Source organism: Spermophilus citellus (assembly GCF_964194105.1).
Source record: "Spermophilus citellus genome assembly, chromosome: 10".
Lineage (NCBI taxonomy): Eukaryota > Metazoa > Chordata > Mammalia > Rodentia > Sciuridae > Spermophilus > Spermophilus citellus.
In genome coordinates this window covers 95,663,203-95,735,291 of record NC_138197.1, presented here as the reverse complement: position 1 = coordinate 95,735,291, position 72,089 = coordinate 95,663,203, and the positions used below count along the sequence as shown (strand labels likewise).

The 72,089-nt window shown below is 38.3% G+C and overlaps 1 protein-coding gene across 1 annotated transcript; it reads left to right on the top strand.

Moving 5' to 3' along the window:
* Positions 1 to 14,008: 14,008 nt before the first annotated feature.
* E2F7 (E2F transcription factor 7) lies at positions 14,009 to 52,989 on the top strand (the record flags this gene model as incomplete). The annotated part of the gene is made up of 12 exons (XM_081310643.1): positions 14,009 to 14,101; positions 21,130 to 21,405; positions 26,100 to 26,265; positions 30,616 to 30,906; positions 32,090 to 32,248; positions 33,566 to 33,700; positions 44,750 to 44,932; positions 45,409 to 45,481; positions 47,431 to 47,914; positions 48,982 to 49,237; positions 50,739 to 51,154; positions 52,819 to 52,989. The coding sequence occupies 12 exons, from the start codon at positions 14,009 to 14,011 to the stop codon at positions 52,987 to 52,989; spliced, it is 2,703 nt and encodes a 900-aa protein (XP_081166769.1).
* Between the last annotated feature and the right edge of the window lie 19,100 nt (positions 52,990 to 72,089).

Below are 72,089 nucleotides of genomic sequence, written 5' to 3'. Positions count from 1 at the left end.
TTGGAATGGAACCACCATTTGACCTAGTCATCCCACTCCTTGGCATATACCCAAAGGACTTAAAATCAGTATACTATAGTAACAAGTCCACATCAATATTCATAGCAGCTCAATTCACAGTAGCTAAACTATAGAACCAAACTAGATGCCCTTCAACAGATGAATGGATAAAGAAAATGTAATACATATATACACAATGGAATATTACTCATCCGTAAAGAAGAATGAAATTATGGCATTTGCCAGTAAATGAATAGAACTGGAAACTGTCATGCTAAGTGAAAAATGCCAGTCCCAAAAAACCAAAAACAAATTTTCTCTCTGATATGGGATGCTGACTCACAATAGGTAGAGGGCTGGGAGGAATGGGAATGGGAAAGATAGTAGAATGAATCAGATATAACTTTCCTAGTTCATATATGAATACAAGACCAGTATAACTCCACATTATATACAACCACAAGAATGGAAAGTTTTACTCCATGTATGTATGATGTCAAATTACATTCTACTGCAATGTATAACTAAAAAGAACAAGTAATTTGAAAAAAAAAAATCTGTGCTTCTGAATGCAGCTGTTGGTACTTTTCAGGAAGCAAGTGAAATCTATCTGGTTGGTTATTTTTTTGAAGATACCAACCTGTGTGCTATCCATGCCAAATACCTAACAATTATGCCAAAAGACATCCAGCTAGCATACCACATATGTGACAACTCAAGATCTGCCATGATGGGAAACATTTCATTAAAAAAAAAAATCTTCTTCTTGTTAACAGCAGTTCTGAACATTTTAATATGTACAGTAGATTCTTTTCCCCCATGGGGTCAAAAGATACCACAGTGTATGATTAAAAATGAAAAAACAGAGGACAGAAATCAGGTATTGACACTTTTTCCATTTTCACTTGTATGTGAATTTGTAATTTAAATGCAGACATTTAAAAACACTAATGCAAGTCAAAACATTTCAGGGAACAAGTTTCAGCAGTTTGACTTTACAACATTTATAAATACACCTGTTAAAATTCTTTGTAAAACACCAGCATTGGGATGGTTTTAAAACACTCCATTTAAAACATTTCCATTTCCTGTTTGATGAAAACTAAATGATGCTTATGGATTTTTATTCTACACTAGATTCCCTCCATTCACTATAGTTTTCTGAGTTGTCCTACATGCAAGTACCTGTTTTTAAAGTTGTCTGTCTTCTGTGTTGTTCCTGTAGGTTTGTTATTAAAATTATTAAAGTATAAAATTAAAATATCTATTAATTTTTAAATTAAATTTAAAATTTTTAATTAATTTTAAACTACAAAAATTAAAGCAGAGACTCACATTAAGAAATAGGAAACTATACCTGTGAACACTTGCAAGACTGAACAAGGGAGCCTTGTAACATTAGAGCAAGTGACATGAAAGATTCAAAACACCAGGGATGTTACAGTGGTCCACAAGGGCGATCATAACAAAATGCCACAGTCTGGGTGGTGGTTTAAACAACAGAAATGTGGTGTCTTCTCACAGTTGTATATGCTGAAAGTCCAAGATCAAGGTGTCAGCATGATAGGTTCCAATAAGAGATCTCTGTCCTTGGTTTTGCAAATGGTCACCTTCTGTGTCTTCACATGGCGTTCTCTCTGTGCAATTGCACTACTGGTAACTCTTTCTTTCTCTGAAGGTCACCAGTCTTATTGGATAAAAGCCTCACCCTTGTGACCTCACTTATTTTGAGACAGGTCTCACTAAGTTGCCTAGGCTGGCCTTGAATTTATGATCCTCCTGCCTCAGCCTCCTGAGTCGCTGGAATTAACAGGTGTGCATCACTGTGCCTGGTTGGGATCTCATTTAATCTTTACTATTTCCGTAAGGTCCTGTCTCCAAACACAATTTCATTAGGGGTTAGGACTTCAGCATAAGAATATGGGGGAATATAATTTAGGTCATAAGAGATATTAAATGAATGATCCTCTAAATTGAACAAGGATTACAAGAAAGGCATGTGTTCAGGAAAATAATTGGCTGGCTTATGAGCAGAAATGAAAGATAAAATGAATCTAAAAATCAAGGGGAATTTTCAAGATTGGAAAGCTGACTGATTGTAGACACAGAAATAGGAGATAAAACTATCTAAAATGTTTTGGGGGGTTGGGGTTAGGTTCAGTGGTTAACATGATTGAGGCACTGAGTTCTACCCTCATCATCACATATATGTAAAATAAAGATATTGTGTCCATTTAAAACTAAAAAGTAAATATTAAAAAAAGATGTAAAATTAGGACCGGTTTGTGTCTCAGCAGTAGAGCTCTTGCCCTAGCACGTGCGAGGCCCTGGGTTCGATCCTCAGCACAATATAAAAAATAAATAAACAAAATAAAGGTATCGTGTACAACTAAAAAATAAATATTTTTTAAAAGATGTTAAATTTAAAAAATAAAAATAAATAAAATGTTTTGAGCAAAAACACACATGAGGTTGTTTTCATTAAACAGAGGTTCAATCCTATTGTCTCAAGGGGCTCCAAGTTGGCCATATTAAATTAAGAAAGAAACACAGGGGTAAGAAAGTATAAGAAAGAAATAGAGCAGACTTAAGAATTATTTCTAGAAAGAACTTTGTATATGGTTGCCAGCATATAGGACTGACTAGGAATTAATGAAATAATGTTTCCAAAGAAATCATAAAAGGAGTGAGCTGGGCCTTAAAAATCCTATAACTGTAAAACATGCTCCCAGGACTGCAAATATGCAGCAGCAGGAAGCAGGCTGTGAAAACTACACAGTACTGAGGTCATATTCCTGGATGCCAATCTCAGATATTGCCTGGGAAGGATAATGGACAAGAAAGAAAATCTCAGAAAAGAGAATCCAGGACCTGGGAGGACAAGGAACAAGGAACTTCCTCCCCTAAAGTCTAATGAGGAATCGCCTCCACCTGGAGAGCCCGCCCCGTTGGATTTTCTCAGTTAGTGCTATAGATCTCCCAACCCTCCCCTTTCCAAATGAGAGTTTTTATTATAGTTATGTTCTTGGTCCATATTTCTTATATGAGGTGTAGAGGGGTAAAGAGGTAAGCAGACTTGTCTTTTAATTCAGAAATCTGTGGACCATTAGCCAGAGTTCCCAGACTTTGTCATAAGTGGGGCACCTGGGTTGAACTTTGGGTTGTCTTTTTTAGGCAAGATACCACAGAGGTGTTCAATGGACAGAGGGCAGTCTGTGGCAGAAATGGCTAGCTGCGCCGAGTCTTTGCCCTCCATCCATAGTGTTAGTTTCTTGCTGCAGAGCAGAGCCAGTAACCATAATCACCATTCCCCTTGAATCCAGTGTGGCTGTGAGACTGGTTGTTCTCTCAAGAGTGTGAGGAAAGTGATACTTGCTTTATTCACTGTCTTTTTCCCCTGCCAGGAGTTGGAAACAGAGGACTTGAAGATCTGCCTGAGGACATGCAGAAGAGCATCAAGACAAAGGAGCCTGGGTCCTAGTCACCACATACAGGAAAGCCACCCAGAGTTACCACATACAAGAAAGCCACCTACCATCCAAGAAAACTGTTATCAGAGTACGACGTGAGTGAGAGATGAACTTCTGCTTTGTTAAGTCACTTAGTTTTCAAAGTTTCCTTGGTATAGAAATTCATATGCTCCTGAAAGAAGTGAAGCAGAGAGCTACGAGGTTCTGAGGAAGACAAGAGTTCACAGAAGACTAGCAGGGTGACCAAGGATTAGCAAGGAGCCAAGTGAAGCTAAAGTGAACCAAACAAGGAGAATGGTCGAAGGTGATAAGATTAGAGTAGCAGAGGGAAGCCAGGGCTGGGGATATAGCTGAGTTGGTAGACAGCTTGCCTCGAAAGCAAAAGGCCCTGGGTTCAATCCCCAGCACCAAAAAAAAAAAAAAAAAAAAAAAAAAAAAAGACCTTGTAGGCCATTACATTAGCTTTTACCTTGAATGAGCTGGAGTGTCAGTGGAGTATTACACGAGCTGACATTTTAATTGGATGCCTACAGCTGTTGTTTAGGAGGAAGTCACAGAGGGACAACAAGAAGGAAGATCAGTTTTGAGACTATTAAAACAATCCAGGGAGAGATATGAAGCTGGCTTGGAATCAGATGGTTGCGGTGAAGGTGGTAAATAGGACTTGGATCCTGGACATACCTTTACGGTAGTGCCAAAGGCTTCTTGTCTAAAATCCAAGCATGAATGATATTTATGCTTCTGGCTGACTCAAGTCTGAGAGCTATACATGCACTGTGAGCAGAAACTGGCTCCCAGTAGCTCATAAAGTACTTGATATTCTCTATAGTAAGAAGGACTGCCGATACATAATAGTATTATTGTTTCAGTGCAAGTATTAATAACTAATGTCTAAAAAGAACTAGCCAAAGGTTTTATGAATGCTTTCTGAGTGGCCCAGCTCATAAATAATTTTCATTGAGATTTAATGCTATTAATATGGATTCCTCTTCAGTGGCAATGAGATTGCCTTTGATCCAATAGACAAGATTGTTTTGAGGTCTTTCAAACAGCCAACTCTGATGATTTCCAAACAAACAAATAAAAAATTAGGCTACTTGTATTAGTCAGGAGTCTAACCCACCAGATGTGTATATAGAAAGACACTGATTTCAACTAATTGCCTCCTGTGATTGTAGAGGCTTGGCAAGTCCAAAATCTGCTGGGGGCATTTGGCAAACTGAAAACTTAGGAAACAGTTGCAGTTGGAGTCCAAAGGTAGTCTGCTATAGAACCAGAGAGAAGTAGTATTGAAGATGAAATTTGAAGGCTGTCTGATGGCAGAATTCCCTCTTTCTTGGGGGAGGTCATCAATTGTTCTATTCTGCCTTCAACTGATTGTATGAGACCCACCCATATTATGAAAGGCATTCTGCTTTACTCAAATCCAATTTAAACAGAAATCTCATCCAAAGCAACTTCACAGAAACATTCTAAATAATGTTTGCTTAAATATCTTGGCACTTTGTCATAGAGAAGTTGATACATAAAATTAACCGTCAGACACACCACAATTAGGAAAACTTCAAGATGCTTCTTTTATTGCCTTGTAATTCAGTAACACTTGCCTCTCTTCAGCCTCACAGATTGTACATGGGTTTCCTTCTTTTACTGTCTAATTACATATTTAACTAAAGAATCATTATACAATGACGAGAGTCCAGTTATTTTCTGACTCTGCAAATTTTGTCTCTTCCTTCTATTTGTTTAATTTAAGCCTTATGGTTATAACATACATTATCCTATTCTGGTGAAAGTATCTGCTTTCTTGTCTGCATAATGTGTTCTCAGTTACACCTCAGCTCAGTTTATAATATTTTACTCCTTTTAAAGTGCCACTAGAAATTGTTAATATAACCATATTATTTTTCAGCTAACAATTTTACTTGATTTATATTGACAATTCCTAAGGTGGACTCTTTTTGGAATTTTTAATTATTTTTTAAAAACCCCAAATTACAGAAAGTTTGGGGAAATGAGAAAAAACCAAACTACCCAAAAGGGTATTTTAGCATTATGTCATTGCAATTGCAAACACCAATAAAATATTTAATAACAACCAGAAAAGTAAAGAGAATAGTAAAATGGGATAACAGATTTCTAGAGCAAATTTCAGTAAGCTTAAGAAAATAGTAGAAGTGATCACATGGGAACACTATCAAACAATAAGAAATCCAGTCAAAATAGATATTGAAAATAAAAAGAAATCCTCCTTACATCAAAAGGATAGGCAGAATTTAACTTCATCCACTAAAAAGTGGTTGAATAATTGAAATTAAGAGGAATTAGTCAGCCACCTGAAGGATGTTAGACAAGTTTACTAAACAGATGTAGGCCTAAAGGGGAAGAATAACTCCCACAAAATATTAGATACTAGAAAGGCTCTGGCCTGATATGATTTTGCTGGGGGTAGAAGAGAGGGGGCTGGTGCTACCACCATACTCTGTGGCAGCAGGGCCTTACAGGACCACCAGTAGCAGCCACACCTGTCCGGGAAGCACAGTGATCTAGATCTGGTTTCACTCAATGGCAGCAGCAACTGGCACCCTTGGTGAAGGCAGGGTGACATCACAGAGCATCCCTGACCTTCTGAGTGGTGACAGCTTGGTGGCAGAAGGAAACCACACTGCATGGACACATCTGATATCTCACATCACCATGGGGGCAAAAAAAAAAAAAAAAACCCACAGTGACAGTGGGGGGCCATAGGTGTCAGGGAAGGTTGCAAAGACTTGTTAGGAGTATGTGTGACTGGAGACTAAGAGAATTCACTCAGAAGGAAAGGTGAGTCTTTGAATAAGCCTAGACAATTCCAACATGGGTAGTTCCTAACTTATAATAGTGCGACTTACATTTTAAGACTTTACAATGGTGCCAGAGCAATATGCATTCAGTAGGACCTGTGAGTTGAATTTTGAGTTTTGATCTTTTCCTGGGCTAGTGATACGCAGTCCAGTCCTGCCTTGCCAAGTTGGGCCACAGCAGGAAGCAGCAGCTCCCACTCAGCCATGTGATCAGGAGGCTAAACTACTGTTACTCTATGGTACACTATGTTGCCAGCATTTTCTGGACATAGTTATTCGATAAATTATATGAGTCAACACTTTATTATAAAATAGGCCTTGTGTTAGATGATTTTGCCCAGCGATAGGCCAGTGTACAATTTCTAAGCATGTTTAAAGTAACTTAGACTTAAGCTATGAAACTTGACAGGTTAGGTGTATTAAGTGCATTTTTGACATGATATTTTCAACTTAGGAGGCGTTTATCAGGATGTAACCCCATTGTAAATCAAGGAGCATCTTTAGTCTATATAATGTTTTCCAGAGAAAACAACTGTTTTATAATTCAATGCTATGATAACCCCCAAGTGTGGTCCAAGGAAAGACACATTAATATAGTACATGGATGATGTTGGTTAAATGGTTACTCCTTCCAGGAATAGCTGGCTTCAGAGATTTCATGTAGACAATGCTTTTCATCTTTGTACATTACATTCCCACCTGACTGGTGAAGACCTGGACTAATGTATGTACATGTTATGGTTTAGATATAAGGTGCCCCGTAAAAGTTCATGTTGAGACAATACTAGAACATTCAGAGGTGAAAAGACTGAGTTATGACAGCCTTAATCTAATTGATTCATTAATCTGCTGATAAGGATTAACTGAGTGGTAACTAAGCAGGTAGGGTGTGGCTGGAGGAGGTGGGTCACTGGGAGCATGACTTTGAGATATATATTTTGTTCCTGGTGAAAAACTAGCTCCGTTCTCTAATTGTTATGTCTTGAGCTACTTTCCTCTGCCATACTCTTCCACCATGACGTTCCTCCTCACCCTGGGCTCAGAACAATGGAGCCAGCTGTTTGTGGACTGAGACCTCTGAAACCGTGAGCACCAAGTAAACTTTTCTTCCTCTAAAATTGTTCTTGTTAGGTCTTTTGATCACAGCAGCAAGAGTTGACTAAAACACTCCATTTGGGCTCAATATCCCATTTCTCTGGGTTTTTTTTCCAAGGTAGAAAATGTTAAAGTGGGCCTGGGTTAAAAAAACAACAACAATGCTTATAATATTTGAACTTAAGTTCTGAATCTGTAAGCCACTAACCCCAAACTCCTTCCTCCACTATACAATGAAAATATTTTCATTTGGTCTTACAAAGTATTATAATAAATAAATGCTATTAAAATAGTGCTATTTGGTAGGTACAAAAAGTTACATTCAGAGCCATTTAATTCTAAGGTGAGAACAATGAAAGTCACAAAGGTTAGTCTTTGGCCTGATTTTTTTTTTTACATTCTCATTATTAAAATATATGTATACATCTAGGGATGTATATACTGTGATTTATTGAGTAGGGAATTATTTAGTTTCACCAAATATAGAAGTTAAAATGTGGTTTCAAATATTCTTTCACATTCACACTAATTAGAAGTCAGTCACAAAGAGTTAAGAAGATACTAAGCATTCAATAAGTATTTAAAATAACAAAATAAGCAGGTTTTTCAGAGGTCCACCAGATTAGGCCCATCATCACAGAAAACTGAGGCCTAGGTAGGCAATATCTTTAGTTCCAGATCCCCCCAAAAATTCCTGACCAACCTTGGTCTAGAATTTATTCACTCTTCAAAGTGAATTCCTTTCCTTCTGGATAAGACTAGAGATTCAGGGGAAGCTTATCGTGCCCATTTTCTACAGAATGTCAGTTCCAGTGTCATAGATCAGTCTCATTTTTATTGTCCCATGCATTGTAGTACCTCCAAATGGCCATGTTAAAGCCTGCAGCAGAAGTGCTACTTTATGTACTCTCCGTTCCCAAAACACTCAACTCAAAATTCTCCTGACTTGTTGTTGTCCATGTTTATTTTGGCACAGTTCCCTCCCCCATCCCTGCCTTCAGCATGAACACACAAACACATACACACATACTACACTAAATGCTCTACCTTCTCATTTGATGAGAATGAAAATCACATAACTATTAAGAAAACTAGCCTTGTTCCTTAGTGCTAAGGATTACCAGGGATCTGCAGAAGATAAAGAATGAATTCCCTCTGACACCTATGGATCATATAATCACAACTGAGGGCCCTCTCTTTGAATAGCTGGACATCTGGATATCATTTAAGAATGGGAGTTATAACTATAGTATTATCTTCCTTTTATTGTTGCTAAGGCCATGAGCAGGAGCCAACTGGACTTGTTCTCTTCACATTGCTTGTGGTCAGACAAAATTAAATGTTCTACCTTCTCTAACTTTCTAGCAGTTAGAGAAGCAAATTCATCACATTCTCAAATCCAGGAAGGGCTGAAGACAAAGCCCATTTTAAACAGTGACCCTCAATTTAAGAAGATATGCTAAGGCTGGGGGTGTTGCTCAGAGCGGTAGAGCGCTTGCCTAGCACATGGGAGGCCCTGGGTTCCATCCTTAGCACAACATAAAAATAAATAAATAAAATAAAGGTATTGTGTCCAACTACAACTAAAAAATAAATATTAAAAGAAGAAGAAGATATGTTACACAGATCCATTCAGCAAGGCTTGAGAATTGTCAGGATATGAAGCCAAGATCCTCCATTATCTATGTAGTGAAAAAAAAAGCTTCTAATTATCTTCTGTGACTACACTTTTGAATAAAGATGCCACAACAAGATCACTTCATTTCTATTGCTTGCAGTAATAAAAGAAAAGCAAAATATTTGAGGAAGCTATACACTAACTAGACAATCCAGATTGTCTAGCTCTAGAGCTGTCAAGAATTCTACTTCATGATAGTGTCTTCTTTCTGTAAATTGTGCAAAATCTCGTTTCTATAAATCTTGGAAGCTGGAACTCCCAAAGGGTAAAAGACTATTTTAGGTTTGAGAAGTAGTGTTGAGAAGGAGTATGTTGCTTGCCCAGAGGAATGTCAGACACCATCATATTCTCCTGGTCACATCCCTTATTACTTAGTCTTCAGTTATATGTCCACTTCACCCATCAAAATTCTCATTTACAACCCTGACTCCTTCCAAAAACTAGTGACACAGCTATGAACTAGCAAGACCCATCCCCTGGAAACCTCTGCACCTATTCCAGAGTATAGCACATCTGTACAACACTTCCTGTCCTCATTGCTGGGACATGAAGATCCATTTCCAAAACCACTGGATCAGAAAGATTCAAGGAATCAATGAAGAAGCATACAACTAGCTTAATGCTGAGGAACTGGACATTAAAAATTCAAAGAATTACTGAAGTTCAATTCTAGATCAAGTAAATTAAGAATGTCTGGGTGTGAAACTCAAAATATTAGAATCTTTAAAAAATCTTCCCAGGTGAATCTAAAGAATAGATAGTTGAGAACCACAAGCTTTGCACAATACACAATGCTTTATTGTGCTGGATTGCTGCCACACAGGTAATACTCTGCTATTCCAAAGTCAATGACTTTGGAAGTAGACATTAATAAGATAGAACTGGAAAATACTTTCATTGGCATGTAACTTGGTATGGCAGTTTTTCAATACGGCCCCAAATTCTTTGACACTTCTCCCATTGAGAGGTGGAGTATGTGTTTTCTTCCCTTGAATATGGTGGCCTTCTGATGACTTCATCCAAAAAAATATTATAGGTTGATTCTATCTCAGGTTTTAGGCTATGTCACAAAAGGCTATCCACTTTTCCAGGAAGGGACACTTGTTTTGAATCCTTGAAGCCACCATGTAAGAAATACAGCTACCCTGAACTACCATGATATTGGAAAAATTGGGCTAGGTGGAGAAGCCACATGTAGGGGCAATCTTAGCCTAATTTTTAATCAACATAGCCATTAGCTGAATAATTGAGAGATTGACAGATTACCTATGAAATCTAAGACTCAAAATCATCAATTTAATAAATGTATTGAAATAATGTCTCTGAATTTGTCCATCAACCATATATTTTCCAGTTTTCCTCCAAATCAGTGAAACTTCAGGTGCCTGAAGATACATACTAACTCCGTTCTTGATTTGATTAGATGTTTGAATTGAAATAGAAAAGGTACTTTTATTCTGAAAATGCCAGGAAAAGGTAACATAAAACTGCCTAACTTCAAAGAAACAAACACAGTAATTTGAAATATCTGAGAAATGAATGGACTTTAATAATGTGAAGGGATGAATGGTGGCCCACCAAAAAGCATTTCCACATCATGAACTCTAGAACCCATGATCATTTTCCTTATTTTACAAAAGGATTTTTGCAGTTATAATTAAATTAATGTGTTAGCTTTTCATCACTGTGACCAAAATACCTGACACAAACAACAGAGGAATAAAGATTTAGTTTGGCTCATGGTTTCAGAGATTTAAATTTATGGTCAACAAATTCCTTTGCTCTGGCCTAAGGTAAGGTAGAATATCATGGCACACAGCATGGTGGAGAAAAGTTACTTAGTTCATGGCAGCCAGAAAGCAGAGAAAAAGTGTGAGGAAAGAGCCAGGGACAAGATATAGACTCCAAGGTTATACCCCCCATTTACTGCCTCCTACCATGCCCCACCTGCTTATAGTTTCCACCAGTTCCCAGTAGTCCATTCAGCTTTTAACGGAGTAATCTGCTGATGAGGTCAGAGTCCTCATGACCCAAATACTTCCCAAAACCTCTACCTCTGAATATTCCTAAATTGAGGACCAGCCTTCAGCACATGAGAGATTGGGGGACACTTCGTATCCAAACTATAACACTTAGGAATTGTGAGATGAGAACATCCTGGAATACCCAATGACAAGTGTCTTTATGTGAGACCAAGGGTAGATTTAATGAACAAAAGAGGAGGCAATATAACTACGGAGGCAGATTGGAGCCGGCAGCTACAAGTCAATGACTGGTAACAGACACCAGAAAGTGGAAGAGAATCTAGATTTTCCTCTGGATCCAGAGGAAGTGACGCCCTGACAACACCTTGTTTTCTTTCAGACCTCTGGCCTCCAAAAATGAAAGAATAAATTTCTATTCTTTTTAGCCAACCAGTTTGTGGTCATTTATTAGAATATCATGGCACACAACAGGAAATAGTTAGGAAGGAAAGGTTTCTTCATCTAAATTCTCTACTTCATAAGGATGTAACTGAATAAATTGCAATTTACTTTTTACTTCTCTATGCTTCCTATAAGAAAGATTTCAGTTCAAAATGTTATTTCTATTATAAAAAGTATCTTTATGTTTCATGTTTTGCATGCCTTTATGTTTTTTTTTTAACATATGGCCTGGTGGTGATTTTTACTAGTCATCTAAATAGCATAAAAAGTAAAGGACTTGACTGGTGTTGTGAATTCTGCTGTCGGTCCCTCACATACATTTGAGGACAGAGGGATGAAGAGTGAAGCCCTGAAGGAATAATGAAAATGCTGGCCTTGCAATGAAGTATATAGTTTGTAGGGGAATGTCCATAGGCAGGCTTTAAAAAAAAAAAAAAAAAAAAAAAAGACCACTTCAAAATCTAGCTGAAGAATTCCCTACAGAATATCTAACCAGTACTCTTGGAAACTGTGGAAGTCATCAAAAATGAAGAAACTGACAGCCAAGAAACCTAAGAAGACATGAAAACTAAAAGTAATGTTGTATCCAGGAACAGGAAATTAAAAAAAAAAAAGCCATTAGGTAAAAATTAAGGAAATATGACTAAAATAGTGACTTTTAAGAATAATATACCAATTGGTATATTATTGGTTCATTAATTTTAACAAATGTCTTATACTATTATGTTAACAGTGTTTGAAACTGGGCGCTGGATCTGTGGGAACTCTATGAAATAACTTTTTTCCATTTTTCTGTAAAACTGTTCTGAACAAAGAGATCTCTAGGGGTAGGGGGAGACTGTTGCTACTAACATTCTTATTTTAGTATTGAATCTTAACATTCAAAGGAGGAAGTGAAACATTTAATACAACTTAGCAATGTTGAGGAAATTTCCTGCACTCTTCAGAAAAGGCGACACCAAGAAACATCACTAGACTTGGGGCGGGGTGGCGGGAGGAGGGGGGTGTTAAGAAACATTTGGTTGGGCTTCCAGTCCAGTTTCCAGGGCTAACCGGCGTGCCATCTGCTCGAACCGAAAAGTGGTAACCATGGTTCACGTGTCACTCCAGCCTTTGGGTGTCAGCAAGTTTGCCCCAGCAAGTCTGGACAACTTCGCGACCTCGCAGGTTGCTGGGGGAAGGGGCGGCGGCGGTAGCATCCAGGGTGTGTGTGTATCGTTTTTCCAAACTCCATCTGCTTTCCCCACCCCTGGTGCCGGGCGCCGCCAGCCGCGGGGACGTGAGCGGGTCTTTTATGCATAACAAAAGCGCCCTCCTCCTCCTCCTCCCGCCGCCCCGCGCCACCGCCCCCGCTGCTTCCCGCGGCCCCGCGTCCACCGCCCGCATTGGCTCCCGGGACGAGGTTTCCAGGTACCCGGAAGGGGGAGGGGGCCGAAGCGGACACAATTGGGCGGGTGAGGGCGAAACGCGCGGCTTGGAGCGCCAAGACTGAGAGGGGCGGCCAGCCCGGGCCCTGCCGCCGCGCGATTGGCCGAGGTCGCCCCGCCAGCCGCCTCTGATTGGCGGATGCTCAAATTCAGTCTCAAGGCGCCAGTGGAGGTGTTTTAGCGGGGACCGCCGTACAGACTAGAGTCGCGCTCGCCGCGTAGGAACGCTGGCGCTTCCCGGACGCCGCGGGGTCCCCGCCAGCACGGGGCACTCGGAGCGGGGCTCTGCCTGCCTCGCCTTGCCCTGCCGATGTCGCCGCCCGGCTGCTGATGTCTGCACCCTCTTCCCGCACTGTGGGGCCACGCAGGTCCCTGTAGAGGCAGAAAGCCTCCTTCGCAAAGCGGGAGTAAGTACGCGTGCGGCCTCAGAGCTGGTGGGGAGGCGGGAATTGGGGAAAAGCGGACCCTCCCGCCTGGCTGCCAGACTGCCACCCGTCACCTTCCCAGGCTGTCGGAGGATTGAGGTGCTCTACCGCGGGACCCGGCGCGTGGGGCTCTGTCGCCTCCAGCTCTCTCAGTGAAATGGACTGGCCCTTCCCCATGATTTGGGGTGTATCTTTGGGGTCCGCCTGGAGGCCTGGGAAAGAGCTGCGGAGGTAGCTGAGGGGGTTTGTTCTAGCGATCAGGTTTCCTTCACCCTGATTCAAACCCCCTCAAAGCCTAATTCCTCCCAGTTCTTTGCGCCAAAATTAACTGACCTACAGAGACCCTATACTTTCTGACAGATTTACCCAACACCCTTCAGACTTGGGAACTTTATTTTGCCCTCTTGCTTTTCATAAAGAATTCATATTAATTGTTTTTCTTCCCAGAATGTCGTAATTACTAATCATTTTAAGTGTCCATGTGAGTTTTAGACAGGCTGGTTGGAGGGTGGCTGCATTCCTGGAAATACCCAGGAGTTGTTTAGGGAAGGGGAAGTTCATGTTCACGAATGAGTAATAAATATTTTTTGGAGGGGAAAATATCTAATGATAAAATGGTTTTCTAAAGTAATTGTGCATTTCAGATGGAGGTGAATTGTTTAACACTAAAAGACCTGATCAATCCCAGGCAGGCCAGATTAGATTTTACAGTTGAAGATGGGGAAAATGCACAAAAGGTAAGTACACTTAAATACCTTAATGTCTAACATATTAAGAAAAGTGATGTCTAATCCAATTTAGTGTTCCAGAGTACAACTTTTATTTGTATGTATAAGTATTTTAATAATTCTTGATGAACCTAATAGAAATATACTTTTTTAAAAAAATGGAGCCACCTAAAGCACTATTTTTTCAAATCTACTCCCACTCATTGTGCAATGGAAAGAGAGGTCAGGTTAGATGTAGTATTGGAGCCAACTTATATAAATCAAAGATATGTAGACATAGCAATCAGAAATTTGTAATACTTGCAGTTGTTAAGGGTGGTTTAGCTAATCTTTATAGAAATGTTCGCCTCACTTCCCAAGAAAATAGGCTGTTGTACTTATATAAATGCTGGATTATTAAAATCCTGACAAATATCTTCATACCAACAAACCAGTTGTAGAGACTGTCCCATTTGCCCTCTGAGAGCATGATCTGTGCCTATCATATGGGGAAACAAAGTGACCAACGTACTCTTTGAATATTTTACAACACTATTGCTAGTTTTGTGCTGAGCCATTCATTTCCCCCCACCCTTTTTTTTTGCATCCCTTGGAATTTGTGATACTGTATCATCAAGAAACATTACCAAGTAAATTGGTCATAGCAGTATCTAAAATATCACCTTACCCACATCAGCACAGTTGCACAAAGCAGCAAATGATCTTACCAAAAAGATGTAATAGCTTGGTAACAATGAACGTCTGAGCACTTTTAGGCAGAGGCAAATACATATAACAAACCTAGTTTTAGAAACTTTGAACATAAAGCTGTGAGTAGCAATTTCCTTAGGCATTGAACTTCTCTGGGATCCTGGTATTATTTTAGGCTTAAAAATCAACAATGAATCTGGTTGCAAAATACCTCTGGTTATATGGATCTTTAAAGAATATTTAACAGCTATTAGCTTTGGATAGGTATAAAATTATATGTTTTTCCAGCATTTGATTTTTATTGGGAAAAGAAGAATACCAAAAATTTTAAAGAGGGCTTTTTAAAAAAAAATTACCTAAGGCATATGAGGGTAGAAATGTCCAGACTTTAAGATATGGTCAGAATTTGGGCTTTAGGAGTTTCAGAGCAAAAGTTTTTTTGTTTTTTTTTTTTTGTAATTAGGATTGTTCCACCTTGAAAGACTATATGTTTATATATAGTCTAAGTCAGTGTGCTCCACGTCTTTCCTTCTGGGTCCTTCTACTTATCAAGTACCTTCAACAAGGGCCCTTCTACTATAGTTACCCTCAGTAAGTACTATGTCCAGTTGCACTTTGATATTTTAATGGTGTGCAGAAAAGTTCAAATGACTCAGAAGAGGTTGGGAAAGTGATTAAAATGTTTGGAATAGAATACATAATCAAGGATAATTTCATCTCAGAGAGAATGTAAGAGATGGGAACAGAGTGCTTCCTCAGACCACAAGGCGTTTTTTTGCTATAGAAGGAAGAAGGCTTTCTAGGGATGGTGGGGATTGGAGTCACAGAGACCCAAGTTTGATTTTCTGTTTTGTTTATTAGCTACGTAACCTCTAATTAAAGCCTGTTTTATTTGTTAGTGATTCAGTAGTTTAATGAGTCTCCTAATTTTTCTTAGTCCATTTTTTTTCCTTTAAAAAATTGGACCTAATAATAATAATACTGCTCCCACTGGGTTTTTGTAAAGCACCAGTAGCACATACTCTTCACACTGTACTGAACTAAACTGATAGCACAAGGTGAATATGATGCAGGTCTGGCCCCTTGGTCATCAGAGACTTTCAGGGACCCAGATACAAAACTAGCAAACTGTACTATGATTTAATACAGTCCTGAAATAGGAGAGGGAACAAAGTGCCTTGGCAGACTAGAGGAGAAAAAAATAAATTCCTAAGAGTTAGAAAGTTTCACAGAGAAGGTTACATTTGGGTTAAGCCCTACTGAATGAGGAAGTTCAACCTATAAGAAAAAAAGAGCAAGTGAGATGGACGTTTCAGATAGAGGAAACAACATGAGGTTGGGCATTCAAGAAACGTTCAAGAAATCAGTGACTAGAAGCCAGTGATGCTCTGTTCTCTCTGGAAATCCCTCTGAGGGATGGATACCTGGAATGATGTCCTGCTAGATCACTTGTCATTTAGAGGATCTTCTTCCTTGATGTCTATACATGGGTCAAGATCTATAAGTACTGTTTAATACATGCATCTTCTGACTACTCATGGAGAAACTTCTTTAAAACATAAATTCATTTTAACTTATTACCAAACTTACTACTTCCAGTTGTAGGATTTTAAATAAGACTCCCCTGTACCTTGGGGATGTAAGATCCTGTAATGTATCTGGTGATGGCAAAAGTAAAAAGTGGACATTTGGGGATGGAGAAGTGAATGATAAAGATTGAGCTGTTGGGAGGACTTGTGAAGTTACTAACACTTGAGTTAGAGGCATAGGCAGATAGATAGGAAGGGAGCTAGTAAATGAGCAGAAATGAGCAAGGCATATTTGGGAACAATGCCCCGACTTAGCAGGCATGGCTGTTCTTTAAATGTTATTCACATCTTTGGGGAGTGGTGGAGAAAAAAGGTGACGTTAACTTGGAATATGTTTGTACATGTGTGATTTACAGGTAGAAAAATATGTGCAGGAGGCAGCTGGTTTTCTGATACTGGAATTCATTAAAGGTCTAGCCTTGGAACCCAACTTGGGAATTGTTAGCATATAGGTTGACTTTCTAGTCAAACACATGAGATTGGGTGAAGCATCCCAGAGAGAGTAAATGTAAGGGAGGGCTAAGTGTGACTCCTGTAGTTTGTAAGAGCGAAAGAAGAAACCAGTGAAGTAGACTGAGACAGCATAGTCAGAGGTCTGAAGAAATCCAGGAGAAAAAGTATGGTATTTCAGAAGCTAAGGGGTGGGAGTTTTATAAAGAGCCATCAACACTCATAACTGTTGAGGTCAAATAAGATATTTTACCATTGATGTGATTTGGCAGTAGAGAGGTGACTTAAGGGAGAGGCATGGATTGGAACTTACTATGGTGGTTTGAAAATGCCTAGGAGGAAGGTGGTAGAAAGCCCTCAGTGTGGATAACTCCTTGAAAGTGTGCTCTGGCTGGAAGTAGAGTTGTTGATCAATAGCCAGAAGGAGATATTTCCTGACAATAGTAGGATTCCCATAGGCAAAACTTGTCTAATGGCATTAAAGAGAACAAAATGTGTGAGAAACAGCTTAATGAGATAAAGTTCAGGGCAGATTTAAAGTAAAGCAAGTGGACTGTTGGGGGAAACTGTGGGCTGTGCATGAGAGGGAACAGGAAAAGAGGCTGGTCACATATAGTCAAGGGTCTTGACAATGCTTACGACTAAATATATTATTTGAGGTTGTGGTATGAAAGCTGTATTGTGACAAAACCAAAACTAGAACCAAGATCTTTCAACTACTGAGCCCTTTCTGTAGCAGCATACTGCCATTCAACCTGTCATCATAGCACAGGTACTGTTATTGATGATAATAATAAACATTCATATAGCACTTCATGGATGACAGTGCTTTTGTCTGCATTATCTGAACTGATCCTCATGGCACCTCTGGCAAGTAAGCCAAGATACCTTACTTCTTTTTTGTCAGAAAACTGAAGGTCTATTTCATAGGTAACATTTCTAGGCTTACAGTTGAGAAAGTGATTTCTAAGATTTTGCAGGTTCAAGGCCTGAGGAAGGGAAAGAAAGGGTAAGTTACCAGGCCAGGTACTTTTGTCAGTGCTACTTCTACCAGCCATTGAATTCAGTCCTGGCCTCCCAGGAAGTGGTGTGTCAGCCCTCTCTCTCCAGCCAAGGTGATCCAGTTAGGGACTTACTGTTGGCATTGCTACCAGCAGCTGGAGGAATGAATCACTGCTTCCTGCATAGATCTGGGCGCACCCCAAGGTCCTCTGCATAGCTAGGCAACCTTGCTAGAAAGCTCTTTAGATTAGTTTGAACCTCTTACATAATGCATAAGGAAACTTGGGGCCAGTCAGTAAACAATACAGAGCTGAGACGAACCAGATTGCTAAATTGCCATTCTAGACTCCTTTTCTCTGCCCTGTGCACTGTCAATATGACAAGATAAACAGGTGGAACAGGGTGTGACTAGATTGCAGTTGATGTCCCCTTGAGACTTCAGAACACAATATGCGTGGCATTTTATAATTTTGATGTGGAAATGTAAGACAGTCCTACCCGACCATGTGGACTAACTCTTCTACTTTAAGTATTAAACTGTAGTAAAAATATATCAAAGGATATGAAAAATAATCCATTCTGAATTTATCTCTTACTAGGGAGATAGTAGTAACTTACCGTCTCTGTGAGGACAGGTACTGTAGAGAAACAGTAGATCTCTGTCCACTCAGCAAGCCTGGGCAACACTCTACCATGACCATAACCTCTTGGAATAACTAGGTAATCAAAGCGTAGTGTTCTTCGAGCACCTTGTTTCAGTCAGGTTTTTCGTTTCTGTGACCAAAAGACCAGTAAAGAAAAACTAGAGGAGGAAAGTTTACTTAGGGCTCATGGTTTTAGAGGTCTTGGTACTTAGATGGCAGACTCCATTGCTATGGACCTCAGGTGAAGTAGAACATCATGTCAGAAGGGTATGGTGGAGGAAAACAGCTCAAGACATGGTAATCAAGAAGCATAGAGAACTCTACTCACCAGGGACAAAATAAAAACCCCAAAGGTATGCCACCAGTGACCCGTTTCCTCCAGCCACTCCCCACCTGCCTGTAGTTATTGCCCAGTTAATCCATACCAGTGAATTATGCACTGATTAGGTTTAGGCTCTCATAACCTAATCTTTTCACCTCTAACCTTTCTTGTATTATCTTACATGTGAGTTTTGGGGAGACACCTCATGTCTAAACCTTAACACATTTGTAATAGGCAGGTCATTGTGCCACAAATTGTAAGGACCAAGCCATCTGGAACTGAGTCCCACAGGTGCACAGTCTCATTCCTGAGGCAAGATTACACCTAGGAAGTTAAATAATAATGGGATTTGCTACATTATATTAACTCTAAGTGCCAGAATGAATGGTAATCAGGAATGAAAAAGGGGGAAAGGTAATAGCTAAGCTTCTTGAGTGTTATAAACTACCTCATAACACTTGAGGTTAGTATTTTTATGAAATTCATTTTCACTTGATGGAATGGAAGAATAGTGGGGTAAGGGAACGTGCCGCTTTCACACTGCTGACAGGCTGGTTCTGGATCCTGTCAGCATTAACCTTTGCCATACTGCCTTTCCTGAGATGCTAGTGAGGATCAGTAGGCTTCTGAGTACCTTTTGTTTGAACTCTGAAAAAGATATCTTCCTTCCAATTTACACCCAGGACAAACTTAATTCTAGATGCAGAATTTCAGAAATTTCTGCTTTCAGCTATTTCTTACATACCACAGAATAGGATTGTATGTGACCTCAGGCAAGTTATTTAACCTCTCTGCTTTAGTTTCTTCATCTGTAAACTAGAAAAAATAATATACCTATGCCTCAGGATCAGTTGAGGAGTTGATACATGTATAGTACATAAAATAGGATATGAGATATAGTAAATATTCAGTAATCTCCTTCAAGAGTTCACTTTTAGAATTCTCTATCAGAATGGCTAACTATCAGGGACTAGTTAAAAGATAGATGGATAGATGCAGCCTTCTGGGGTTGGGGTGCTTACTGCTCTTATGCATGAGAAATCAGCCCCATCCACTCCCTTCCTGCAACCGTATATACGAGGACAGAACATCACCATGGCTAGCTGGCAGCTTCTACTGATCCAAGAAACAAGAGTTGCTTACAAACATAAACTCCAGTTTTTTCCAAGCAACGTTGCCTCTTCACAATGTTGTTCATGTCTAGGAAAATACTTTTTAAACCACCAACCAGCCAAGATCCAAGCATGCAGTAGCTATAGAGTGATACCTGTACAAGAAAAGGAGTGACAGGTATGTAATTAACCTTCATAATCATGTGAGTCACTATTGACAGGAAATGAATTCTACTATAGAAAGAACAGACTATCTCTGGCACTGAATGGCAAGAACATTTTAGGAGAAAGTTTGCTTTAATTACTTGGTAGTTCCAAATGTAGTTTCTGTGTGCTTAGTCCTTTTTCATAATGGACCCAAATTTAATATTTTTTTAGGATTACTTAAGTCTACTCAAAGTGTGATCTGGAGGCAGGTGGTAGTACATGAACTGCAAAAAAATAAAAATGAAATTTGTGAGTTGAGCATTTAGAAACCTTGATAGCAATTTGATACCATCTGTGGGACATCTGAACTATAGTCAGTGATCTCTTGTTGATTAGGCTGTTGGTTGTTTTGAGTGACAAACTTAAGTAACAAATCACTTATGGTGAGAACTGCATATTAGTCCTATAAAGTAAGATCATGTATCAGCATGTGGGAGTTTGGAAATTAAAAAAAACAAAAACAAAAAAAACTGGTCCTTTACCATGGATGGGGTGAGAAACACTGCTCTAGGAGAAGAACTTTAAATAGCTCTCTAGGTTGGCTTAAAATGTATTTTGTTGGATGCATTTTCTGTAACTGTTCCAGCTACTAATTGCTATATTACAAAATTTAACTACAAAAGCATAATTGCTTTTAACTAGTTAATGCAAACTTCTAAGTAGAGTTTCCAAAAAGTCTGGTGCTTAGAAGCAAAGTGGACTTAACCCATATTGGCCTTCATCATCCTCAACTATTACAAGCATCTACAGGTTACAAATACATTCATGACTTCTCTTACAGAGAGGTCATGAAAAATATATTTAAAAGAAGTAGATGATTATAATCCATTTCTCACTAGAGCCACAGTTCAATGCCCATAAAACCTCTAATTTTCATTAATCCAATCCTGAATACCTTTCACTCCTAAACATATGGTACTGTTTGTCTTCCCAGGTCTGAGTAAATGGTGGGAATAAACTTCACTCTTGACTGTCACCTGTCCTTTCTCATACTTGCTAAAAGGTCTCTTTTTTTAAATAGGAGAATATATTTGTTGATCGATCAAGGATGGCCCCAAAGACTCCAATAAAAAATGAACCAATTGATTTATCAAAGCAAAAAATCTTCACTCCAGAAAGAAATCCCATTACTCCAGTTAAGCTTGTCGACAAACAACAGGTAGAGCCATGGACACCCACAGCTAACCTGAAGATGCTCATTAGTGCTGCCAGTCCAGACATAAGGGATCGGGAGAAGAAAAAGGGACTATTCAGACCCATTGAAAACAAGGATGATGCATTTTCAGACTCTTTACAGGTAAAAAGACTGTGCTCCGCTGGGCGTTGTTAGAACTCAAAAAATTTTACTTGTTTAATTAAAAAGTCAGAATACTTAGTTTTTCAGTTTCTAAAAAATGTCTTTATTTTTTAATGTCTTTATTTCTACTTATATTTAAGTATATTTTTTATGCTGTAAATATCTTTATGTTTATTTAAACTTAAATCTTTTATTAATAGCTGTATTCTCAACCTATATCTTTTTTTGGTAATGAATGCTTTTTCTCCTTTGTATCATACTCCCTTGATCAGAACAGATTTTAAAATGATGTTTTTATTTAGTTGTAATGATTTTGATTTAATGAAGGAATTTAGTTTAAAAAAAACTTTAAATTTTAATTTTGCTCGGATCTTAAGTTTAATAGTGTTGACTTGGGAAATCCCATTATGCTCATATATGATCAGTTCATTTGTTTTGTGCTTTATTAATGTTAAACCATCTTTAAAGTGCCTGTTCTATGAAGAACCAGAATTGTAAAAGCAGCATGTCTATACTTTAAAAAAAAAAAACCTCTGGTTATTCATTTTTACTCTCACATCAAAACTTATCTTTAGATTTGTTAAGGAAAGTTACTTACAGATATTAGTGTTCTTAGTTATTTTTTCTCCTTGTGGTATATATTTTAAGCTATAAAATTTGCCAAAATTAAGAAAAAGATGTCCTGAATTTCAATTTGAAATTAATAGAACAAAATTAATTTGGTCTACTATGCATATCATTGCTTTAGTAGAACAGATTCTCTCATATAACTAGATGCACGTCATACAGTTTTGAGAGTAATTCCTACATGCTTGAAGCTAGAAAATTTTCATAATTCCTCTTTAAGTCTAAGCTATTTTTTGGCTTCCTTTCTATGTTATATTTGATGTAGAAAGCACAAGGAGCTTGTTTTCAAATCACCAGCTTCATGAGTGGGGGAAATGGCATAGTCTCTGTACTATAGTCTACTCATCTGCAATATAGGAGTTGTGGGCCTGCCCTGGTTTAATTGGGATCATAAAAATTAAATAAAATTGTGTGCTTTTTGCTGTCAAAGGAATATAAATATTAGTTTGTTTTTTTTAATTTTATTGACAAACGATAGAAAAGTAAAAATCATCCAATGGGAATTGTTATAACCTCTTTGAGAAGGTAACATAATTAATATCTACTTGCTATAACTAATTTTTAATGTGCCCCCTAAAACAATCGAATTTTTGGCTTTCAACCCAAACTTTATAAGGAGATTTTAACTGATCAGTCACTTGATGTGCTCACTACTATTAGGAAGTAAGTGCCTAAAATTTGAGTGGCCTTAAAAGTATTTTAATATCTTTTAAAAACTGGTTCTTTATTGCCTTTTATAGACTGTTTGATCACTGAAGTACACTTATATTTGCAATATCTTTAGTACCCAGGAACCTACATCCCAGCCCCAAACCAGAACAGAATAACTTACATCTGAATAACCATTTTCCTTAATTTGTATTTATCATTTCTTTGCCATTTTAAAAATCACCCTATTACATGTGTGTGTTCCTATATAGTGTTTGGGTTTTAGGCTTTGTAAAATTGAAACTATACATAGTATACAGTCTTCTTTTTTCAATCAACATATCTCTTTAAGACTCATTCATATGTTTGCACACAGCTATAATTCTGTCATTTTCATTGCTGTGTAACTTTCCATTGCATGGATACACCATGATTTATTTCTCCTGTTGGAAGCCATTTGGGTTGTTTGAAGTTTGGGACTAATATGAATTATGAAGCTATGATATGCTTGTTAATGTCTCTTAGAATATATATACAAGCATTCCCTAGACCAGTGGTTCTCAAAGTTGTCACTTCAATGTCCCCAAAGATTTTTTCAGAGGGTCAAAGGAGGTCAAAACTATTTTCAAAATACTACCAAGATATTTGCCATTTGAAGTCTCATTGCCTCCTGAGTGTCTACTGAAACCTTCTAGTAACTACAAAATGTGGTTATTGTGACAGATTGCATACAAAGCAAGCCTGAGAATCTCATTCTTTTCTATGAAATCAGATACTAAAGGGATTTGAAAATATATATTATAAAACACTGATCTTTTCTCACTAAACACCTTAACTATCTCAGTTTTAATTTCTGATATGGTAAACATCAATAGAAAAACCCACATAAAAAGCTCTGTAGTATCTTCAGTAATTTTTTGGGAATATAAAGGAATCCTGTGAACAAACTATTTGAGAACCACTATTCTAGGGTATGTATTGGGGAATTGCTAGGTCAGTGGATATGAAAATGTTTATAATATAATGCCAGATTATTTTCTAAAGTACTGTTAGCTTTCACCAATAATATATAAGCATTTATTGATCCATATCCTCTGTGACACTTGAAATTATCAAACTTACTAATTTCTGCCAATATTTTTGTACAGTTTATATGTTACTGGGCAATTCATTTGTTTTTCCTTGATTATCCAGGAAGTTAAGCTTCTTTCCACATGATTGCTGGCCATGTTTTACCTTCAGTGCAGTGCCTATTTGTGTTCTTTGCCAATTTTTATTGTGTTTTTTTTTTTATTGATTTGTAGGAGGTGATTATTGACACTAAACCATTATCAACTGTATGTGTTACACATATATTCTTTCAGTTTGGTAACTGTCTATTCCTTTTCTGTTGTTTCTTTTTTTTTTATTGGTTGTTCAAAACATTACATAGCTCTTGACATATCTATCATATTTCATACTTTAGATTCAAGTGGGTTCTGTTGTTTCTTAATGGACAAAAGGTCTTAAGTTTAACATAGTCCTTGTATGTAAATCCTTTCTTTTAAGGCTGATGTTTTTATGTCTATTTAAAGAAATCCTTTCTATTCCAAGATTAGAAAAATATTCTCCTTTGTCTATATGTGTAGTGAGTCGAGAATACAACTTCATGTTTCTGTGTGTATAATCACTTGTCTCTGCACCATTTATTTGCGAGTTCTTCCTTCCCTCAGTTAGCAGTGCAACCTCAGCCATATGTCAGATCTCCATTTATGTTTGTTGTGTTTCTGGACTCCTTTCTGTTCCACTGGACAGTTGGTCCATTTTTATACCAATACCATTTTGTAAAGCAGGACCTTCAACTTATTTTTCTTCAAATGTATTAATTATATGGCTATTCTTGGCCCTTTCGTCTTTCATATATACATTAAATTAGGTTTTAATTGGAATTGCATCAAATCTGTATATTAGCTTGAGATGAGTTAATCTACTTGTGGTACTAAATCCTCCTACCCATGAAGATAGTGTATTTCTCTTAAGTTTTAAGTATTCTCTCACATCTAAGTTATTTTTAGTATTTTATGCAAATAAACCTTATCAGTCTTGCTGGGCATGGTGATGCATACTTGTAATCCCAGGTGCTTGGGAATCTGAGGCAAAAGAATTGGAAGTTCGAGGCTAGCCTAGATAACTTAATGAGACTGTCTCAAAACAAAATTTTAAAAAGGACTAGGGGTAGCTCACTGGTATAGCACTTGGTTAGCATGTGTAAGGCCCTGTGTTCAATCCCTCATACTGCCAATAGCAACAATAACCACAAAAATATTATCAGTCTTATTGCTATTGAAAATGATATCTTTTCAAATTCATTTTCTGATGCTGTTATATAGGAATGCAGCTGATTTCTAAAATACATTGTCTTTGCTAAATCTTTATTTTTAGTAATTTGGGATTTTTTTTTAGCAGGCTGTCATAGCCATTCATATATTCTACAAAATGGAAATGAGGCTTATTCCTTTCTAATCCCTGTGCCTCTGTTTCTTTTTCTTGTTCTCATGTGCTAACTAGGATCTCCAATATGGTTTGGAAGAGGAGCAATGAAAATGGGCATTCTTATCATTTTCCTGATTTTAAGGGAATGCTTCCAAGGTTTTCCTATTAATACAGATGCTTGCTTTGGGGTTTTTGTAAATAGTCTTTATTGAAGTTCTCTCCTATTCCAAGTTTATAAGAACTTTTCTTAAAATCATGAATGAAATTTATCAAATGCTTTTTCTGAATCTGTTGAAATAATCAAATCACTTTTCTTCCTATATCCATTCATTGAAAACCCTTTTATTTTCTTGGACTTTTTCAAATGTGGGTTGATGAGACAATGCTATTGTATACTTGCAATTTAAAAAAAAGAATAAGAACAAAGATTATTATTTAATGACCCTTGTGCAGTTTCATCAATCTTTAGTTGATTGTAAAATGTACAAGTTAGGAAATTTAGTGCAGGTCAGTGCATCTCAAACTTACATGTCAATATGAATCACCCAATATCTTATGAAAAGACAGATTCTGGTGCAGCAGGTCTGGGATGAGGCCTGAGATTCTACAACTCCAACAAGCTCCTGGTGATGCTCATTCGGTTTTTTTCAAGGAGCATGCTAGTAGCAATGGTATACCAAATAACCTATATATGATTACATTGTTTATTTAAAAATTTTTAAATAATAGACTCATCCTTGTGTTGCAAAGGTGAACAGCTTCAGTCCAGAGAAAGCAATAGGGAAAATATTAAGAAAATTATATTTTAAAATGTATTTTAACTAGAATCTCAGGTGGTGTGGATTGGGATGACCTCCCCACCCCTATTTGCCAGTACCAACCATAGTGATTTCTCCATTAGGATGTTAACCATGACCTTTCCCTCCTCCCTTCTATGCCTTTTGTAGCTTGATGTTGGGGACAGTGCTGTGGACGAATTTGAAAAGCAGAGGCCAAGCAGAAAACAGAAAAGTTTAGGACTGCTGTGCCAGAAGTTTCTAGCTCGCTATCCAAGTTATCCCTTGTCAACTGAGAAAACTACCATCTCTCTAGATGAAGTTGCTGTCAGTCTTGGTATGTATCAACAGATTACCTAGAGGCCTGTCTCCAGTTACAGTGGGAAACTGGTTTCCTTGGGCAGGCAAAAGGTTTCAGGTGGCCTCTTTTATTAACTAAAGAATGCTCTTTCCAAAGGATGGGACAGAGGAGCAGGAAGAGCTTAGTTTATCACCATCAAATTTCTCTTCATTCTAGGAAGCGTCCTAGTCCAAATAAAAATGCAGGTTTTTTTTTTTTTTTTGGGGGGGGGTAGGGGGCAGTGTTTTAACCTTAAAAAATATTTTTGTAAGAGGCAACATTTTTTGAGACTTAGATTATAAATTAACATCTCATTTTATTCATTTATTTAATGTGATGCTGAGGATCAAACCCAGTGCCTCACACATGCTAGGCAAGTTTTCTGCCACTGAGCTACATCCCCAGCCCCTAATATCTCATTTTAAATTCATCTTCAGACAGACTCAGAAAATATTTAGAATTATCCTGTTTTGTATTTTTAATAATGTTTCTAAGAAATCCTACAGAAGTGGTTTTATTTCCTTTATATTTGAGAGCAAGAGCATTGTGTTTGAAACTGTATACCATGATATTCACAGCAAGCATGTCAAACAATAAAAAGCACCTCTGGACATAACTCAAACAGTTAAACCTCATAACAAAGAAGAATACCCGTGTTCACGTGGCATGAGCATGTATAATGTGTGATGGGTATACAGGCTGTGATATATGTACAGCTGCTTCAGAATAGAGACCCCTAGTGGATATGGATTGTAGTTGGATTCAGGATGATCATGTTGGTAATCTTTAAAAATACAGCAATCACAATGATCTGAAGGTATAAATGTCCCCTTAAAAAATAAGATTTTACATACCAGGGAAAAAATATTTTGAAGAAATCAGCTAAGTAGATAAATGACCAATATTTTGTTTGTTTCTTAATCCTATTCCTTTCATAGCCCAGAAAAAATGTGCCCCAATAGATCAGTGTCAATCTGAATTATTCAAACTGATAGCTAAGAAGATGATTTTGGTTGCTGGAAACTGAGATAATGAGTAGGCAGTGAGTTGTGGGAAAACTGTGAGCTGAGCTTTAAGTTAGATGGAATAGATTTGAAGCCCAGCTCTTGAGGCTGTAAGAGCTTTAAAAAAGTTAATTAATCTTTTCTTGTCTATACCATAGGGACCACAGCAACAGAGACATTGCAAAGATGGGAATAATGGAATAACCTGCCTAACTTAGTCCTTGGCATGGTAGTTCTTGCTATTATATGGAACATTTCTACTCAGTTCTTACTGGATTGTTCCCTTCTCCCCGAGACCTGTCAGTCTCTATAACTAGGAAGAAGTAGAGTTCTGGGGTTAGGGATCTGTTTTGAAACCTAGAAGTATAATGCAATTTTCTCAGATTTCTGATAATCAAACAAGAAAATGAGCCAGGTGGACAGAGGCCCAGTGAAGAGCCCATTGAGGCACAGGGTTCTGGAAACTAGTCTTACAGAAAATAAGGGTAAAATAATAGCTTATTCAGTGTCCTCACTGGAAAGGAAGTATCCAACTTCCATTCAGGGGTCTTAACTGATGTCACTGTAGAAAAAAGATGTTGGAGAAATTTGTTCCAGTTTCCAGAGAGGATGGAAGAGTGGACTTCTCTCATCTGGACTGCAGATCATTCTGGAACAGAACTCTAGAGGTTTTTTAACAGCTTTCTAATGCCTGTAATTACTGATCTGCCAAGTAAGCATGCCATCTCTCTTCACATGAGTTTGGGAATGGGATCCCTTCCTAGAAGCTATTTCATTGGTGACCATCCTCTGGGGGTGAATCTAAACTCCCTGCTATACCTGGGTTACAAGCTGCAAAACCATAGTTTATTCAAGGATAAGCAGAACATTCAAATATTATTTCCCAGATTCTGGTGTCATGTAGATCTGACACTGATATTATGGGTAAGAATTTAAAGAAGTGGGAATGACTTTTAGTAGAAAACAGCAGAGCCTCTGAAACTATTTTACTAGATTGAGAGTTATTCTCAATAAGCTCCATGGGGAAATAAACCAAGGGAAAGGTGGCAACAGTTGGTAATTCCTTAAGTGTACAATTAATGTCATGACTAGAATTAATAAGACTAGCTCAATACAAATGAACAGGGGCTGTGGTTGTAGCTCAGTGGTAGAGCACTTACCTAGTATGTGTGAGGCACTAGGTTATCCTCAGCACCACATTAAGAAATAAATAAAATAAAGGTATTGTGTCCATCTACAACTTTAAAAAAAATAAAAATACAAATGAAAAAGAAGGCTGAATGCTAGGGGGAACCTTTCTGAGAGAGCAAGCCCCCAGAGTAATCTATAGGTCTAAAGACCTGTGAAGTGGAACTTTTTAGTGCATCAACCCCCAGTTAAAGATTGAAATTGTGAATGGTTAAGCAGACAAGTAACTGCTAGGTTGGTTTTTACCAATACTACCCGCTAAGCACCCTTTGTGCATAGATAAACATCTTATTCTCCAAGTGGTCAGGATCTTCTTTTATTTTGCCTGGGATGTCTAGCCACTAGATGGAGACTTAACAGCTTGTTATCAAATATGAAATAATAAAATAGCTGGGCATATGGCTGGCCCTGGGGTGTCTCACTTGCATTCACATGACATTTCTAATGGGAAGGTTTATAGATTGTCACACTCTAAACAAGATCTGTTAATATGTGAAAACAAACTGGAATCAAGAACCAGGCACTTGTGGTCAAGGGGCTGCTGGCTGCTCCTGCCAGCACCTTCTTGCAGGCACCTGGTACCAAAGCCTAAGCTTCCGAGTAGGGCAGATTTTTCAGGGTCATGAGCTGAAATGTTCTGATGTGACTGTGAAGTGCCCCTTTGTACGTGTGATAGAACTTCCCCTCAGCTCCAGAATTTCCTTTTAATTTGGTAGCTTTCTCACATTAAATCTTTGAAGGTCCTAAAGCTATATTCACTGAATCTGATCTGATTATATAACAGCTTCTGGCATGTGCAATGAAAGAGGGAATCTTTGTAGCTGGTCTGGTTTTTTGTAAGGTTTTTGTTATGGATACTTAGATGAGAGCAAAAAAGAACAGTAGGCCTGGGGGCCTGTTGCACAACAGAATGAGTCCTAGACATGAGACTTTTTAAAAAATCTGTTTCTACTGTGACCTCTTATGTTAGCAGGGATTTTAGGTTATCTCTAATGCTATGTAAAATATTTAGAGAAAATTAACACCAACTGGTGACCCTTTACATTTATGGTCACATTTAATCCTCATCATTTTATGAGATAAATTCCAAGGCACAGAAAGGTTAAATAACTTCCAGGATCACCCAACTAGTAAGGGATAGATCAAGGATTCAAATCCAGGCAGTCTGACCCAGAGCCCTCCACAGTGATTATTTTTGGTAATTCAGTGGATAGCTCATAATCTTAGCTACTTCAGTAGTATAGGGAAAGTGGGAGGAAACTGATGAATTGCAGAATTGCAGTGGTCACCTGTCTGTGCTTCATTGTTGGACTGCTTGGCAGAATATGGTAAAAGAGAACACAGGGAGAGTTGTCAGTAGCCATGATGAGAAAAAGGAGACTCATGTTCTTCCAGCCCTGGATATAGCTTCCTCTAGCCATTTGAAAAGGGTACCCAAAGCCCTTTTAACATTCACTTGCTTCACTGGGCCATTAAGAGTTTTCAAAGTTAGCCAGGCATGGTGTCGCACATCTGTAATTTCAGCGACTTAGGAGGCCAAGACAGTAAGATTGCAAGTTCAAGGCTAGCCTCAGCAACTTAGCAAGGCCCTAAGCAACTCAGTGAGACCCTGTCTCAAAATAAAAAGGGCTGGGGATGTGGCTCAGTAGTAAAGTCCCCTGGGTTCCATCCCGAGTACCCTTCCTCACAGAAAAGAAAGTTTTCAAGGTTATATTTTCACATCATTCAAACCCTAAGAAAGGATTGGCCAATAATAATGTGGCAGTTGTTAGTTTATTTTATAGTCTGTATAATTGGGAATACAAGCCACAATCATTCATCCAGTAGACATACTGTTATGCATATTATTCAATACTACCAGTTCAATATGTATAAATATTCGTGTGGTTATCCTGATGGGTCTAAAGAGTAGGTGCTATACCATTATGCCACGCAGATGGAACTATTCACCATCTTGAGGAGGGTGTTCTAGATTAGATCTGTTTGAGGACTGCATCAAAAGAAGAAAAAAAATTCTGTTGCTTCCATCCTTACAGGTTGAATTTATTGATCATTCACATCTGATGGGCATTTCATTGGGCACCATACAAAGTAGTTCCCAGACTTGGTCCATGTTCATCTGCATCATGTCTGTTTGCTTCTGTTTTTCAAACAGGTGTGGAAAGGAGACGCATCTATGACATTGTAAATGTGCTAGAGTCATTGCATCTGGTCAGCAGGGTGGCCAAGAATCAGTATGGCTGGCATGGACGGCATAGCCTGCCAAAAACCCTTAGGACCCTCCAGAGACTTGGAGAGGAGCAGAAATATGAGGAGCAGATGGCCTACCTCCAACAGAAGGAACTGGACCTGATGGATTATAAATTTGGAGAACGCAGAAAAGATGGTTGTCCAGATTCCCAAGATCAACAGTTACTGGATTTCTCTGAACCTGACTATCCCTCTTGTGAGTCCATTGTAACCTCATGAATAATGGCAGAAAGAGCGATGATCTTTTCTGAAGAGACTCACTAGTAGAATGAGAAGTGCCAGATTGATAACCCAGAGGAAAATGTCCTTTTATTTTTTACTGAAGAAAGGGAGACAGATGGCTTCCCAGCTGGGCCATCAGTACCGCACCTGACTTAAAATCAGTCTGGTGGAGTTCACCTGGTATTTGGCATGTCTGGACCATGGATCATGTAGTGCTCCCCGTTATAGATTGATGGGCCCATTCTGTTTTCTTTTTATGATAATTTATTTTGAAGTTATCTTCTTAATTTTTTAATTATATGTTGGAGTAGATTACATAGAAAAGAGCCTCATTAACAAAGAATTGATAAAAAGACAGACAACCCTCTCCTTCATTTTGTACAGAATTTAAAAAATTTGTGTCTGCATTGTTCTTGCCTTTCCGCAGCTAGTATTTTTCTTCCCATATTTGCCATTGATCTTCATCATTCTCACCCTCCTCCTCGTTGGCAAGATGACAAAGCATGAAAAAAGGGTGGGCTTGGTTTTTATTAGATTCACTAAAAGTCAGGCCTTTTAGTTGCACCCCACGAGGCAGCACTTATCCTTCCGCAGCTACCTGCCCGGGGTGGTTTACCTGCCGTCCACAAGGCACACATCTAATGAGTCTGTTTATGTAGATCTTATCTGTTCCCCTGTTTCTGAAAACTCTTGAATAGGGCACCTAACTATGTTTTTTGGGTATATTTTTTATATTGTGAGTACAAAGAAAGAAAAATGGAGTTCTTGCCTTTGAGAGGAGAGTTGACGTTCTGTAAACAGTTCCTGATCCCTACCCTCTCTTTTTATCTGTCTACAAATCTTTTCAAAATGTTCCTTCAGGAAAATTACCACATAGATTCTGTTTTATAATATAAGTATAAAGTGTTAAGAGCAGTTTTAAATACACGTAAGAGGTTATGCATATGACAGAGTGATTTTATAGGCCATAAGAGAATCCTTCTTATTTCTTTATGAGCTGATATTTGTAATGTGTGTCCAGTAGGCTTCTGCCTGTGACGGGGATGATCCTTCCATATGCTGGTGGCATTGGATAGTTATGGCAAACAACTATCCAATGATAGTCTTTCATGTGGTAAATTCCATGTTTTGATGTTCTTGTTTCCTCCCCTGTGTAGCATCTGCAAACAGTAGAAAAGATAAGTCTCTGAGAATTATGAGTCAGAAGTTTGTCATGCTGTTCCTTGTCTCCAAAACCAAGATTGTTACTTTGGATGTGGCTGCCAAGATACTGATAGAAGAAAGCCAGGATACCCCAGATCATAGTAAATTTAAAAGTAAGAATTTTCACCTCAATCCATTTAAGCACAGAAGGGTGGTATTTCATATGTTGGTATCTTCTACCTCTGAGATTAAAAAATATACATACTATTTTTGAGGAATGTGCTCATAAAAGTACTTTTGCTGTGAGGATAAGCTAGTCACATAATTGAATTTCCATTAAATTCCTGTCAGAAGCCTTTTCCTCAACTGTTACAGGGTATAGTAGAAGCAGAATGCCATCCCAAGAACAACGGTCAGGGAGGGTATGGATTACTTTGCATTTCTCTTTAGAGACAGAATATCTGAGTTTTCTTTCCCCTTTTTTCCCCACCCCCTGCCTACTCTTCTGAAGGGTGGAGATGAAAGTTGTCTACAGGTAAGAAACAGAGGAACGGTCAGGGCCCAGGGTGGTGGGTCGTGGCTGCTGGACAGGTAGAGATTTTCCAGATGACACACTTAATGCCATCCTCCTTATCCATTGAGCCAGTGCCCTGGGCTCCTGGCAGTCCTTTCAAGCTGGGAAATCATGAGCTTATCATTTGCTAGCTTCTACCTGTTTCCCCCCACCAAACTAGGATGATGGCTACCTTGTGGGTGAAATGCCTGGATAAAATCCAAATCTGTTAGGATGATGGTGAAAACTTGATATTTTTAGACAATAATCCAATGCCTTTGCTTGATCTGAGTCCTGAAGTCAGGTGGATTTCATACCTGTTAAGTTTCTTGAATAGAAATACTTTATGGTTTTCCCCCTAATATCTGCATTTTTCAAAGGTCTCTCCCCAAACCCTAAGATTCAGAGAACACACTGCAGAATGCCAGATGAGGAGCTGCTATCTTTAGCACAGTTGTACCTCATGACATTGAATTCCTGTGTTCCCAGGAGTGCAGCCTTGTAGGAAGCCCTGGGGAATCCCTGTCATTTTTACAGGCCAGCTCCCTATGAAGCAGGTGCCACAACCTCTTGCTGGGAGAAAACTCAGGACAAGCTCTTGATGGGCCACATATCAGAATTACATTTATTAAGCCTTTAATCGTGTCCTCCCATGGTGTTTTTGCAATCACAGTGCTCCCTGCCTTTCACCAGATGCTCTCTTCTAAGAGGTGTGAAGTTGTGGAAATGGAAGGACATAGTGACCTTCCTTTAATATTTGTCTTCATACACATCCAATGCATAAATCTTGGGTACTTTCATGATAGAGCCATTAGTCTCATCCCACCCCACTCCTTTTGAGGTTTATATGATATCTGAAAAACATTACCTGTCACATAAACTGAAATTTAATGGTGTCACAGAAGGGATGACCATAATTGTGTTTTATATCTTCAAGCAAAGGTACGACGCCTCTATGATATAGCCAATGTTCTGACCAGCTTGGCTCTGATAAAGAAAGTGCATGTAACAGAAGAGCGAGGCCGTAAACCAGCCTTCAAATGGATCGGGCCTGTGGACTTCAGCTCCAGTGGTAAGGAGGCATGGTTTTGCTAGGGATCTATTTTTATTATAATCCCTAATTCCTTTTCCAAGTTGTCATCTACCACACAGTGAAGTTGATCTTCTTTTCTCAATAATCCATGTGACATTCAAAATTAGGGTAGTGATTTCACTCATTTTATTAGCCTAAAAATGGTATGTACTGGTTGGCTCACAGTAGTAAGGGAACTAGAAGCTTATCATCATGGGCATGTCTACAACTATTAAATTACAGCTTTTGCTGGGCGTAGTGTTGCACGCCTGTAATCCCAACAACTGAGAAGGCTGAGACAGGAGGACTGTCCACTTAGCAACTTAGTGAGACCCTGTCTCAACATAAAAAATAAAAACCGCTACTAGGGATTATCTTGATGGTAAGTGTCCCTGGGTTTAGTCCCTCCAGAAATTTAAAAAATAAAAATTTTTAAAAATTACAGCTCTTCATAATTTTTTATTTTGTTCTGGAGCTTTTACCTGGAAGTTTGGGAGTAAGAATTTAAAGTGATGCTTCTTTTGAACCCTGATTGTTTCTATATTAGTAGAATAAAACATTATTTTTCAGTGAAATCCCAAATAATGTAAAAACTATGTCAGTTACTATTGTAAATCTAATATATGGTAAGATTGCTTCTAAATGTAATATAGATATAATGAGCCCTTTTGTAATTGATCTGTAAAGTTAAAAATGTCATAATTTTAACTAAACTGATGTGAAAGGTGGTATTATCTTCTGCTTATTGCACAGGTAATATCTAAGCAATCAGGGACTAGATCCTACTGCAACAGATATGCCTGGGAAAAAGCCATTAAAGTTATTTTTAAATTATCCTTTCAATTTCGGCTTTAGTGGTGTAAATTCATGCCACTTAACTCAGGCTTATAAAAGATATCATTCTCTATCTCACTTGTTAAATATACATTATTCACTTAGGAGCTAGATGAAACCTTAAAATCAAGTATAATTCAACACACCAAGTACTTAGTAAGTACGGATTGTGCTGATTACTGTCCTACTTGCTATGAGAAATTTAAGATGTTTGTGATGCAGTCCCCGCCTTCATGATATATACACCTTTGCCATTTTCTGCTTCTCTGCCTTTGGCTTCTGTTCTCTTCACCTGTGAAATCGTCTGCTTTTCAACATTAATAGGGCACACATCACTTAACAGGCACATGTTCAGAAAAATGAGTTGTTAGGAGATTTCATCATGGTACACAAACTAAGACTACTATAAAGTCACTAGGCAATACGATCTCATGAGACCACGGCTGTATAATATGGTCTGTCCTTGATCCAAGCATCTTCAAATGGCATGTGACTATATTCTACTCAGCCTTCAAGATGTGGCTCAGTTATCAACTCTTACCTGATGTTTTCTCTAATCACCCAGAGAAGACTATCTCATTTTAGCAACTACAATTTAGTATTGTGTTGTTTTACTTGATAAAGTTGATACTGTGGGTTTTCCCTTGCCCTGCACATTTGGGGCCAGACATCATTATTCATCTTTCATCACCTCATAGTACTAAGAACAGTGCCTTGATTATGTTAGTTGACTAATAAGCTTCTACAGAAGGTGCATAATTAGCATATGTAAGAGGATACAGGTTCAGTTCTGATAGACTCTTAGGTTTTAGAGGGGTGAAAAAATAGCATATGTGAGAATAAATCTGGGATGTGCTGGAGAGATGAGCCACTCTGATTTAAATGCAGAGAGTAGGATTAAGAGTACATGAGATAAAGGCTGGGGCTGGGGCTCAGTGGTAGAGTGGTCGCCTAGCACATGCAAGGCACTGGATCTGATCCTCAACACCACATAAAAATAAGTAAATAAAATAAAGGTTAAAAAAAAAAAAGAGTACATGAGATACAATATAATCAGATGGGACCACACTTTTGGAAGGCCTTAAAAGTTAGGCCAAGAAATTTGTACTAAATATAATGAGCAGAAGTGACCAGGAGTCCTTGAATATAGAGATTAACAGAAAGGGCTAAAAGTACTGATGCCTTGAACAAAATTATCACTGGGGAGATGAGCTGGTGTAAAGAAATCAAGTTCATGTTCACAACCAGTGGGACAGCAGCTGAGAGAACTCTGTGATCTGATGTGGGGAAAACAGTTTGGCATCAGGTTGGGAACCTCAAAGTGAACCAGTATTCTCTGACCTTCAGAAACCTGGTTCTCTTTCTGTATTCCCTGGTTCCATTACTGATAACATCATCAAACCAGCAATCGAGTCTGGATCATCAAGTCACTTTTGATTCCTTGACTCACTTTCCTTCACCCCTAGAGTAGCAGTTCATCAGGGTTAAATTTCATAAATATGTCTTCTTGTCTTTCCCCCCAGTATGGCACATTTGATATAGGTGTTTTAGTTTTAACTGCTTTATTGAGGAGTCATTGGCATATAATAAATAGCATGGAGTTAGTTACAATTTGATATGTTTTTGAAAATGTAAAACTTATAAAGCCCCTGTGAAGTAATCACAAAACTGAGTATATTCATCACCTATTACCCTCAAAAGTCTTTTCTGCTCCTTTGTATTTCCTCCCTCCTGGGCTTCATTTCCATCCCTAGGCAACCACTAATCTTCTTTTTGCCTCTTTAGGTAGGTTTGTTAGTGTTTCTAGATTTTTTTTTTTTAACAAATGAATTATGTATAGTTGTTGCCCATTATTCACAGATACCATAGTTGTGAATTTATCTGCCCAGTAAAATGTATTTGTAACTCCAAAGACAACACTCATTGGCATTGTCACAGTCATTTGTGGACATGCAGAAAATTTGAGTTTCCCAGTACACACCTTGGTTGAACAAGATTCCTTTTTTCAGTTTCAGTCTTTGTAGTGTCACGTTTTTATATTTTTGTGCTTTGTGTTAATGGTTTTGTTACTTAAAATGGCTCCCAAGGGTGATGTAAGCAAGATGGCTAACTAGAGGTGACTACTGCACTTTTCTTTTTCACACAAGAATCAAAACAAAGAAAAACAGCTATTTTACTGGAGTGCTGCGTGGACAGAAACATGGAGCACAGAGATGCATACCCATCTAAAGAAGGGAACTAAGCACACTGCATTTTTCATCCAGTCCCTCCAGATCAGTCCTGAACCAAGGAAGACTTTGCTCAGCAAGGAAAGAAAAAACAAAGAGGCTCTGAGTCCAGTTTGGAAGCTACCAGGTTACACTGCCTGTCCCTTGAGAAAGAACCCAGCCCATGTTGTGCTATTCCCTGCTGAGGCACCTGCTGAGTGCCCTCTTAAGACTACCACCCAAAATTCTAGAAAGTTGCCCCTGGCAAATCAGCCACCTAAGCCCTATGAGCCAGCAGGGTAACTCCACTTACCCTCCCATATCCCTAGGAGACACCTGGGCAACCCACCCTGAGTGACTCTGCCCTGCAAGGGTCATTGGGAGATCATGAGGTGGCCTTGCCCATGCTCCTGCTGCTCTGAAATCAGATAGATGTCTCTGCTTATACCTTCAATCTCAGGAAGCAGCTGTGAAGCATGTGCTGAGTAGCTTTGTCTGCAGAGCCCCTGAAAGAGTTGAATGTCCTTGCCTACCCATCCATGATCCTGAGAAGCAGCCTTCCCTAAGTGGCCCAGCCTATCAAGGGTTCTAAAAAACAGCCGAATACCCCCTTCCCACTAGTCCCTGGAAGGAGCTAGGCAATTTACCCTGAGCATTTGGTTTCTAGAGATTTTGAGAATTCATCTGCATAGCCCTCAGACATTGACAGGTGCACAGTTTTGGCCCATTGGTGAGGCCTATCCCCATGCAATCCTCAGACACTGATGGATACCTTGTTACCAGGCACACTGTGCTATACTCATGTGAGTCCACAATGGTAGCACTCTTTCCATGCGCCTGTAGAAACTGATGGGCATTCAGAGCTGCCAGAAAACAGGCCCACCTAAAATATCTGATCCCAGCTGGTAGTGCAAGCCCACAACCTCTGCAGCCTAAGCCACTGAATCAGGTGCAGACAATGCTGATGTTGATTACAGCTAAAGAAGCTGCACAAACACTGCAGTATAACATCTACCTGGAATCAAAGTCAAAATAGCCTGTCCAAGGTCCTAAGACATACGACCAAGAGAAAATCTGTTACTCTGAAAGCCACCCAATAAAATTGATAGTCACTTCATCAACCAAGTGCACAAATATTAAAGTAAGGACACAGGAAGTATGGAAAACATAAAAGGTAATATGATGTCTACAAAGAAACAGATGCTATATAAAAGGAAATCAATAGATTGCCTGACAAAGAATTCAGAAGAATGATTTAAGAAACTTAATGAGAAAAGAGAATACAGACAGACAATTCAATGGAATTAGGAAGATCATCACTATGAACCAAACTAATTTGGAACTAAATAACTGAAGTTTAAAAAAAAAAAAATGGTTAAGAGCTAAACAGCATAACAGATCAGGCAGAAAAAAAAGGATTTCTGAGCTTAAAGAAAGGTCTTTTGAAATAACCTAGTCCAGTTTAAAAAAAAAGTTTTTTTAAAGCCTCTTAAGATTTATGAGAAACCATTAAGCAAGTTAGTAGAAGGGGAAAAGGCATACAAAACTATTAAGTGGAGTAATTGCTGTAAACGTTCTAAATCTTAGAAAAGACAGACTATCCACTTCAGGAAACTCAAAAAAAACCTTACTACATTTGACAAAATAAGAGCCTCTCTGAGGCAAATTGTGGATATATATGCACCTAACACTGGAGCACCCAATTATATAATGTTGATTATTAGATATAAAAGGAAAAGTGGACTGCCATACAGTAATAGTGGGAGACTTTAACTTTTATCACTGAAAATAGTATCCACTTGAATCAACAAAGCAACTTTAGAATGGAACACTACTATAGACCAGGAGCCAAATAAAATCAGATGGAAAAAGAAGACATTACAACTAATAACAAATATATATGATCACTGGGATCCCATATGACCAAATATACCAACAAATTGAAAACCTTAAAGAAATGTACAAATTTCTAGACAAATATAACCTACCAAAATTAAACTATGAGGATGTAGAAAATCTGATAACAAGTAACAACAATGAATCAGTAATAGAAAGTCTCCCATTAGAGAAAAACCCAGGACTGGATGATTTCACTTCTGAATTTTACCAAAAATTTAAAGAAGTAATGCCAACTCTCTATTCCAAGGTTTCCACAGTAAGGGGTTTCAAACTCATTCTGTGGTGCCACAGCATCATCCTAATACCAAAACCAACAACAACAAATAAGAAAGCTATAGACCAATATTTCTGATTAACAGATGCAAAAAGAATGATCAATAAAACATTACCAAACTGAATTGAATAGGACATAAAAATTATACACCATGATTAATTGGGATTTATTCCTGGGATGCAAGGATATTTCAACATATAAAAATCAATTAATGTGTAATATAGCAACAGAATAAAGGACCAAAATTGTGTGATCATCTCAACAGATGCAGATAAAGCATGTGATAAAATTTAACATTGCTTTATGATTAAAAACTCCTCAAAAAATTTAGTGTAGAAGGAATGTCCCTTAACCCAATAAGTGCTATATGTAACAAACCCACAACAAACATTATAATGAATGGAGGAAAGCTGAAATCATTTCCTTTAAGGTCAGGAGCAAGTCAAGGTCCACTTTCACCATTCTCATTTAATAAAGTATTGGAAGTTTAGCCACAGCAGTAAGGCAAGTGAAAGAACTAAAGGGCATCTAAATCAGAAAAGAAGAAACAGTCAAATTATCCCTGTTGGCAGACATGATTTTATGTATAGAAAAACCTAAAGACTCCACCAGAAAACTGTTAGAAGTGATAAATTAATTCAGTGAGGTTGCAGAGTACAAAATCAACATATAAAACCTAGTAGCCTTTTTATGCACTGTTATGGTTTGAATCAACAAAGAACCTTTAGAATGGAACACTACTATAGACCCAAAAGCTCATTTGTGAGACAATGCAAGAAGGTTTGGAGGAGAAATGATTGGGTTATAGCCTTAGCCTAATCAGCGAATTAATCCCTAATGGGAATAACTGATGACTGGAGGAAGTTAGTTCATTAGGGGCGTGGCTGTGGAGTATACATTTTATATCTGGAGAGTAGAGTCCCTCTCCCTCTCCCTCTCCCTCTCTTCTTCCTGATCATCATGTGAGCTGTTTCCCTCTACCACACTCTCCCACCATTATGTTCAGCCTCACCTTGAGCCCCAAGGAATGGGGCCTCCTGTCTCTGGATTGAGACCTCTAAAATCATGAGCCCCTAAATAAATTTTTCCTCCTCTAGCATTGTTCTGGTCGGGTCCTTTCATCATAGCAGCGGAAAAAGCTGACTAAAACAGCACCAATAACAAAATTGCTGAGGAAAAGGACTCAAGGAAAGTAATTCCATTCACCATAGCTACAAAATAAACAATCAGAACACCTAGAAAATATCAAAGGAAGTAAACGATGCATACAACAAAAACTGCAGACACTGATAAAAGAAACTGAATAGTAAAAAAAAAAAAAAAGAAAAACAAGGAAAGATATCACATGTTTTTGAATTGCAAGAATGTTAAAATGTCCATATTACCCAAAGTGATTTATTTCAATTCCTATCAAATATCGATGCCATTGTCCTCATAAATGGAGAAGGAAAAAAACAAAACTAAAATCTGTATGGAGCCCCAGAAAACCCCAAATAGCCAAAGCAGTCCTGAGCAAAAACAATAAAGATGTAAGTATTATGATACCTGAGTTAATATGAAGCTATAGTATCCAAAACAACATATTGGCATAAAAACAAGCTAATGGAACAGAATAGAGAAACCAGAAATAATGCCATGTATTAATAGTCAACTGATTTTCAAGGACAGCAAGAACATACATTGGAGGACCCCAAAAGCACAGTCAGCAAGTTTTACTGACAAATGGGATTATATCAAACTAAGAGGCTTCTGTAAAGGAAACCACGGTAAAGAGACAATCTATAGAATGGGAGAAAACTTGTAAACTATTCATCTGGCAAAGGATTAATTTCCAGAATATATGAGGAACTCAACAGCAAAGCATAATCTAATTTTAAAATTTGTGAAAAAACCTGAATAGGCAGGCATTTCTCAAAAGAGAATATACAAATAGCCAATAAATATATCAAAAAACGTTCAGTATCGCTGATTATCAGGGAAATGTAAATCAAAAACCACAATGAGATGTCATTTCCAATTAGAATGACTATTATCAAAACGACAAATGTTGGCAAGGATGTAGAGAAAGGACTCTCATAAACTAGTGATGGGATAGTAAAGTCATCATTATGAGAAATAGTAGAGGTTCTTCAAAAACAAACATCTACTTGTGTCAGCACCATTTATTAAAAAAGACTAACTGGAGCTGGGGTTGTGGCTCAGCAGTAGAGCACTTGCCTAGCACTGGTGAGGCCCTGGGTTCATTCCTTGGCATCACATAAACAACAACAACAACAAATAAAATAAAGGTTAAGTTCTTAAGGAAAAAAAAAAAGATTGTCCTTTCTCTTCCAAACTTTGAACCTTTATTGAAGATAAATTGGCCATATATGTAAAGTACCATTTCTGGACTCTCCCAACTATTGTCCTAGTCTGCTCATCTATTTGGTATCATGATAATATTGGCCTCTGACATTGTTTTGTAAAGTACTCCATCCCAAATAGAATTTTTATATAATTAGTGTTTTTTTTCTTTAATATTTGGTAAAATTTATCAATGAAGCCATTTGGCCCTGGGGTTCTCCATCTAAGAAGGTTTTTAGCTATAGATTACTTTCCTTTAATAGCTATAGGGCTATTCAGGTAATTTCTTTATTATTTCCTTTCTTCTTATTCTTATTCTGGATTCTTAAGGTAAAAGCTGAAGTTCTAAACTTGACATCTTCTTTTTTTTCTAAGAGGCATTTTAGTAATATAAGTTTCCTACTCAGTACTTCTTTAGTTGATATGGTTCCATTTTGAATTTCAAATAGATTTTTTTTTTTAAATTTCTTCAGTTTCACAAGTTTTTTAGACATGCATTTTAGTTTCCAAATGTGCTGGAATTTCCCAAATATCTTTCATTGATTTCATTCCATTTGATTAGAAGACATACTTTTTATAGCTTGAATCCTTTTAAATTTATTGAGATTTACTTTTTGAGGCACGTAATCCATCTTGGTAAATATTTTGTGTACACTTACAAAGCATTTATATTGTTATTGGGTGGAATATTCTATAAATGATAACTAGATCAGATTAGTTGATAGTGCTATCCAATTCTTTTATATCCTTACTTATTATTTCTTTACTTGTTCTATCAATTATTGATAGATGGATATTGAGATCTGTAATTGCAAATTTGTCTGTTCTTGCAGTTCTGTCAAGTTCTGCTCTATGAATTTGGGATTGCTATAACTTCATGATGAATTCTTTTATTATTATGAAATAATCTTCTTTATTCCTGGTGATACATTTTGTGCCCTAAGATTTACTTTATCTGATAGTAAGATAATCACTTCAGCTTTCCATTCATTAGCATAGTATATATTCTTCATCCTTTTACTTGTAAGCAATTTATATCATTTAGGGTGTTTCTGGTGGGCACTGTATTGTTGTTTATTTTTTAATCTAATCTGATAATTTCTGCTTTCTGTATTATTTAGACCGTTCACATGTTATACAATTCCTAATCTGTAATCTATTTTCTTGCTTTTTGTGTTCAATTTGTCCCATCTGCTCATTGTTTGTTTTTCATTTGGATTTTTTTTTTTGGGGGGGGGGTCTCCATTTTAACTTCTTTGTTGGCTTATTAGCTGTAACTCTTTTTTTTAATATTTGTTTTTTAGTTGTAGTTGGACACAATACCTTTATTTTATTTATTTATTTATATGTGGTGCTGAGGATTGAACCCAGGGCCTCATTTGTGCTAGGTGAGTACTTTACTGCTGACCACAACCTGAGCCCCAGCTGTAACTCTTTAGTATTATTTTAATGGCTGCTTTAGGGTTCATTGTATACATTTATCACAGTCTATTTTCAAGTGATATTATACAACATGTATAAGAACCTCACCTTTCATTTTTCCTGCCTGTCCTTTATGCTATTATTGTCAAACATTTTACTCCTATGTATATTATAAACCCCACCATGCATTTTTTTAGTTTAGATAGATGATCATCTTTTAAAAGTATTTTAATAAAAACGATTTTATCTTTTCCTATAGCTACCATTTCTGGTAAACATCTTACCTTTTGGTAGATGTAGATTTCCATTTAGTATCATTTTTCTTCTGTTTGATGGACTTTAAAAAACATTTTGTAGTACTGATTTGCCAGTAAAGAATTCTTCCAACTGCTGTATGTCTGAAAACATCTTTAGTTCACCTTTAGATCTGAAATATATTTTCACTGGATAAAGGATGCTAGGTTAAAGGGTTTTGTTTTGTTCTTTTTCTTTTCTGGTGCTGGGGTTTTGTTTGGTTTTTGTTCTTTTTCTTTTATGGTGCTTGGAATTGAACCCAGGGCACATATGGTAGGCAACTGCTCTACCACTGAGCTGCCTCCCCAGCCCAAAAGTTTTTCTTTTCAGCATTTTAAAGAACTTGCTCCACTGTCTGCTAGCTTGCATTATTTAACAAAGAATCTGCTGTCATCCTCTTCTGTATATAATGTGTCAATGCTTTAAAATTTATCTCTATGACTGACTTTAAACAATTTGATGATGTGTGACTTGGTGTACTTTGTGTTTCATGTTCTTGGGTTTGTTGAGCTTCTTGGATCTACAGGTTTAAAGTTTTCTTCAAATCTGGCAAATTTCCAGTTGTTATTTCTTCACATATTCTCTTGCTATATCTTCAAGTTCACTTTTCTTTTTTCATTTTTCCCTTAAATCTACCATTAGTCTCATACACTATTTTTCGTCTTCAGCATTTTACCTCTAAATGTTTCATTTAGACTTTTCTTTAATGTCTCCACATAATGTACTCAGTCTTTCCTCTGGCTTCAAGACAGTCATAGAACTCACCTTATACCTGTCCCTAAGGGGTCACTGTCTGATGCCCAGTGTCCTAAAAGCCATTGTTTATATATTTTGTCAAATGTTTTTATTCAATTCAGGATGGAGGGCAAATATGGTCCCTGTTTCTGACTTCGTCTAATTTTCTTCTTTATGGTTCTGTGATTTGATTTTCTAAAAAGAACATTTATTGGGCTTTTGTTATATTAAAAACAAAATGATAAGGTTTCTTTTGTTTCAATTTTAAAGTTGCTTTAACACGAAAGTAGGCATTTTATAAAATGTAAGTCTTGCTGTACTTTTCAGTGTATTAAATCAGTTTTATAATTAAAATAGGCATATTTTAAGCTTAGAAAAAACAAGCAAGGAAGAAATGACTACCTGGACAAATAGGAATAACTGCCAGAGTCTACATGGGAAGTTCTATCCTGACCCTTTAAGCACAAAATGGCTTCTATTATCCTCACTGTTCTGCAGCATTTCAACCATAAAATCTGTTGACCTTATTCCTTTGGTCACTTAGTAACTGAGCCTCCTGCTGCATAAGAAAGAAATAATAAAGTACAATAGAAAACAAAGATCCTCCTACTCATTGCCCTAGAGCTTTGGCATAAGAGCTGATCTCAATTATCTTGAAAGTGAATCTGAAAATATGCATGTTGGGTTGAACATGGTCAGGTTTTCCTTTGATACTCTCTGCCCCAACAGAGCGTTAAAATGTCAGGCCTGTTCTAATTTGGGTTAAAGAACATCTTGCTCTACTTTTGTTGCAGTTCAGATAATTTTAGTATATATATGGATTCATTCTTACTTTATAGTCATCCACTAACTTTAAAAAAATGAGTACATTGAAAGAAATTGGGGTTTGAAACAAGGCTTATAAAATTCCTTTAATTGTCTTAGTTTTTGATTTATAGAGTAACTTCATTTCAATTATAGGTTCAAAGCCATTTCTTCAAAGGACTAAATTTATCCTGAATTATAGCTGTATAATAACACTACCAATTCTCATTTATTTAGATGAAGAACTAGTGGATGTTTCTGCATCTGTCTTACCAGAATTAAAAAGAGAAACATATGGCAAGATTCAAGTATGTGCAAAACAGAGGCTGGCTCGTTATGGTTCCTTTAACACAGTTCAGACTTCTGAGAGGATACAGAGGAAAGTGAGCTCAGAACCCAGCAGCCCTTGCAGAGAACAAGGTATCTGCCCTACATGACCCATGGAATCCATCGGTTGCCATGTAATTGTAGCCCTCCCCACATGCTAGCATTCTAAAATGATCTGACTCTAGATCTTGCCTATTTTTTCAGAAGTCTGCTTTTCATTTGCCTGAGGTACAATAATTATTGGCAGCAAAGGAGATGCTGACTTCACAGTATATGGACATTTCCCCATGCCTGAAATAGATCTGGTCAGCCTTGATCAATTGGTTTGCCATAGTAGACCTATTCGATATATCTCAGAAATTCAAAATAGCACTGATTTGGTTTGATTTCCTTACTAATTATTAATGAGATTTGAATTCACCAGCTAGCTTCTGGAAACTTCCTTCTGAATCAAAACCAGAACATATTTGAGATAGTCTTATAATTCTTGAACTATGAGTAATAAATTCTGTTTTATGTAGTTAGTATGCATAAATCCCTTATTGTAAAATCTTCATTTTCCTTTTCAGGATCAGGTGGCTATTCCTTAGAAATTGGAAGTCTAGCAGCTGTCTACAGACAGAAAATAGAAGACAATTCACAGTAAGTACTCTTTAAAAACTCAGAGTGCATTCTTTCTATTTTGTACTATTAATTTTTGACAAAATTGAAATGCTACTCATCAAAAGATAAAATTTAAGTCATCATTTTTATTAGAATTGCTGTGCCCTGGGGCTGGGATTGTAGTGGGCTCAGCAGTAGAGAGCTCGCCTAGCACATACAAGGCCCTGGGTTTGATCCTTGACACCACATAAAAATCAACAAATAAAATAAAGGTATTGTGACCAACTACAACTAAAAAATAGTTTAAAAAAAAAAAAAAGAATTGCTGTACCCAACACTTCAAAACATAGCATCTGGGACATGAAAGTGTGAAAAATTCATCCCCTAAGCTATGATAGGATGTAGGGAACAAAATTAAAAGATAATATACTGGGGGGAAAAACATAAAACAAAAAAACAAGTCACTATACTAACATGACACTGGGAAATGATGCATCTTCATCCCGTAAATCACTTTGTGATCACCATAGCTAACTTTGTCTACTAATTCCCAGGTCTTATCTGAGCCAAGGTTAGGAAGCAGAGGGATAAAATCTGATTAGTTTCACTGTCATGATTTGTCCAAATAGAATAGTAAAAAGAAACACCATTCATAAGAAGAACTTGGGTATAGGTCAGGTTGGCAAGAAGCATTGAACTCCAGGTGGAAGAGTTTGGATTCACTAGATAGTAAAGAACTATTGCAGGTTTAGTAAAGAAGAACCTTCTGGTGCTTTGAGTAGGTGGGATTGGAAGGAGATGGGGTCACAGAACAAGCCTTTGTGTTGGTTCTGGTCTGCTGTGGTGCAGATCTAAGCCAGGTCAGCTAGAGATTGAAAGGAAGGGAAATCAGTGTAAGACAGAGTCAGCAAGACTTGCTCAAAAGACAGAGATGACAGAAAGAACATCTGGGGGCAGGTGGTGGTGATGTTGGTGGAGATGGGATTAAAGCAATTGGCTGGGATTGGTTGGTGGTTGATACCCTCCATGTGGGCTAGTTGAGTTTTTCAACTGAGTAATATGGATTCCTCACTTAGGGAGGCCATGGCTAAAGAGATGTTCTCATCTCTGTAGCCCTGAGTGCTTCATTTTGTTCCCAGCAATAAAATGGATGATAAGAAGGTGGACAAAGTGGGTCTTAGCAATTCTATTAGAAGGGCTGGAGAAAAACCCTTATCTTTTGTTTACCATTTCTTGAACAATTTCCCTCATCCCTTTCTAAAAATGTATTAACAATGCAAATATATTTTTGAATATTTGGAGTTTTTTATGTTAGAGACAGAAGCATCACTTATAAGCTCATAAATTAATGGATCTTAACTTTGGACATATACTGTCTTGAATTCTGTAGTAATACTGAGAAGAGTGAAATGAGAATGACAAAGTAATCATTTAGTAAATAATCTTATTTCCTTACTCACTACCCACTTCATTTGTTTCACACTGAATTTGAGACAAATTCTTTCTTTAAATCAAACTCTGCCCAAGATCTCTTCGAGTGACTGAGAATACAAGCTTTTTGCCATCAAACATGGTGTAATGCACATCTTCACCACTTTAGAGCTAAGTTGCCTTAGGCAGGTTGATTAAACCTCTGAGTTTCAGTTTTCCTCACTATTAAAACGGGTGGGGGGTTGGGGGAGAATAAGAGTAGCTACTACTGTAATAATTGTATAAAATGTTCAATACTGTGCCAATCATGAAAGTATCATCTGAGAGTCCCTATCAGCTCTTCCCACATCAGCACCTCCTCTCCAACCCTAACCATCCATGCAGAATGTGCTGCTCTTCTGCCTTGGGAAAAGCTAACGTAAGCTCAGGGAGTATATTTGAACACCACCCTGAGCAGTACCTCACTCCTGATTTGTAGGGCTCTCTTAAGTGAAGAGTCAAGTGCTGGTAGAATGTGGTAGTTGATGGTACTCATTATATGTTTCTTTTTATTACAGGGCAAAAGCCTTTGCCAGTAAGAGAGTGGTGCCTCCAGCAAGCAGCTTGGACCCTGTCCTTCCTGTTGACTCAGACTATTGTGTTAATCCTTTAGCCCACCAAGTATTTTCTGTTGCTCAAACAGACTTGCAGGCTTTCTCCATGCAGAATGGTCTCAATGGAAAAGTTGGTGTCCCGCTTACTTCCCCAACCTCTGACATGGAGAGCTTGAAGCCTGCTCTAATTGCCGGGCAGCCCCTGGTGTATGTGCCCTCCACCTCACTGTTCATGCTGTATGGGAGCTTGCAGGAGGGACTGTCCCCTGATTCTGCATCAGAAATAGACAGCAGAAGCTCAGAAGTCCCTGCTGCATCAGAGCCTTCATTCACACCCTCAGCTCAGAAGCGCCTCTGTGTAGAGAGGAAGCTGCAAGAGGATGAGCCCGCTGCTAAAAGACAAAGTCAGGAATTTGAAGATAGCCCCTTATCCCTTGTCATGCCCAAGGTAAAGGAATATGGGTGGATGTGTCTTGTGATTTCCCATTATCCCTGAGCTTCTTAATGTAGACACACAGATACTAATAGCCAATAGAATCTGGAATATAAGGATATTTTATGTGTCACTTATATCAATAATTAAACTCTGAACTGGCTCCCCCAAAAATCTTGCCACAAAATAGTACTGTAAGAAAGAAGAAAACAACCTATCCATCAACTTACCCATAGTGCAATCACTGCTAACCTGTTTGCATATTTCTTCCCAGTCTTTTTATATGCGATTAACAAAAAAAAAAAAAAAAAATCAAGCTGGAATCCCTGCAATAAACAGCTCAGTCCAGGATGCAGCTGAGTTCAGAGTCAGGAACATGGGTACTAGCTGATTGGCTGTGCCCTTACTTGGTTGGTTCTCTTTACTGCCCAGTGAGTCCATTTGCATAGCTACAAAATGAATAAAAAACAAAAATATGAGCTTTCCACATTCCCCACTTAGTAGCCATGCAGAGGTTAATGAGATGTGCCCAGTAAAATATGAAGCAGAAGGACTGTCCTTAGAACAGTTTTCAGGAGTCAGCTAGGCACACTGCATGGAAGTCATTCCATTAATTATGAACCTTTCTTTTCTACTCTTGCCAGGATGAATTTTCCTAATTTTGTTTATAGCTTGGGGTTGCAGATCCAAAGTGAAAGACTGACAAACACATCTTAGACCACTGATGTGGCTTTGAGCCAGCCCACAGTTCTTAGAAGGCCACATGAGACTGCAGCATCAACATCCTTTTTGTGTTAACAGCTCAGAAAATTATTTCATAATCTAAACATCAGGGCCAGATTTCCATTACTAAAATCTTTATCATTTCTAACTGAGGAGTCATAAGTCTATAGATAGACATGGCATTACATCCATCTTCACACTATTCCTATAAATAGGATGAAAAGAACATACACAGTCATTGAGGCACACAGCTGTGTTGTACTTTTTTTGTTTTTGTATTAGGTATTTTGACAAACCTATTATAAGACAGTACTGGAATTTTGACTTGCTTTTCTGCTTCCTGGTTTGGTTATGCTTAGAAATCCTCAGGTTCCACAGACCTTGCGTCTCCCAAGTCAACGGGAAACAGGGGATCTATGCCCCTGGAAGATGCTCATGTGAATAGTCAACTCCCTGTTGCAGAAGAGGTTTCAGGAAAGGCTGCAGCAAACTGCTTCACTTCTGCTGAGTGTGGAAATCCTTCAAAAAATATAGATACTGAAAAGCCTTCAAAAGAAAATGAAAGTACCAAAGAGCCCTCTTTGCTGCAGTGTCTTTATGTGCAGTCTCCAGCTGGTAAGAGATGTCATCATGTCTTACGAGTCCCTGTGGGATTTGAATCATAAGTTGAATTTTTAAATTTTTGTCTGTGTCATCTGACCAAAGAAAGAAGTTCATTGACTTGGTTGCTACCTATTGCCATTTTACTTTCAGCCTCCTTGTTTTCTTCATGTATAAAATGAAGGATGAGGCTGCTCTGCTTCACCAACAGCAGGACAACAGGAAAACAGTTAAGGCAAATGATTTTTTTAAAAAATTCATTAGAATTTTTTTGTTTAAAAATCATAACAAATTTAAAAGATTTTATTTTCAGAATTTGGGCATTGGTTAAGAGTAATAGTGTGAACCTATTGGCCATTGTGTGCAGCTAGGTTCTATCTCTTGAGTATCCAGAAGTCCTGAATACTTCGTGATCTGGAGGGCTTGACATTTAAAACCACTTATAATCAGAGAGAACTTAAGTATTCAGCCATCATTATCTGTAAAACACCAGTAATAATAGCACCTGTTTCATAAGAGTACTGTGAAAATTGAATTAGATTTAATAAGTCTAAAGGATCTAAAATAATAGTGCCTGGTACTTAGAAAGACTTAGTCAAATGCTGTTACTGTTTTGAATTAAAGCTGAATTACAATAGGAACTTAATTTTTAAGATATGTTCTTTGTACGATAAAGCTAGTCTCTACATGCACAGAAGTATATGCAGAGACTTGACTCTCTCGGTTTCTTGGTGGCTTAAACCTGACCTTCCAGAACAGATTAGGTAGGCATTAGTCCATTACCCACTTGTCGTTTCTTGAGCTCTGAGTGCTTACTTTAAGCACAGTCATCAGTGTTGGTGACACTTTCATTAGCAGAAACAGACTCAGCCAATGCTGAATGAAAATTATATCCCAGCATAGGAATTTTGTACTTTTTCTCAGCCATAGACCATTGTATAGCCTGGAGAGATCTGTGGATTCTCTTCAAAATGTTTACAAATTCGAGAATTGAATACATAGAATTATAAAGAACCAATTATATTAAAATAAAGAAGAAAAATAATTTTTGAAATTATTTGTAGCAATAAAAAGAACTGGTACCAAGTCTAAAATTGCCATTTTTTTCAAAGTTGTGATGAGTTAAAATCATCACAATAACTATAAAGAAATATGAACATCTTTGTAAATACTGTTGTAATTTGTTGCCTGTGATCATCGAGGGAAAGATAAATTTTCAGTTAGAAATTCATAAAAATAAAGATATGCTTTTTCCCATCCAAGTTTCACTTTCCCCCTTGAGTCAGTGGTACTCACGTTAAGAACCTTCCACAGGCATGAACTGCATTGTCATGCAAGTAATGTGGGGGTACAGTCTTGGCCACCAGTGTGAAGGAGCCATGTGGGCTAGAAGAGCAAAGAGAAGGCATTTGACCATTCGATGATTTATCAGGGACTTCCATTTGAAAGGGCCATGAAGAATGTCAGCAGGAGTGGAACCTTTATGTCATGTTGATCTTTGTTATTCTTGTTTCAGGAATCAATGGTTTCAATGTGCTCTTATCTGGCAGTCAAACTCCCCATGCTATGGGACCATCCTCAGGTCAGCTGCCATCCTTCAGCGTTCCTTGTATGGTCTTACCATCTCCGACTCTGGGCCCTTTTTCTGTTCTGTATTCTCCCACGATGCCCAGCCTGATTTCTTCTGCTCCTGGCACTCTCCCAAATACGGGACCTGTGAATTTCAGCTTGCCTGGCCTTGGATCTACAGCACATCTTCTTCTCAGCCCTGCAGCCATGGTCAATCCAAAGTCCTCTACGCTTCCTTCTGCAGACCCTCAGCTTCAGAGTCAGCCCTCTCTGAACCTGAGTCCAGTGATATCAAGGTCACACCACCTCATCCAACCTGACTCTCCTGTGTACATGGGTCATCCAGTCTCAGCAGTACAACAGGTAAGGCCTGACGGTTCTGTCACTGTGGTGGGGTATCTACATTTAGTTAGCTTTCACTTTAGCCACATGGCTACAGGACAGAGGTGTTACTGGCTTCCACTGTGAACCCACAGTTATCTGCTTATTATATAATGAGATATAAGGTAGGAGATCCTATATTTTCAAGACAAAAGTAATTTTTTCAGTTGTCATTCTGTATCCTAGAATTAGAAGGAACCTATTTAGGCATAGTTAGGGGAGATTTTTGAGGCATGCCACATACTTAGATGATTTCAGTGATCTCCAGGCTTTTATTTCATTAGGTCATTTAAGAAGACCATCTTAAATTTTAAACGTTCAGGTATAGAAACAATCCAGGGAAACAGACTTGATACTAACTCTTGTCATTTCTTGAGCTCCAAGTGCTTACTCTAAGCGTAGTCATCAGTGTTGGTGACACTTTGATGAGCAGAAACAGACCCAGCCAATGCTAAATGAATGATTCTTAACATCAGTCATTTCTTCAAGAATGTGATATCTAGATATCTACCTATGTACATATAAATACTCTAAAAATGTACATATATAATCCATACAAGCTCATCAGAACTGTATTTGTCCCTCAAATGCCATTTGTAGTTGTCATTAAACATCTCTTTGGAGTGATTACTTACTCTCCTAGAAAAAATAATGTTGTTTTGTTTTGGTTTGGTTTGGGGGGAGGGTACCAGGGATTGAACTCGGGGGCACTTGACCACTGAGCCACATCCTCAGCCCTATTTTGTATTTTGTATTTTATTTAGAGAAAGAGTCTCACTGAGTTGTTCAGTACCTCGCCTTTGCTGAGGTTGGCTTTGAACTTGCCATCCTCCTACCTTAGCCTCCCAAGCCACTAGAATTACAGGCGTGCGCCACTACACCTGGCATAAAAATAATATTTGACCAAAATTATTTTAGACAAGTTATTTAAAGGCTCAGAAGCTTGCTAGGTATTGAAATAATCATGTTGGTTTTTAAATAAGATGATTATAGCATGACTTAAACTTTTTTCCCCCAGTGCTGGGGATTGAACCTTGGACCTCACGTATGCCGAGTAAGCATCTACTACTGAGCTGTGTTCCCAGCCCAACAGGCCTTTTTGATCACCAGTTACAAGCTGGGCACTGATCAAGTCAGTGAAGATATAGCAATAAACAAGCTTTTCTTCTTTGCCTTTTAGGGTACATTAAGGGGACAAATATTTAACATTTCACATGAATGATAATAAGTGTTAGCAAGTACATGAATACCACACATGTACACTTATTAGCTACTTCAGTGTTCTTTACAAACGTCATCTCAGTTAATTCTTACAGATCTCTGAAGTTGGTGGTTTTATCAACCTCACTGCACTGAACTGAGAGACAGATGCCCAAAGTCACCCACCTAGGGATGGGAGACTAGACCCTGGCTCTAGACCCTGACCACACTTGGAACCTTTTGGTAGGCCGCCTTTCTGCACTGAAAGTAAACATCAGCCTAATGTCCAGTTGTGGCCAGGATTGTGAAAAACACAAGTTGGAAGCGTGTGATAGGAAAGCACAGGAGGGGATACCTGCACAGGGCCATGACACAGGTCAGGAAAGGGCTCCCAGCCTAGAGACTGTTAGATTGATTTCACTTCTGATTTTGCTCTTTTTATTCAGTCACCTGCTCCAGTGACCCCCAAGAGTACCCGACGCACACATCGTGAAACATTTTTCAAGACACCTGGCAGCCTTGGAGACCCTGTCCTCAGGAGAAGAGAAAGAAATCAGTCACGAAACACCAGCTCAGCCCAGAGGAGACTAGAAATCCCGAGTGGTGGGCCCGACTAACCTGACACCTTGGCAGTGGGTGGGATCCGACCCCTTGAATCTCTGTGTCACAGGAGATGTCCTAAGTGGAACACGAACCGTCCCACCCTCAGTTCGTGTCCTTGGTCCTCTCACCCACTGGTTCTGCTAACTTCCCAACATCATGGGGCATCTATTAATTATTAACTGTGCGTTCAGTACCAGCTGGAGTTCAGGCTCTGCGTGGTGTCACAGTGAAAGCACTGATAGACTGGCGTGGTTGTGATTCAAATCCTCTGATTGCTGCAGTCAGATCTATTAGGCTACTGGAGCCTTGCGGCTTTCTGAAGGAGGGCTGTCCAGCACTTAACCAGGGTGAGCATTCTTTACATGAGTAAATCTGTGGTGAGAGAACTTTGCAGTTTATAAATACCTACTGCTTCCTTAAGCTTCATCAGGAAGCTGCCTTCAGTTACGAATCCTATGGTATTATTTATTTTGTTCCTGAAATGGGATTTAGTGCAAAAAGTTTACAACTACAGCTTAACACATTTATTTCAGGGTATGACGACTTGAATGTTTATACTTTTTTCTATAATTTGCCCTGCACTTACTCTACGACCTAGTAATAATGTGGATAAATGTACATACGTGATAAATGTCAAGACCAAAATAACTGTGAATGACACACCTGGCTATAAATGAACTGTGCTAACCCTATCTGTGGGCATGAGAACTAAGGGGAACTAGAAGCCCAATGGCTTCTCAGATAACTGCAAACAATGAGATTTTATTGTTCATTTCAGAAACTCTCCTGTGCTCAGCTTCCTTCAGTACATGCCCTGCATTTTTATTTAAATGTTAACTGTAGAGTATCAGGTATGGATTCCTTCTAACAATTGCTATTTGTAAAATGAATCAGGATGGTAGAAAGTAATTATGTGGAAAATTGGGACCCAGATGAAACCTTTTGGTCAAATTATGAATAATAATGGTGTAGAAACTGTTATAGGGCAATAGGTGATTCTTCTGTTTGGAAGGTTAAGAGAGAAAATGGACACATTATGCTCCATTTCCAAAAATATTCAAACCATAGTCATAATGTACTTGCAGGGGTTTATTGTTCCAGCACAAACACAATACTGTAAACTGCTACGCAATATCCCTTTGTAAACCATATTACTATAGGGGTTCATTAAGAAACCAAACTAGTTCTTTATGTTTGTATTGATATTTATCTCACTCTGGTCTCTTCAGAGTAAAAGACTTCCTTCCTTTTTTCTCTGCTTTTCCTTCTTTTCTTCCTTTCTTTTCTCTGAGTTTCTGTCTTAGATTTAGAATCTTTATATAGGGCTAATTTTTATTTTTAGATCCAATAAAATATTGTATAAAAGAATAAAAATATTAATTTAAGAGACTCTGGGAGTCTGAGTAAAGTAGCTTTATATTAACTACAGAATACTATTAGCCTTATTACCGCCCCCAAGATTTTTAAAAACTTGAGGTAGGTAGCCAGATTAAATAAATTTGCTACTTATATCAAATTCTATGAACACTAAACTTCAAGTTTACAAGAGGATTTTTTTCCCTTTTTTGCAGTTTTCTCTAGATTTAGATTTAAAACGTGGTTCTAATCATCAATTGCATGGCAATGTTTGCCCTGAACTAGTACTGATGGGTTCCTTATCAAGATAAATAAAAATTATGCATTTTTCAGGTAGGCTACAGGATATGCAGCATGTGAGTCTTTGTGGGATACTGCATTTAAATCTATCATGCTCAAAAACTTTGACAGAATATTTTCACTAAGATTCTATGTTTAGATTAAAAACATAGACCTGTTTTTTTCCTCACCAAGCTCTCTACTTAACTTTTTTGTCATATTATTCATTAACCTCAGAGAATTCATGGTTCTTGAGAGGTGTTAAGAAAACGTCCATAAATGAGAATGTTACAACTTTGGGACCACATTTAGCAGCACAAAACCAAGAAAAATTACTTCTGTATTCAGTACCCACTTAATGTGCTTTATGATATGTACACTCAAATAATCAGTGGTGTTTTCTGTTAGGAAAATGAATCTTTCTTACAGAGCGACTGATGATAGAGAAGCTGCTGAGCTAGACTTGGTTGGATATTCTGGGTAGTGAAGAAGCAATGGCAATCTTGAGTCTATCAGTGTATAATTCAGTAAAAGAAAAAAATAATCCTTGGTGATCCTGCTAAGCAAATGCAGTCTTGAGTCAGCACTGAGGGTGTGTGCCCTACACTGTCCAGGGTTTGTGAAACCCTTTCATTCTGGTACAAGAGTTGGGGGTATAACTTATACTTGAATCTACCTACCAAGTTTACATTACTCAATTACTTTTTGTAAGGTGCTATTTCTGTATTTAAATAACTTTTTTAAATGTAAAGCTGCTTTCTGCTTGTCTTATTGCACTGCTAGATTTGTGTAGTTATTAATTTTATTGCTGCTTATACTGCTTTTGTTTTCATATTATTTAGCTCTGCTCTTTCTCCTAATGGCTATATTATCTATAGCTATCTACTTGTAACTGTACTACATGTAAACCAATTTTTTTTTCTTTTAGAAAAATATCAAGCTTTATAATATAGCAATAAAAATCAATGCATTTAGTAAGCAGTGTTGGTTGTATTTCCTGATTGGCTTTCTTTGCATACCCTTTCGGTAAAACCATTCGCAGCTACAACATATCCAACCAGGCCCTCATAAAATCTGTATTTGCCATGTCTGCCACAACATGTGCACCCAATAAAATATTGGGGGGAAGACTATTGACTAGATGGATGAGTCACTATTAAATATTTTTCTTTAAAATGCTTTTTCATTGCTTGGTTCCAAGTTACATAATAACTATGCAATAAATTACTGTCTTATAGCTTGTCTTTTTTTAAATTGGGGAATTTGTTTTGTTTTTTTTAGTTCTGAAGAATGGGCTCCATGATGCTTATAAAAACTTATAAAATGAATTCAATAATTTATAATAATAATTTATAAAATGAATTTAATCATGCCAATCTTGCTTTTAAATTTTCAGCAGCATCCCATTCCATACTCTTAACTCTGGGCCGGCTTTCCAGTCCCTTCACAGTCAGGATCCAACGTGCCTTGCTAGCTATGCCAGTTACTGTCCACTGAACCCCTAAGTTCTCTTTACCACAGAATTGGAAGCCTGGCAACTACATTCCCCAGATTCCCTTGTTACCAGCTTCTAGGTGAGATTTTTTCAGGAAAATATGCTCATGTGAAATTGATAGTAAAGGACACTGAGGCTCTTCCTCCTACAGTAGAAGCAGTTCATCCAGCTCAGTTTTTTCAGCAGCCATACTTTATGCTACTATCCCAGACTGTGTACCAGCTATATCAGCAGTAGTTCCATACTATCCCCAACTATTGGGAGGAAACCACTAGGCAATAGCAATGGTGACATCATTCAGCAATCCCTTGACTTCCACTTACTTTCCTTAAGACACAGTGTAAGCACCAATTCCCTGTAGTAAAATCTTCCTGTTCATGGTGCAGTGCGTACACCTGTGATTCCAGCTACTCAAGACACTGAGGCAGAAGGATCACAACTTTTAAGGCAACCTCAGCAACTTAGGGAGACCCTGTCTCAAAAAATAAAAAGGCTGGGAAGGTAGCTCAGTGGCAGAGCACCCCTGGGTTCAATTCCCAGTACCACAAAAACAACAAAACAAACATTCCTGCTGTAAATATAGTGTTTTCTGTCACTCCAGTCTCCATGCACATGTTCATATCTTTTGTGCATCCACACCTTTACATGAGCCATTTCTCTTCCTAAAATGCCCTCCTCCCCACTTCTCTAGCATGGGCTGTCTCCCATGCATCTTTCAAAACCTTCTCATGTCCCTCCACAGGACACTGTGAGATCCTCCACGTCAGGAATTAAGTTTTTCTCACCTATAGCCCAGCATTGTGCTCCATGACAGTCAACCAAGCTGAAGGCACACAGTAGTGCATCTAAGATACTGGAGTAGCTGTGGTTTCACACACAATGGCAACATGAGAAAACTAAAATAAACAGCTATGTCTCACTGGAATCTAACATTTCCTGCATAGCCCTATCTCACTAGTCATGTTAATCATTTATTCACTCAATAAACATTTACTGTTCCTAACAGGTAGTCTTGGGGAGGTATTATACACATTTCTCTCTTTAATAATGGTAGAGAATTGTGGAAATTCAGTGCACAAAGAAACCTTAAAACTATTTATCCTCAGTCCATTTTACAGAGGAGGAAAGAAAAACAGAGAGGTAAATTACTTGATTACAGGTAATTCAATCACAACGCTGAGACCAGAATACAAACCCCAAATACTGTAGTCCAGCATGCCCATTCCTATGTTGTGCTACTTCCCAGGAGAAGGCAAATGGTTTCAACAAAATGTTGAAAGATCGGTCCATACAAACCTACCCCACAGGTCATCCACACAATTTTCTGGTTGTATGGATTTATAGACCTCAAGTCTGGGTGTGTAGTTCTCCCTTTAGACAGGAGGAATGTAAGAGTAAAAACATGACCCTGCAAGTCTGAAGCATGCAGAGCAGTCTTCACATCTGCATTGAATTTAGGGAGATGCATGTGAGACCTCCAGGTATAAGAAATACGGGAGGAAGGAAGGCACTTTAGACCAAGGGAATGACTGGTGTAAAGCAAGGAAACAATTTCAACTGTTCTGTGACCTTCAATCATTTTTTATCAAACTTGCTTATGCTCTTATCAAGAGTATAAGAACTCTCATACTCTTGGCTATTAATATTTAGGGAAATAAAAAATGAGTAACACTCATTTACTTAGTATATTGTTTAAAATATTGGAAACACTGAGCATTAAAGTGTTCCCTTTCTTTGTAAAACACTTATCAAGAATAGTTTGAAAAGCACTTACTTTCTCATCATATAACTTACAATAAGTACTGAACATCATTTCTGTCTTGGTGAACTGTCACACTCCCAAGTTTGGAGCAGCTTCTGACATTTTATTCTTGAATTTTAGTTCTTCAAACTGTCCCCAGAGCCTATCTGGTGTGAAGTCTCTAGATAGAGACTTATCTAGAAGTTTACTTCCTCTGGAGCATCTTCATCCTTCTTAACTTTTCTCACTTGGGTTTAGTTCCTCCACCTGAATACAAAGAGTCACCATCAGATGATGGCAATCAGCATCCCCACTATCATTCCCACTATTTATGTTTCCTTCCAATTTCATTTCCAGCATTATCACTTTCTGCTTCTTTGCTTCACACTTTCATCTTTGTTGGCCAATTCTCCCTTTGGATTATTCATTTCATTAAAATGAACGTGTTTTCATCACTGGGAAACAAAGGGGCAACATGAGTCCATGTTCTGTCTGCATGAACAGACTCTGGGCAAAGAAGTAAAGTGATTGGACATTGATCATGATGAACATCTGTTATTTATGTAGTGATTTGTGGACTGAAGCAGCAAAATTTGTACTTTATGCAATTTGAGTTAATATAGCATGGCACAGAAACTGAAATCTGAACCTTGTTGTTGAAGAACTGGTGCTGTTTAACTAAACCATGCTAACTGACATGGGCATATCAGAACCAGGTGGAGCAAGGGTGGCCTTCAAGTCATCATTCTACCTTGTGGCAGAAATTAATCTCAGTCTGTTCAGAGTATCAGGGAGTTAAGTTTCTGCTCTCCACACATACACTCCCTGACACTCTAGAAGTGACTGGAGTACTTTTAGTGGCCAATATTTTAAAACATAATTCAAACAAACTTAAACATTGAGAGGCCTTCTTGTATTACAACACTAAAGCACAGAGGTAGACTTCTAGCTCATTTTTGCTCTGATTCCTTTGATTCTCCTTACTCCTTATGTCAGAGTTTTATCCATAAGCTGGAACAATTACATTTTCATACAAGCCAAGTTCAAAAGAAGAGAAAAAACAAATCTTTGGAAATTCAGAGAAGAAAGAACTTTCTCCCAGTTCCCCAGAAAACTCCAAGTTCTTATGGCCTAAATTGGTTTGCATATTTGCTGTGGCTCAAATATGGGTGGTGTCTCCCAAAGGCCCACACATTAAGCTTGGACCCCAGGACAGCAGTGCCACAGTCTGGCTGGGCACAAATAACCGAGCCGCCACGAAGCACTTGTAGGTACAAAACAGCAACTCTTTATTGCCGAACTCCACCAGCACTCCACGCACACTCCCCGGGAACTCTTCCGAACGCCACCCATGCGGCCCTTTCAGGCACACCACACCAACCGGAACTCCCTCCACCAGAACTTCACCAACCAACGCAAACTCCCCAGGAATTCCCTTGAGAACTCCAAATTAGTGGGCGCCCGAGGCGGACAGCACAGGTCTATATACAATTGAATCAATCCAGCATCATCTTAATGGCTCGCCCCTCAACCATTACTTCTGGCAAAATGCCAGGGGCCATTCCGACTCAGGCTCTGGCTCTCAACATCTCCCCCCTTCTGTTTAATTAAACAGCAAGCAATGTGGCTTAGGGACCGTGCCTGTCTTAGGTTGTCCAATACTACATATGGTCCTTACCCATCATTGGATGAGCTAACCTCAAGGCGTCAGCCTCCTGTCTTAGGTTGGTACCATTGCAATTGGATCTTACCCGTCATTGACTACCGGTCCAGCATACAGCCATACTTGTGGATAGGCCTTTGCACCAGTGGGGGGGTGAGGTTCTTTGCCTCACCTCTGTTGGCCCCCAAATTTGGCCTTTGCACCAGTGGGGGGTGAGGTTCTTTGCCTCACCTCTGTTGGCCCCCAAATTTGGCCTTGGTGCCTCTGGGGGGGTGAGGTTCTTTGCCTCACCTCTGTTGGCCCCCAAATTTGGCCTTGGTGCCAGTGGGGGGGTAAGGTTCTTTGCCTCACCTCTGTTGGCCCCCAAATTTTAGACCATCACAAGCAGAAGGAAGGAGGATGCAAAATGCCACGACACCAAGCCAAATGATGGTTCCTTTTGGAAAAAATATACCACCAATGACATCATCAGCAAAGATGCCCCAGCACTACCACAATTCGCTGCACCAACAGATAGTTCACAATGTATACAAGTGATACATAGTCCAGGCAAGTTCTGCAAGCAGTTCAAAGCAGAGGAATCTATCAATATGTCCATTTCCTCCCAAAGTAAATTGACTCCTTGACTGAGCATCACTTGTTGAGTTATTATTCACTGATGCATCAGTTTATACATTTGTTGTAATAGCTATCATAGAAGCTGTAGTTTGGTTTTATCTTTCTCTTCACTAGCACTGGGATGAAGATAGGAATTCTGGCAATGATGGCTAAAAAAAAACTATGTAACATTCCAGCAGGCACTAAGAAAACAATTTTCTGAACAATTTACATTATCCTGAACAGAATTATTAAATATAATGAAAAGGAAAGGTGAAAGTAAACAAACAGATCTGTTAACCTCCTTTTTTGTTCACATATTAAAACAATCCTCAACAGCTGTTTACCCAATTTAAATTAAACCATTTAAATCACGTGAATAAAAAAAATATTCGGATCCACTTTTTCATGAGCGCTCCTCATATATATGGACATATGCACATACAGACATACAACACAAAACAGAAGTGTGCACACATAACATACAACACATAAGACAATAGTAAAGGCCTTGTAGCTTTACACAGGTGAAATCTCCATTGCAATGTTTAAAAACTCCACAGTCAAAAAATAGAACTGATCAGCAAAACATTAACCTAGGTCTGTATGAGCTCAAAAAATAAAATAGAACTTCATGATGTGGGAAAAGGCAATAATAAAATAGATATTGAAAAAAGACATCCTGGTTACCACCTGGGTTTGACTCTTCTTTGGATATCCCATCCTTTTTCCTGTAACTTGCATATGGGTCTGAAGGTATTCCCACAAGCAAGCCCCAAGGATTTTTACATTTGAAATAGGCTCTAATGGTGTTTATTATTCATTAGCATCCAGGTGTGGGAGAACCACTGTTGCAGATGTAAGGGTATCAGCTGTTATGGATTTGAGCCAAGTCATTTTCTTTTTGTTCTGTAGAAATCGCTTTAGTTAGTCTCTCTGGAATCCAAATCAGCTGCTGTTCTCCCTGTGGAAACACACAAACAGACCCCCGACTCCAGACAATCACTGGGTCAGGACCTTTTCATTGTCCTGTTAGAATATCCTTCCAAAGGCTTATGTACATTTTTTGGACACATGTGCCTTTCTGTAGCACTTTTAAAATCCAAATTTTAAAAGTTAGAGTAAAAGGGGTTATTTTAAGTTTATCTTTGGGGGATATATACCCCTTCCCAATTCCCTCCTTTTGCTTTAATAAGTACATTTTAATAGTTTGATGAGCTCTTTCAACTATGCCTTGTCCCTGTGGATTGTATGGGATTCCTGTTATATGAGTAATGCCAAATGATGAGCAAAATTGTTTAAAAGAGGTAGAAGTATAGCCAGGACCATTATCTGTTTTTAACTGTTTTGGAACACCCACAGTGGCAAAATTTTGTAAGCAATGAGCTATAATATCTTTAGTTTTTTCTCCAGCGTGAAGGGAGCCCATCAAAAATCCGGAAGAAGTATCAACTGTAACATGCAAATACTTTAATTTTCCAAATTCTGGCAAGTGTGTGATGTCCATCTGCCAAATATGGTTAGGTATCAGGCCTCTAGGATTGACTCCAAGATTAACTTGTGGTAAAAAGGTCACACAATTTTGACATTGTTTTATTATTTGTCTAGCTTGTTCCTTAGTTATTTTAAAATGCTTTTGTAAAGTATTAGCATTGACACGGAACCTTTTATGAAAACTTGTAGCTTCTTCTAGTGTAGAGAAAATATGTATGTCATGTGTAGTTTTATCTGCTAAATCATTGCCCAAACTAAGGACTCCAGGTAATACTGTATGTGCCCTGATATGTCCTATAAAGAATGGATCTTTTCTGTCCCAGATTAGACTTTGTATAGTAGAAAACAAAGAGAAAACAGTAGAGGAAGGAGAAATCCTACCAGCATCTTCAAGGGATACTATAGCATTAACTATATACTGACTATCAGAAAATAAATTAAATACAGAATCTTTAAACATCACAAAAGCTTGTAATACTGCATCAAGCTCTATCTTTTGAGCTGATTGTTTAGGTACTAAAAATGTAAAAGTTTGATCAGGGGTAACTACTGCTGCTGTACCATTATTTGACCCATCAGTGAATATATTTGGAGCATTCATGATAGGTGTTTTTCTTGTCATTTTTGGAAAAACTACAGGATGAGAAGACCAAAAAGACAACAAAGGGTTAGATGGTAAGTGATTATCAAATGAAACATTAGATTTGCACATGATTATTGCCCAAGTATTTAACTCATTAGCTAACTCATCAATTTGATCCATAGTATATGGAGTAATAATTTTATTGGGAGAAATTCCAAACACTCCCTTTGCTGCTTTTATTCCTTTGAGTATTAATTGTCCTACAACCTCAGGATACCTAGTAAGAATAGTATTAGGAGAATAATATAAATGTATCCACAATAATGGACCTTCTTGCCAAAATACTCCTGTAGGAATATTTTTTGTTGGTAGTACAATAAATAATAAAGGCAAACTTATATCAATTCTATCCAAATGCATATTTTCCATATATGTTTCAATGATTTTTAATGCCTTTCTTGCTTCAGGCGTTAACATGCGGGGTGAATTTGGATCTGATGGACCTTTTAGAATATCAAATAAAGGTCCCAACTCTCCTGTTGGTATGCCTAGATAAGGCCTTATCCAATTTATGTCTCCTAATAACTTTTGAAAGTCATTAAGTGATCTGAGTTGATCTACTCGTATTTGAATTTTTGGTGGACGGACCATGGTTGAGGATAATAGAACTCCTAAATAATTAATTGGAAAATTTAATTGTACTTTATCTATTGCTATCTCTAGATTATAATTTTTTAATAAATTTGTAAGTGTGGCATAACATTCTAGCAATGTGTTTTTATCTTTGTGTGATAACAATACATCATCCATATAGTGAAATATTTGTAGTTCAGGATTTTGATTTCTAAGTGGCTGGATTGCTTTGTTAACATAAATTTGACACATAGTTGGGCTGTTAGCCATCCCTTGAGGGAGTACTTTCCATTCATATCTCTGATCAGGACCTTCATGATTCAGTGCAGGGACAGTAGATGCAAAACGTGGACTATCCTCAGGATGAATTGGAATTGAAAAAAAAAATCTTTAATATCTATAGCTAAAACATACCAGGTTTTTGGCAAAGCAGACAATTGAGGAATCCCTGATTGAGCAAGTTCCATAATAACCATCTCATTATTAATGGCTCTTAAATCTTGCAATAATCTCCATTTACCAGATTTCTTTTTAATGACAAAAATGGGAGTATTATGGGGAGATATGGAAGGTTGTATATGTCCCTCTGCTAATTGTTGTTTGACCAGGTCATGGGCTGCTTGTATCTTTTCTTTAGTCAGGGGCCACTGAGGAACCCATACTGGTCTTTCTGATTTCCGAGTAATTTTTATTGTCTCAGTGACCCCTCCTGAAAACCCAATCCATGTCTGTCTGTTCCTTGATCTATTTGTATTGGTGCTGCTATACCTTGTTCTTGTTTTTCTAATCTTTTTCCTTTCCTAAAACCTTGTCTAGCCATAATAGTGGGTGCATTTGGAATGATGTTATTTGTTAATGTCAAACCTAATTGATCTAGGACATCTCATCTCCATAAATTTATAGGAAGATGATCCAATACATATGGCTGTATAGTTCCTTCACATCCTTCAGGATCCTTCCAATCTAATACCATTGCACTTCTATGGGGATTAGTCGCCACTCCTAAGCCTCAAAGTGTTTGAGTGGCTTGTTGTAATGGCCAATGTTTTGGCCATTCTTGATGAGAGATGATGCTAAGGTCTGCACCTGTGTCCAGTAGCCCATTAAATTCATGTCCTTGAATATTTAGTTTTAGCATTGGGCGAGAATCTAAATTTAAAGACACCATAGCCCAATCTACACCTGTGGAGCCTAATCCCCTGGAACCTCTTTCTATAGTACTACTGGAAAATTTATCATGCAGGCTGGGTATTATTAATAACTGTGCTATTCTATCTCTTGGTGAAATTACTGATATACCTCTTAGAGAACTAGCTATAATTTTTATTTCACCTTCATAATCAGGATCAATTACCCCAGGACTTACCATAAGTCCTTTTAGAGTAGAAGAACTGCGTCCCAATAATAAGTCTACTGTTCCTTGGGGAAGAGGTCCTTTTACCCCTGTGGGAATGATTTGAACTCCCATCTCTGGAGTTAGTACTGCTCTGGCAGAGGCGCAGATGTCCAACCCTGTGCTTTCTCTGGTTTGTCTGATGAGAGATCTGATGGATAATGTGTCCTGGGCACTACCCTGTTGGTGTTGCTGGGTTCCTCCATGGTGTTGCTGGGTTCCTCCAGTGCTCCATGTATTTGTGGTCGTGGGCCCCAGAGCATTGGGCCCCCCTGTCCATTTTTTGGCAATGGAGCCCGATGCCTTTCTCCACGATATCGTGGGTAAACACCTGGTCCTTGTCCATTTTTTGATAACGAAGTACCCTCTATGGTGGTTTGAGAATGGCATTCATTAGCCCAATTTCTCCCTCTATGGCATCATGGGCAAATACCCGGTATTCTACCCCTTTGATACCTAGTTTTGTTAAACCCTCCTCCTATGGGGCAATTCCTTTTAAAATGTCCTGTTTGCTCACAATTGTAGCATGTTTTTGGCCTGGCATCTAAAGCCTGTTGTACTGCAGCTGCCAAGACTTTCCCTTGTTCATTAATGTCTCTACATAATTTAATATATGTGTTTAAATCTTCATGTTTCCATGGTCTAATGACCTCCTTGCACCCTTTGTTTGCTTGGTCATATGCTAGCTGTTTAATTAATGGCATTGTTTGCTCTGTATCCCCAAAAACTCTGGTAGCTGTTTGAATAAGCCTATCTACAAATTCAGCGTAAGGTTAATTAGCTCTCTGTATTACCTTAGATAATTGACCTTGTAAATCTCTGTGTCCTTGTAAAGTCTTCCATGCCCTAACTGCATCTGCAGCAATTTGTGAGTATATGGCAGGATCATATGCAATTTGTTGCTGCTGATCCTCATAAGGTCCCTTTCCTAACAACATATCTAGATTTCTCTGAGGATAACCGGCTGCTGCATTTCGCCTAGCTGTCTCCTTGCAAAATTCCTCATTGGCAACCTTCCATAACAGGTATTGTCCTCCATTTAGCACAGCTTTATACATACTAGCCCAATCTGCTGGAGTCATGTCCAAGTTGGTAATGGATTCAACCATGCTTACAGTGAAGGGTGCTTGGGGACCATAGGTTGTTACAGCCTCCTTTAACTGCTTCACTGTTTTGAAATCTAAAGCATGGTGAATTCGCTGCCCTCCTGCCTGCTCAAGTACAGGGCATGCTAGTCTTTGAGGTCCTGTCTCAGGATCCCATCTATCAACTATGGGGGTTGGGGGCCCCCCAGCATATGTTGTCTCTATAGGTGGAGCTGTTGGTTGGACACTTACGTCCTCTGGTGATAGAAAGGTGTTAGTAGCAGCCTCCTTTTTCCCTGAAGGTCCTTCCTTCTTTAAATTTTCTTCCTCTGTCTGACTAGCTCAAGAGACCTTCTCTTTTGCTTGATTTAAAATGTCTTCTACCATAGTCTGAATCTCTAACAATTTACTTAACACTCTTTCGGTTTGTTTTTTACTAATTTCTGATCTACTATAACACAAAACAAAACCGAAACAGAATGAAACAAAAAAGGTACAAAAAATCATTGTATCAATTTCCCTATTTTCTTGACATGTGCATTTGTTGTCTATTTCTATCTCTTCCTCAGGGGCGAACAACTTCAAACCTTGAGCCAACCATTTTTCCCAGTTTGCCTGAGAAAGTTCTAGGGACAGGCAGCTTGAAACAAAAACAAATCAAAACAAGAACACATTGTTTTATGAAATGGTCACCCATTCTCTCACTCTCCTTCAGGGGCGAGCAATTTTACTTACCCCCAAGATTCAGGCATCCCCTGCACAGGCCACCAAATGCCGCAGTCTGGCTGGGCACAAATAACCGAGCCGCCACGAAGCACTTGTATGTTCAAAACAGCAACTCTTTATTGCCGAACTCCACCAGCACTCCACGCACACTCCCCGGGAACTCTTCTGAATGCCACCCACGCGGCCCTTTCAGGCACACGACACCAACCGGAACTCCCTCCACCGGAACTTCACCAACCAGCGTGAACTCCCCAGGAATTCCCATGAGAACTCCAAAGTAGTGGGCGCCCGAGGCGGACAGAAGGGGTCTATATACAATTGAATCAATCCAGCATCATCTTAATGCCTCTCAACCATTACTTCTGGCAAAATGCCAGGGGCCATTCCGACTCGGCTGTGGCTCTCAATACAGCAGTATGGAGGTGGTAGAACCTTCAGGAGGTGGGGCCTAGTGAGAGGTCCTTAGGTTACTGGGCTTGTGCCCTTGAAGGGAATTACAAGGCTCCAACCCTCTCTCTCCCTCTCCCTCCCTCTCCCTCCCTGCCCCTCTCTCTCTCTCTCTCTCTCTCTCTCTCTCTCTCTCTCTCTCTCTCTCTCTCACTCTCTCTCCCCCCTACCCCCTTCCTGGCTGAGTTGTGACCTTTTGGTGCAACACATGCTCCCCATCATTGTCATCTGCTGCCATCACAAGAAATGAGCCAGTGCAGGTGCATGCCTTTGACTTTCCAAAACCATGAGGTAAATAAACCTTTGTTTTCTTTTTAAGTTAGTTATCATGGGCCTCTTATTGTGTGGGGAGCCAACCCTGAGCTAGTTGAATATCTTCACTTGGCCTTGAGCCAAGGAGATTTTGGTTTGGCATTGCAAGTTATTTTGTGGCTCCTCCCACTTAACAGATTAGTAATGCACGTGACCTCTATCTTTGCTGGGCTAGGAAGACTGATCTAATAGTTCCAGAGTTGGGCCTGACCCACTGGGAACTGGACAGCCCACCTCCTACCTTAATTGTCTAAGAATGTTTTGTAGAAAGCCTTTGAAGTTCCCCCATATAAATAAAGCAAACTCATGCTCTCTCACTTTGCAACATGGAAGCTCGGCCCTTAAGGTCAAAGAGCCGTCCCACCCCCACTCTCTTTAAAACTATTTTCTGTGTCATGTGATTTTTTTCGCTGCCTTCTTGGCTTTATGTTGCAGCCAGCTCACTCCACGCAGAGAAACCCCAAATTCCATTGCCACTGGGAGATGTGGGCAAGATTATTATAATTCTGAAAAACTGAATAAGATTCACCTCTAGTCCAGTTTGGTCCAGATGGGATTCTGTATTCTATTTAGAATTCTTTCTGGAACTGAATACTTGGGCTCTACTGAGGTGGAAGAGTTGATACCTGAACAAATTCAGGTTCTGTTAGAATGGAAAAGCAGGCAATTGATGCTGGCTAGCAATAGCAACTTCACTGTAATCCTACTCCCTTCCCTAAAATCAGGTGACATCAGACCACGAGGAGGAGTAAGCTAGTTCTTAGTCCTTATTCTTACAAACTGACATCAGGTGAGATGTACATTTTCTTTGCTGACATCACTGGGGCTTCCTTGGACACCAAGAAATCCCCTGCTGGGTCTTCTTTTTCCAGACACTAGCCCTCCACGCTGCTGGCATCCCCTAGGAAAACTTCCTACTATTACACATAGTTCAGGGAATCCAGGAACACTTATGAAGTGTCTCTGGTTGTTTCTGCCAAGAAAATTATTGCAGGTAAAGCTGGCCCACTCTGCCCCTTCTGAGTCTCCACTGGTAAAGCTTCAACTTGGTGTGCAAAAGCAATTCCCTTTTTGAATCCTGCAAGGCCATGATGGTGAAGTGCTTCAATCATGTTGAGGGCATAAATATTAGAAAAACTCTTGTACACAACATGACAATAAAGGTGCTTACCATACCATTGTTTGTTACAATAAAAAAACTATAAGCAACATAAAAAGATCCGACGACATCATGCATAATGATCTATTCACATAATATACTACTACTGAGTACTTGACATGAAATAACTAGATTTATGTGCAGTAACATGAATATAGATAAAGCATCTAATGTGGAATGAGTGAAAGGAAATTGTATAAATGCACATTTTACATTGGGTAAAGTTTAAGGCATTTTTGCAATAAAAGGATAGGTGCAAAGAATACACAGCAATAGAATAGGGTTACTGTAGAAAAGAAAGTATTTAAAAACTAATGAGATAGAGTTATTGGGAGTGCTTCAACTGTATCTATATTTTGTTTCTGTTTTTACAAAAGAACCTGAGGTCAATATGACAAATGTTGACAGTTGGTAATTCTGGAACAGAATTACTTGTGTCTTTGTCGTATTAATCTCTGTACTTTCTATATTTTGAAAATATTTTGTGAAATTAAAATAAATCTTTTCAAAATAGCAGTTTAAGAAAAATAACCATTTGTTTATTACAAATTGTTCCTACATTTTGGGTTTTCATGGTGCTGTAGTGTTTTACATTGGTCTGAACATCTGCTGCCATGTCCTGGAGGAAGTCTGTCCATCTGCACCATGCTGAACTCTACAGAGTCCAGAACTTTCTTGTTCCAAAGAAAGGCAGGTGGAAGTGATGCATATTCCTTTGGAGCAGAAGTTCTGAGAGCCTTCTCATAGTCTTCTATGTCTGCAAAAACCAATTACCCAGATAGGGGCTGCCCTGTTACTGTCTGGAGTGAGAAGTAGAGCCACAGCCAACCTGCAATGATATGAGGAGTGAGCAAGAATGAAATTTGTTTTCAAGTTGCTGAGCTGTGGGTTGAGTGCCACTCAGCCTAATTTAGGTTATCCAGACTGGTACAATTTTAAAAGCATAATAAATGGTGGGGTCCTGGGGGTAGCAACTTAACTGACTTGTGATCATAGAAAACTGGGACATTTGAAATGACTATTAACATCTCCTAATACCATCCTTTTATTTATAAGACATCACAGAAAAATAAAAAAGAGTTATTTAAGTGTAGTAAATTCAACGCTGAAACTTTCACTATTGCTTCATCTGGCTTTTGGGATAAACCATTGACTTTGACCTAGTATGTCCAAAGACTTTTAAAAGGATAAGTATATTCTGATAATTTTAAGGGAAATTATTTTCTTATACTTTCTATTCATTCATATTCATTCCTAAAATTTATTCACCCAAGTAATCTCTGCTCAGCTATTGAGCTCAGTCTGTTCCCATCCTTCTCTAAAGTCTTTTCTCCCATCACAAAATAACAGCTTATCTGTCTCCCGGGCAATAACATGTTACAAGGGGGTGCTGTCTGGATTGCAGAAGTCTCTGGAACACTCAAAATAGGAACAATGTGAAATATTGGTATCCATGCTGATAGAGTAAATGACTCTAACTGAAGTAGCTAGAACTTACAAACATTTTTATAGATCCAGTGGTTTCAAATTATTTTGTTGTCAACAACCTTTAAGCAGATCCTCATTCAGCTGTCCACTGATTATTTTACAAAGAAAATTATTAAGAGTACACAAAAATCATTTTTTGGCATGAAACTCAGAAATCATTCAAAAAACTGAGTTAATGTTGACTAATAAAATCTCTTTCATTCTCATTACTGGGAATGAAATTCTCAGGGCTTACAAACTAGGAAAAAATGATAAACATGCACCATTGACAGGGACCTTTGTCATATTGTAGCAATTCATCAAAGACAAGTAAACTAAATTTTTTAAAGCCTCAGCCTTCTCAGAGGTAGATTTCCAAATAAAGAATTAGCTTTTGATATTTAATAATTATTAATCTACATTTTAAATACATTCATATATAAGTGTAGTCCTAGAAAAATTTTATAATTTAGTTTGTATATTTTATTACAGAGAAAATACAATGTTTTATGTAGTATTACATATAAAACATTAAATATATAGAGAGATCTGTATAATATATGAGAATATAGGTATTAGGGATGTGGAATTCAATACAAATTCAAGGAGGAAAAGGAATTATGTGAAAGCTATTCATTTAAAAGTGCTTCCTCATGTAATTTTAAAGAACCTTAAATAGTATATCAAATCCCTATGGTATTTAGATTCTACTGTATTCACTAAAAGTTTTATTTTTATTTGTCAATATTCTAAAACCACATATTATATTCTCTACAGCCATTTACATTTATAATTAATATTTTTATATTCCTAACTCAAAAGTGTGCCAGAATTTTTCAAAATTCTTCTCAAGGGCCCAAGAGCAACACCACCTAAAGACCAATCAATCCTCCCTTCCAGCCCTGTCCCTTCTCCCTCTGGGCTCCCAGCACTGTCCACATGGTGGCAGCAGTGTCCGCTCAGCATGATGGATTTCCAAAGCCTGTTGACTTGTTAACTATTTCCCCATGTGTGTTTGCAATTAACATGTTAAATAACCAGTTTACATTTCCCTTGTATTAGAACCATAAATGTCCACAGTGACTTACCACTGCTGAATTTCAACGTATTTCATTAAATGTTCTGGTCATGTAACAAATAAGCTATAGCTATAAATACCAGAGCTATTTTCACACACCTGGGAATGTCCAGGACATTAAATTCAATTTTTATATTCCTCTCTGCTTTTCTCTTCCCCAGTGTTTACACAGACTTTGCCCACCCCCAGCTTCAGTTGCTAAGCAACTGAAAGAGCTTTGTTGTTCTTGAACACTAACCATTAACCGCCCTCATTTTCTCTAATGAGAATATGGCCACAGCCCAAATTACCTCCTTTTTCTGAAAAACAGAGCAGGATGCTTTTGACTTATGCTAATAGCAAAGCAAATAACATCCCAAAAAATAAATGCAGTAAAATGAAACCCAGAAAGCTTGAGCAACTCTGAACATCCTACCTAAGCATTGTACTACTAAGGGCCCATTTTGCTTCATTACAAAGATGATGATTTTTATTGAGCATCTATTGTATGGTAGGCACTCTGCCAGGTATTTAACATTATTTCTTTTCATCTTAAAATATTATTTCTTTTAACACTGCACTCTACTTTTTTAAGCTGTTTATACTCCAGACCAGGACAACTTTATAAGGTTCAGTTGAATGGAGTACAGTTGTTTTGAGAAAGGGGAAATGGAAACAGAAAAGTAGAATAATCATTTATGGAGCCATTCTTAGACAAATCTATTTTTCTCATTTTAATTTTCACTTTAATCTTCCAGATTGGAAAGTTGATTTCCCCAGAAGATAAAAGATTTGCTTACATCATAGAACCAGTAAAAGGCAACAGACTCCCAACTTCATTATGGCACACTGCCTTTTGCTTGTTTTGGGGGATATTGCCATCCCACATCTTTGTCAAACATGTAAAAGCAGGAGAGAATTTCTACGCTCAAACTCTGGTGGGCTTTGCCACTGCAAGAAGGGAATGTTTAGGGGGCTGGGGTTGTGGCTCAGCATTAGAGCACTCACCTAGCACGTGCGAGGCACTGGGTTTGATCCTTAGCACACATAAAAGTAAATAAATAAAATAAAGATATTTGCGTTGTTGTATTGTGTCTAACTACAACTAATATATATATATATATATATTTTTTTTTTTTCAAGAAGGGAATGTTTAGAGTCTCCATATGAATGGAGTAGACTGGCTGGAGTTGAATGTTGCTTTGTGACATATCTGAAGTGAGAAAGTCACCTTCTCTTTTTGGACCTCAATTTCTCCTCTGTAAAAGTAAAAGTAAATGGTATCTTCCTCACAGAGTTGAAGATTAACACTGTGCACTCACTGGAGTATGTTAGTATGTTATACTGCTATAACAAAAGGACCACAGGAGGTCTAATGATTGAGCCCTATCTAGTTTCTCCCTCTGCCATTCAAGGCAGCTGGGCCTTGTTGGCATAGGCCTCTCCGACAGGGGAACAGGTTGGTGGCAGTTCTGCCAGCTTCAACACAGGACTTTCAAGGTCACTCAGGCATTGTTTTCACCCAGGTAAGCTAAAGCAGGAAAAAGGAGTTTGGGAGGCTTTTCAAAGTCAGACCTGGTGGGACACATCACTTTCACTACATTTTCTTAGCTGAAACTCAGGCACA